The sequence below is a fragment of the Macrosteles quadrilineatus genome, unplaced genomic scaffold (genome assembly GCF_028750875.1).
Source record: "Macrosteles quadrilineatus isolate MER2022 unplaced genomic scaffold, UCM_ALF_1.0 Scaffold_3__2_contigs__length_128488019, whole genome shotgun sequence".
NCBI lineage: Eukaryota > Metazoa > Arthropoda > Insecta > Hemiptera > Cicadellidae > Macrosteles > Macrosteles quadrilineatus.
In genome coordinates this window covers 83,229,095-83,301,183 of record NW_026542596.1, presented here as the reverse complement: position 1 = coordinate 83,301,183, position 72,089 = coordinate 83,229,095, and the positions used below count along the sequence as shown (strand labels likewise).

At 33.5% G+C, this 72,089-nt stretch overlaps 3 protein-coding genes across 4 annotated transcripts; 2 read left to right on the top strand and 1 right to left on the bottom strand.

Moving 5' to 3' along the window:
• Window positions 1-37,083: 37,083 nt before the first annotated feature.
• On the top strand, window positions 37,084-49,353 carry LOC128988812 (chromatin assembly factor 1 p55 subunit). Its single transcript, XM_054410473.1, has 10 exons — window positions 37,084-37,244; window positions 38,772-38,919; window positions 39,279-39,424; window positions 41,155-41,359; window positions 41,748-41,925; window positions 42,930-43,124; window positions 44,088-44,165; window positions 44,948-45,082; window positions 46,785-46,883; window positions 49,183-49,353. The coding sequence occupies exons 1-10, from the start codon at window positions 37,226-37,228 to the stop codon at window positions 49,261-49,263; spliced, it is 1,284 nt and encodes a 427-aa protein (XP_054266448.1). The 5' UTR covers window positions 37,084-37,225; the 3' UTR covers window positions 49,264-49,353.
• Window positions 49,354-52,761: 3,408 nt separating this feature from the next.
• Window positions 52,762-71,594, bottom strand: LOC128989717 (FUN14 domain-containing protein 1B-like). Of its 2 annotated transcripts, none has more exons than XM_054411726.1 (3): window positions 71,193-71,586; window positions 64,590-64,791; window positions 52,762-53,167 (listed from the first exon to the last, which is right to left on the bottom strand). In XM_054411726.1, exons 1-3 carry the CDS (start codon window positions 71,360-71,362, stop codon window positions 52,976-52,978), a joined length of 564 nt encoding a protein of 187 aa, XP_054267701.1. In that variant the 5' UTR covers window positions 71,363-71,586; the 3' UTR covers window positions 52,762-52,975. The 2 variants fall into 2 exon arrangements, with proteins under 2 accessions (XP_054267701.1, XP_054267702.1); XM_054411727.1 differs by lacking the exon at window positions 52,762-53,167 and adding an exon at window positions 57,063-57,318 and having other exon boundaries at window positions 71,193-71,594.
• Window positions 61,232-66,580, top strand: LOC128989716 (UMP-CMP kinase-like). Its single transcript, XM_054411725.1, has one exon. It carries the CDS (start codon window positions 61,438-61,440, stop codon window positions 62,071-62,073), a length of 636 nt encoding a protein of 211 aa, XP_054267700.1. The 5' UTR covers window positions 61,232-61,437; the 3' UTR covers window positions 62,074-66,580.
• Window positions 71,595-72,089: the final 495 nt, after the last annotated feature.

Below are 72,089 nucleotides of genomic sequence, written 5' to 3'. Positions count from 1 at the left end.
TAATTCTAATAATGACTAAATTGTAATCAGATCCTTGGCCATTATCAGTTATGTAGTTGTGATGATTACAAATGTGGGGTTTTTTTGTCAAAGAAATGTCTGTATAGTATACTCGTATCACAACATTAACTCTCTTGTTATCCTGTTTGTTACCTTACAATTTTTTTTTTAATTTTTTTTCTAGCTTAAGACTGTTTCCAATGTATGCTTTTTATTGAACATTTCTTATAAATATTTATTATTATCGACTTGTACCATATCCGCAAGAAGAATGGGATAAAAATATTTAACATGAAAAGAATTATATTTTTTTTAAAGTTCGTTTCGGACAATCAAAGCTAAAGAGTTTTAATATTTTAAACGTCTACAAACATTTCAACATAAATTTTCTAAAGAGGGAATTTCGTATGGGGGGGGCTTAAGATGGGATTCGGAAGAAATATTCATCATAATTAATTAATAATGTAGAATACATAAATACTGTTTAACATGAAACTTTTTTTTAGAGGAAAACCCGTGGAATTCCCTCAGTAAGGCTTTGAAAAGTTGAACCACAAACTTGGTTATTTAGAGTTTATTTTATATCAGCTTAAACGCCTCTGCCAAGTCAGAACGTGGTATATCCTGTTACTGCTACTGTTTGTTGGTAAATGTATGGAATAAATAATAACATTGATTAAATATTTAGAACTACATCGATACGATTAAATATGTTCTCCTTTATTACTTAAATACGAAATGTTAACACGAACTGTGGCTTAAAAGCTTCCCATTAAGCCTGTTCCATAATCCGGTTCTAAATTTGTCATATTCTCATCCTACGCCAATAACATTTTAATCTTTATTTTTAATCTTTTACGTGAAATTAAACATCGATAATCATTAGTCCACCCTTATCTTGTGGTTCTGATTGAGTAAGAAGGGGAGCGAGCTGGTCTAGTGGTTGGAGCGCGGGATTTAGGTGCTGAAGTCCCGGGTTCAAATCCCACCAAATCACCAATAGATTTTAAGTGATAACGCCGCAACCCCAAGGTCTAGCCTGAAATAATGTGAAAAATAATCCCGGGCTCGTGTCTAGCTTTGGGACAAAAAGATTGTGCAACAATGATTTAATTCGATGATTACAATAATTAATCGACAATGAGCTTAGTTACTCATTTTGTTGAATATATACTAATCTACCACCCACGACTAATACTAATCTACCACGACTTACTATTAATTGGGCTATTTGCTACTGCACCCTTTTCTCTATTTTCTCAACACACTTTTAGACCTACTTTTGGTTCATAATATCTGTTAACGCGATTTTTTTACAGTAAAGGCGGTTTCACACTCGTCCGCGGACGGATGAAATGATTCGGATGGATGCTACGCGCCCCCTTCACATTGCGAGCTACGTTTCAAACGTCCATTCATTCGCGCATGCGCATATGGAGTTGGCCATTCCTACTACAATCATAGATTAAACATACTTCCTCTTACAACTCAGTGAAGGTGTGCAAAATGTCTGAGCCTTCTGTCCCATGGTGTCAACCCGGATTTTCTGTTCTGTGGCTTGATTCAAGTAGTGATGATAGTGACGACGAGGTTGTAGGCCCTACTTTTGTACTCATTATCAAAAAGGAGAAAGTGGGTTCATCCAATTAACAGTAAGCGGCAGCGATTTGGTGAATCATTGTAATAATGCAAATAATCAAAGTAATACAAATCTAATAATGATTTACTGTACAGTAATTCGTATAATATACATGGTTATTGGTTAGGATACTTTATTCTCTTTATAATCTCTGTGGAGTGTAGTCGCAATTTCCAACCAAATTTTATCTTTCTCTTGTTGATCTCTATAAATTTCTATAGTTGTATCCCAGATAACTGGGTAGGCACGGACAACCTCAATTAATTCAGCCATAACAAACAACAAGGGAGGACATGAAACAACAACTAGATGAACACTATGACTGTAAACACAAACTACTAAACACTGTGATGCGAGTGACACATGCCTCGCTGAGAGCTACTGCTCTGTCTGCGCATGCGCGAGGGCGTGATCGTCCGCGGACGTTTTAGAAAAATCGCTCCCAGAGCGATTCCACCAAATCGTCCACGGACGAATTTCTGCATCCGCGGATGGACGCTACGTTTCAATGGGCGGTGTGAACGGTCCCATCTGATAACATGGGCAGCGATTTATTTTCGCATCCGTCCGCGGACGAAGAAATCGTCCGCGGATGCCAGTGTGAAACCGCCTTAAGATCGTAGTAAAGACGTAAAGTAAAGACGTTTCGTAGAGGTTGAAAGACAATAGTCTACATCTTGATTGAGTATTTTCTTCTTTATAGTTTAACATTCCCTTAACATTACAACGTCACTTATTTTAAATCGTATTTCAATCATCAACCAATGTGTATATTTATGTCTAAACTTAGTTGTGAGCTGTTTGATTTTAGATGGTTTTCTTTAAACCGTTGTCTCTCATGTAATAAAATTCTTCACCCACAGCTTGGCATGATAGACATCTAACAGTTCTGCCTGTAAGTAATTACTTATCTTATATTACAAAAAGTACGGAGCAGTAGTATTACGTCCTAGTAGCTTGGCCTGTGCTTTGCTTTCCTACAACAAAATCAGCTACAAAGTTAGACAGCACTACAAAATATCATGTTCGTTTGGTAAAAAATACTGTTTTGCGATTGAGAGAAGTAAACAACGCAAATAAAAACATTGAAATTTTAGTGTTGTAGATATTTTTTGTAGATACCAATCGATATTAACTTCCTTTAGTCCAATCCTTGAACTATGAAAACTATGGCGAATGGTTCCATAAATGTTTAACCATGAAAATGTTAATAAAGACGAAGGATGAACTAAATGTTAAAGTTATGTCAAGCTACTGGTATAATTTTTTATTTGTTCTCATAAGCTACGATGCTACCCCAACTGGCAGGATCTAATGTTTGTTCAAAATATCCAGAGGCATTTTCCATGCATACAAATCAGCTGGTTGGCATATATGGATAGTGGAATTCCTCCCACTCTTTCAAAGGCCATTATTCTGTTACCACAGATTTTATTTTTATCATGCAAACATTTGAATATAAAGTTTTAAATCAATCATATAGTGTGAAGTTATAACAAGTTTAAATATACGATTAGTTGATCCTGTAATACTATGTATTACGTGAATATTCGAGATTCGAGATTATTTATTCCCATTAATGTACAATAAACTAGTGACATGTGTTATGTGAAAAGAAAAGTATTCTTCCACGTCTGCGTGTGAGGAAGAGTGCATGGAACTCGTTGACGTCACTCTTAAAAAAATATATCTAAACTTACATAAAACAAATTTTCTGTTAACAATGACTTAGCTTATACATTAAAATTAAACAGAAAATATTATATTTTAGTCCTAGATCATACAAGAACCATCAGAATACATGTGTAAAGTTAAAGCAAATTAAATAAATGTGATATGCACTAAAAATAAAATATTTTTTTACAATTTAAAACAAAAACCTATCCGTGTGAAACCATTTTTACATAGACATGGGTTGACGGATAAGTTGAAGATCGATTTTTTAATTCAAACATATGGTAGAGTGAATTAAATATTCAGCAGCCATGAGCCATGGGACCTACGGATGTGTAGTATCCACTCTCCAACCATTCTCCCGAAAACGGCTCCACTGCTACTCTCTACTTATATATATTATCTGGAAGGTTTCGGTACAATTAATGTGCGATATACATATACATAATACATAAACGGTCTAGCCCTGCGATTAATCAAAGTGATGTATTTTATGTCTCCTATGATTGTTCTAAACTCGTTATTATATTTTTCTGAAATGCAGAAGAACTTTAAAGTTGGTACGTTTCTAGTGTTTTGTAGTAAAAAAACCCCAAAAACTCAAAAGGAATGTCTTGGTAGAAGATTTCTCTTGATAAATAGTTACCTATAGTTAAGATGAATTACTTGTAAAATTATCCATTACTCTACAACTTAAGTGCATAACACGTGTCCCTATAATTAATTACAAATAATCTCGGTATTTTCAATTATACACCAGATTTTGTTGTCCAATTGATTACAAATGCAGCCTAAACAAACTTTCTCATGGATTTAAAGTATAATCCCCATAGTTTTATTACAGAAACTATAATTTAAACACATGATCCGTTTGTAAAATACAGATATTTATATCATTGTTAAAACCAAATGTTGAAGAGAACATTCCGATATTTACACTAAAATTGGAGACAAACCATTTTTTCCAAATAAACGCACTCAATCGTTGCCGCATTTTAAACATACACAACAAGCTTTAGATTTTGCAATAGGACAGACATTAAACATACTGTCTTACTAAGTTCATTATTATTCAACCTAATCAATTCTCTTGATAATTATAATGGCTAAATTGTCTCAACATTATTTCAACTTAAAGTAAGTTAAATTTGATTAACTTACAAAGGGTTATTGCTTCTGAACTAATTACGGCAATTAAAACTAATTGCTTTCTTTATGACACTTAAAAGGCAAGTTGGACCTTAAAGGAATCACATTACTCTAGAGATCTGATTTAATATCAAATCATGTTTGACTTTTAATGTATTAAAGATTTGTTGTTGTATAAACGTATCGGAATAGATTCATTCGTAATTCTTGAATGATTGTTAGGGTTCTGTTAAAATATGTCCACTTTTGATTGCAGACTCCAAATGTATTGGAATATTTCTATAAATAAAATTCAGTTTGCAGAGTTAATATTGAAAACATTCAATTGGCCTTTGATAGCTGTCCCTGGTACTATAATAGGACAAGGGAAATAGAGTGTAGGCCACTACTAAAATTTCTTTGAAACTTTATGGGAGGAGAGGTGTGTGTACTGTGTATATTTAACGACATTACGTAAAGAACTTTGTCTTAGGTAATAGAAAAACTAACTATAAATGTATTATTTCCCATTCAAAAGTACTCGCATGTTTAATTTGGTTTGTACAAGACAATTATTTAAATTTTGAATATGTTAACATATAAAAACTAGCTACTGATAATAGTTTTATTTAATTACAGTATCTTTCATTCTATGGAATTTTTTTTTCTTCAAAATAAATAACAAGGAAATTAAAATTATTCACTAATATGATCAAATTATTATGGTCAAAACATGAACTTTAGCATGATTTCCTTACTTTCTTGGTTTTGTTCGCACCCCTCTGCAAGACCAAGTATTGCCCTTCATACGTCTATAGCAAACCTAATATCATAAAGTCAACAAGAAAAGCAAGAAAAAATTATTTAACGAAATAGACGAACCAAGAAGCTAATAAATTATTGAATTTTACTCACTGTCAGTTAGCAACACTATGAAATAGTTATTTGTGCAACTAGTGAGAAAAGTGAGCAATTGACTCACTCGAGAGAAATCCTTACTCACGAGCCGTAGGCGAGTGAGGAATGGTTTCTCGAGTGAGCAAATTGTACTTTGAACTCGAGTTGCACATTATACTTTTCCTACAGTTAACATAAAACAAATAAATTTGTGAAGAAACATAACCTATTTTTACACAGAAGTGAACTTTTAATATAACATTTAATGTGAAGTGACAAATACAACAGTACAACAGCTGACCAGCTGATTTACAGCCAGTGCTGCCAACGTATTTCGCGCGCATACGACGTTGCCTGCATGTTACGCGCTAACTATTTCGTGCCTTCACGTTGCAAATCTGGAGTGAGACAAAGTAATTAGAGTGAGACAATGTTAACATTGTTTTACTGATGAGCAAATTGGCCACTTTGCTTTCTCAAATCAGTGAGAGAACATGTACATTGCTAGGTAACTGTAGGAAAATTCAATTCCATTTTTCATTTTCATTTATTTACGGAAAATCCATTTTACAACGAAATTTAAAGCCACTGTTGTGCTCATTTTAAATAATGCATACAAATGCATGCTTGTGCAACAATAGCATAGCTATTAAACATATAGTGCTCACACTTAACTATGAGAGACTTGTGACTAGAAAACAACATAACAGCTATGAGAGTACAATAAACTACGATATTGTTGAAAATAACGCCAAATAAGAGTTGGTTGGCTCTTAAACTTTCGTTCTAAAAGGCCAATCAGTCAATCAGCATCGTCAGACCAAGTCTAACTGTGACTGACTCATCAAGACTCGACTTGTGAGAACTGGTTAGGAAACTAACTTATTTGGTTAGAACTTTGATTGAAGATAAATTATACAACACTTTTTTTATGTATGTGTGTATGTGTTTTTATGTGGTTTATGTTATTTTTACCATTTATGTATTACTGTTTGACAATTTAATTTACCTAATAAAACTATAATCAAATAAATAACGATGGTTGTTTTTTAAAATAGAAGTCATATTTTTAGTGAATTCCCTTGTACGGTAGCTATTACCGTTAGGAGGTGCGGTAAGACCTAGACCCGGGGCCAATTTACTCTTTATTTTGAGATCTCTAGAACACAATAAATTAAGTAATTTTGGTTCGAATTTGTTTAAATTTGACGTGAATTTGAATGCTGGGATAAGCTTGATTGAGTTCGCGAACCAGCAAGATCGGTTCATATGAACATTGTATTGTATGGTTTCCCCCATTTTTAATACAACCATCATTTAGAGTTTAAAAAAAAAACATTTTTTTTATATTGAAATGTTGTACAATTCAAGACAACGGTGGAAATTAAAACTGTGCATTTTAATTCTCATGTTTTTATGGATAAAAGTTAAACTGTTCTATTTTGTTTGTTTATGGACGTATGTTGATCAATTTTGGCAAATTGATTTGGTTAAACTGTCTCAAAGCTGGAAAGTAACCCTCAATTTTGACGGGCTTCGCCTATTTGTGGTAAATAAATAAAAAATAACTGTACTTAATTGCAAATAACTAAAAAAACCATAGGGTTTAGAGCAAAATGATAATAACCAACAATGTATTTTTAAATGAGGTACATTATTTATTTTGAAGCTTCTTTCGGTATCTCTAATATTAAAGTAGCTATAGCATAAAAAAAGAAATTAGCCGCCATTTTCCAAGATGGCGGCCGGAGCACTGCTTCAATTTAAAGAGACTTATGGTATGTTCAAAAGGAAGATAAACCCAACATGTACCAAATTCCTTGCTTTTATAAGTTTTGTGGGGTCAAAACTGATTTTTTTTGTACTGAAAATGTAATTTCTTATTTCGTAGTAGGTCGACTTACATGACTATGTACTGGAGGGATTAGATCCCGAGAGCTTTAAACGTGTGTATTTACCTGCCGTATGTGTTCCAAGCGACAGCAATGTTTCAATCCAACTTTAACACAGCTTGCCTAAAAATCGTCCCTTTTTCACGGTAATCCTAACAATAAAAAGTTTGTATTTCCGGTCCGGATGAAGACAATTTCCGTCAACTTCCGGTGGATCGACAAAATATCTGTATTAAGGAATATATTGTATACCTCTCCGCTTTTACTTAAAATCCCCCTCCATACCATTCACCCAGGTCAATTTATTCAAGATTGTCACATTTATAAAACGTTTAGGTAACTTACTTATTAGTTTATTTATTAGTTTTGTCTTGTGATAAAAATTGTCTGTAGATTAAATTAAAGTGTTAATATTTTTGTTAAAACAACTATTTTAAAACTGAATCATCAAAATGTTGTATCATTGTAGAACATTGTAAATAGTAACATCCGAGTAAAATTATTTAAAACCCCTTCCAATTTTTGAGAACCTTAACCCTTAACCTTAACCTTCGCCCAGGAATTTTACTCGTCCATATGAGGTGCAAAGTGGTGGTTAGTAGAGATAGAAGTGTCCGTTTACAAACTTTATCATTGTTAAGTAAGTATGGACCAAACTATTGCCCAAAACATCGCAGGCCATGTTTAATGTTTTTAACAATTAATTATTTAATTATGTATTTTACATGCAAATACAACTGACTAACGTAGCATCATTTGCAGGTTTTAATACGGTTGGTTGGCGAGACAGGAGTTTAGAGATTCATTTGTAAAGATTACATAGTTTCAGTATATAACAATTATATCAATAGAGGGGTTTGTGATCAAATAGATAGCTTCTAGACCACTTATCTTGAGTACCTGCGTTGGGTTCTGCAAGATGCTTAACTCTGGGGAAATTCATGTTATGGCCTGTCTACTACTACTAAAATAATAATAATATTATTAATAATAATAATAATCATAATAATAATAATAATAATAAAACGTCTTTTATTTCAAGTGGTTTTCAGTAACAATACTGTTTTTCAAAACTACTCAAGTCAATACAAAAGAAATATTACAATAATTATAATTGACTTATTAACTAACAATACTAGTCTCAATCAATAACAATTAACAAAACAATCTCCGCTTGCGTTATCACTTAAATCTAACCTGAGGCTGACCAATTTTAATTTTGTAGTATTAAATCATTTTTTAGATAATATTTCTATACGTCAGTTTTCTAATGAAGATTCACAAATTTTTGTATGGGAATGTGGTCCTTACTCTATAGTTTTTTGACTATGAATATTTCAATAGAAATATATAAACAATAACATAGTTTTATGGCAGGCCCTGTTATAAAATTTGGCGAAGATCTTATTCGGTAGGCTGTTTATACAGTGTGTTTTTATTTTCAACTCAATTTCCGATTATGAGTATAGAAGGTGCCTGTCTGCAGACAAATAAGTTCATAAGTTGGCACCCCTGCTTACTCTGATTCATCACCGATTAGCTGATATGCATTGATGCATTTTTGTTTACTCTGCTTTGTATTATTGAGAATTTATTTTGAATACCCATGTTTAAGATTTATAATGCACATACAGGGAAAAATAATAATTATAACGTTATATGTACAATTTATTCTACATGAAGTTGATTTATTAGGTACTGGACTCTTACCTAATAACTCAATTGTAGCTTGTAAGCATTCCTGGGCATAAAATTGATAATTTAGGCTAATTTACTTTTAATTCTTCAACAACAACAAATATTTATAGCTTGTAAAAACACTATGTTGTTTCTTATTCACAATAAACTCCCAATAACACTAAGCAACAATAAGTAGTCAACAATGCTAAAATGCATATCAGCTGATTGGTAATGAAGTAAAAGAAGCTAGGTTGCCAACATATGAACTTCTTTTGTCCCTAACTGGTAAATCTCTGTATTTGTAATTTGGGTTGTTTTAAAAACAGCTACCCATTTACCCAGTTTATACTTTAACAACACTTTTATTCCTTGTAGCATCTAACGTATGAACTCTTTAAAATTATATGTTTTAGTTGTAACTAAAACTAATTAACAAAAAGTAATTTTTTTCTATTTAAAATATTTAAATAAACCAAATCAGATATTCTTATAGCTGATTTACATGGAATTTGTCGCATTGCGTCTATTGGATTACACATAGTGTAAAATAAAACTAACGAAGTTTTTTGTTAGCACGGACGACGCAAGTCACTGGGGAATCACTCTTAAACGTGAGACCATTTCTGAACAATAAATCGATTTCTCATGTTGCCTTGAAGCTGCTTATCAATTGCATGAAACCTTTTAAAGATTAATCCATTTTTTATTATGGGCATAATCAAACATCATCGTTTAATTGCCTTAAATTAACTCTTAACGACTTGATTAATATTTAAAAAATTAAATACTAAGTTGGTGTTTTTTTATTACATCAATTAAAATGTTGTTTGAGAGCACTATATCACACATCTACAATATTTATATGTGGTGACAGAGTGCGGCTGTTTTAAAGTAGTAACTTCTATCAAGTAGTAGTATAAGTAGTTGGGGCGGGCACAGTATCAAATCCGACGAATTGCCAACGTATTTTATGTGCGTGAAAATGTTTTGGCGTATACAGTATTTTTGTGGTGATAGTAGGATTTCAAAAGTAAGTTTTCATTTTCTTGGATACAGGGGGCACTCCACAAAAAAAATGAATTTCAAAAATGTATACAATTTCTTTTATTTGCCAAAAAGTGTTCCACAGTTCTTCCTGAACATTTTGATGTATGACACATAATAAATAGTTTTATGTGTTTATTTATTTATTCAAATAGAAAAATTACTGTAAAGTTGGTTTATTTATGCACACTGCTGTACATAATCAATAAACTAATATGCCTTCACACCGTGATTTGTTAAAACACTTTGTATGCCTACAAACAATTAAACTACTAGTATTTACGGTAATGTCAAATTGCTCACAGAAAGATATCATCCGGTAATAAAGTTTCATTTTATCACCGAGTAGAATATATTTCCCACGAATGAGCTCAGCGTGAAGGTGAAAAGGAAATCAGATTATAGGTTTCACGTCTCGGCAAATATGTCTGCTAAATCCTACCAAACTGGGTGAAATTTCACGAGTATGTCCTCTTGTTTAGATGGATACTATTGTTTTATTTTGTGTTTTTGGTGTAAAGGGTTCATTAGATTGTAAAGTAAAACGTTTTCAAATGAGCCATATGGATTTTAAGGGTTGCAGAAATTAATTTCTGATTGAATTTTATGTTACCTTATTTAGTAGCTTTTATTCTTACAGGTTGGTTATTTCCTCCAATATATTTCACCACGGTGTGTAGCGAAACATATCGTAATTCGATTTTCTAGTTCTTGTCACTGGGAAAATTAATAAAATCTTATTTCTAAATATTTCTACATCTAGCTTTTACATGCTTTCACTATATGTAAAAATCAAAACCCAAGCTGTAAATGTTAAGGGGAGCAGTGCGCGAATACCACTCCCATGTTATATATGTCTTATAGGAAAACATGTGATTAGATAGGTACATTTATTTTTAAAACCGTTAGAGATATTGACTTAAATTTTTTTTATATTTATTCCTTAGATTGTTTTCTATGATTTCATGCTATATAAACAAGAAATTAGGTCTAGTTTTTAAAATATAAAATAAAAAAATTACTAATTTTTTATTGTGTTTTTTTTTATAATAAACAATTTATTTTTAAAGTAAAATTAATGGTAACATTTTAAAAATGCATGAAATTATTCACCATGGTAACAGGAAGTATTGAGTCAAATATGGGCTTGATGAGTTAAGTAGTTTTATTTAGAATGGTACCTAAACTTATAAAAACTAACTTTCGGATATTTACATTTGAACCCTTGAAGGGCAGGCTCAGTTGAATCCAGAAGGGCCCTCTTTCAAAAATCCGGGAAAATTATTTTTATATACAATATTAGACTATGGGTACTCAAATTGTTCAGTTTTTTTCCTAAATGCAAATATGCAGTTTGATTTAAGATTAGACTATTACAAGCATAGTGAATCAGGAAAAACCGGGAAAATGGGTAGTTTCCTTAATGTATCTGAATGCAGAATTCATGATTCCTTCTTATATAAAAAAATATCCAAAGTATAAAGTGTTATATATTTTCTTAAGCAGCACAAAATACACAATATTTTGTCATCATTTATAAAAAATTATTTTTTGGGCATATTCGGACACTGCTCCCCTTAACGATAAACAATAATTAAGTTATAGCTTTTTTAAATAGTATTATCAAAGATAAAACAAAACATACTCCCTTGGTAGATTTGTCATCCTTATAGAAAAGCTGAAGTCAATTGTATTGTTAGTTCTGTACGTCGCACTGGAGAGGTCGTGTTTTGTTTACAATTTGTTTCTTGTTATTTCAGTCATTTAAAACCTCATTCAACAAAATAAAACGATTTAATCATAAACAATAATTGGTCTCCTTGTTATATAACCAAACAATAAATCAGAACTCATTAAAATAACCCTAAAATAAAATAAACAACATTTCGTCTACACTAGCGATCAGTGTCGACGTACGTGAACTAGACACAAAAACAAGCTTCAAAATTTACAAAGGGATGAGAAGTTTACTTGTGTTGCTTAGTCTATGGTATTATTCAAGCTAATAAATAGAATCGGTAGTGAAGGAAAACCGCATCGACAACTAATACGTTTTCTAAAACATGCAACGTATTAATTTTTGTTTTTTCTACGCCAGTGGCATTTTAAAAGAGGTCAAATTAGGGAATTGAGCCCGTCCCTCCCGCACCGAAGTCCGGGACGCTAACCACGAGGCTAGCAACACACCCAAACACACTTTCGTTACACTAACAAATTTGGTCATGAAAATTATTCTGAAAAAACCTTACTAACCCTGTAGAAAGGAGCCAACTAAAGTCTGTTGTATTAGTTACTGATAGAATCGCTTGGGGCAGTGATTACAGGATCATTACACACTTGATAGCTTCCTTCATGAGGTTGATAGATACTCGTTACTACCAAAACTCATCAATGCACACACGTTTTGTAACTGATGTTAAGATATGTGTAATGAATCATCATACTCGTACATTCTGAGAGTTCATTGTTAATTCATTTTACTTAACAACTTAAGCCTAGAAAAAAACTTTTGTAATGATTTCTTCTCCTCACAAAAAATATCTAAATGTGGTTTTTAACTTAACATGTAAATTCCAGAATTGTCATTATAATGTTTAAGTTAACTTAAAAGTGTAATTTATAAGAGGGGAAATTTTAACATTTAAGGTCAATAAATAAAATCTAGCTGATTAATGAACTTGTTATTTTTACTCTGTTAATTAAATATCCTTTCCCGGATTCTGATAGCCATTTTTTTTTAATTCTATTAGTAATATTACACGTTTGAAATATCATTACGTTGGATACTAAAATAAAATGAAATATACTGTGGGGGTTGACAAATTTTTTGTTTCTGAGTTTACACTATTTGAATTTTCATTTTAACTTTTGTTTTTACTTATTATATTTTGTTTTATTTTAAAGCGTCCTCTAAAAAATGACATAGTGGTTATAACACTAAAATATATTAAGGAAAAATATAATAAATAACCATGAATGATATATTCAAAAATTGCAACACTACGTTATATTTTATAAGTTTCTGGCTAACGACTTTAAGTTCTGTAGAAGCTAATAAATGTTTATAGCCTAGATATTACACAACAGATTTGTTTATAGCCTAGATATTAGACAACAGATTTGTTTATACCAGGATAGGACCATGTCCGTCTAATGTTAGAAGGATCAGCAAGTTGGTCTTGATAAAACCAACCCTATATATTAATAGGCAAGCATGTTTCTTGAAAACCTTTTTTATCATCTCGTGTGCATCGCAGGTAAAATCTACGCATACTGTTAGAAAGATATTTTCTTGTAGATGTGCCGAATATCTTTATAAATTAAAATAGGCCCAAAAGTAAGCACACACAATTAATTGAAAAGTAATAAAAAAATTAAATGGACCTTATGGGTTGCTATGTTGGTGACGAAATATAATAAAGAATTAGTCTTAACTTTTAACATAAGAAATGAAGACAGAAGAAATGCCAATGTTTTATTTACAGTGTAGGGTGAAAATAGAGAAGTTTGTAAGTAAATTACATATTTTTGGTCGAGTTTTCGACCACTGGACGGCCTCTAGTATTCATAAATATTGTCTATTGTACTATGTACATTGTTGACTATCTTTATACTTTATCTATGAAAACAATAACCAGAGATATAGTAATCCCCAAAGAACGTAAAACTGGCAACTTCCACGACACTTAAGAGTGAAAATTACTTCCTTCTATCTTTGGCTCCTCACCTCGGTCTAGCTCTCTCAAACATGTAAAAAATATATGAGTAGCCTAACCTTATCACATTAATTTTTAAAATGTAATAATACTATAACGATTATACATAAGTTTATGTTTGTCTTAATATGTTTTAATTTGTATGTCAAAATATAATTAGTTAAACATTTATTTCCGTTGTCATCTTCAAATACGTACTTTTCTGGGTTAAATTTAAAATGCACAAGCGAATAAATAACCTAGGTTATTTTAGTACGATGTCATTTGGATATTAATTCCAGATTTTTTTATATGGTTTGGTAAAAAACGTTGTCTAACATGAATGTTGAAAATAGACAATAGTGAAGTAGGCATAATTATTTGGTTACTTATGACTCTGGTTGAAATTTGTAATTTTAAAGAAATATTTGTCCACAAAAAAGCATTTCAGAAGTATACATTTTTTTACAGCAGATCACAAGAACTTAATTTAATTTAATAGAGTAAAACTAACAAAACTCTTATTCAAACTATTGCTTCCGATTGTGAAAATTAATGACTAATATAAATATTTATTTTAATTTTTATGTGGTGATGAAAACTACTTAAGATGTTTATCAGTTATAAAAGCATTTTCATTAAAAATTTCGGTAAGTTTTTTAGTAACTAGACAAGAAAATAATGAGAATGCATTTTAGAAGCTTGATAAATACAGAACACTAATCTTCCTTCGCAGCTCAGAGCTTCGCATCAGTCAGAGAATGTAATGTTGGATTAACTTTTTTAGGATTCTGCCAGACAAATCTTCGTTGGTAATATATTGTAGGGTCTTTCTTTAAAAAGCTATAAAATATCCATATAAGTTACCGAAACAAATATTTATATGTATGTTTTTAACTAATACTTCATAAATTGTATTCATTGTTGTTTAATTTTCAGAAATAAATACATAGTAAAATATTTTGGTGTTTTTTTTTTTCATTTTAAAAATTACTCCATTGTTACCTTTTAAAATGATGATGAAATGCAGCTTTTAAAGCAATGATCAAATTTCTGTCCAATTTAAAACTAAGAAATTTTAAATTATATTATTTCTTGCATTTTGGATAATTTATCTTTCAGCTAAAACTAACAGAACTTTTGTGAATTTAAACTACAATAATTTTAAAAACTACTATGAAATTAGCACATTTCATTCGTATAGGGTTTCATAACAAACGAACTAAATATAATGTGTAGGTAAATATGCGAAAGATTGTCAACTTGTCTTATAAATTGTTTGAGAAATTTGTAGTTCGATTTTGGTAAAAACTTGAATGAATATAAAACATCAAAAACTTTGAAATAGTGACCCGTTTAATATAACATAATTAACAAGTTATAACTCTTGGTTTGAAACTAAAATAATAATTTGATACATCTTACCTGTCTAGTTCTAGTTTGCTAGTACTTGTGTTATTCAATAACGTAGTAGCAGACGACAAGAGAACTAACTACAGCTGAAACTTGCTTACTCTGCATGGTGTGTTCACTCATACGTGTATTTGAACACTTTAACACATGACATCACACAGTAATGCCAACCTTATTTGTAGACTTTAATCAGAAGAATGTAAGCCAAACTGACTACTTATAATTTTAGATATCACACAGAACAACACGTAAATTGTTATGAGTTTCTTTTATTATGTTAAAATATAATAAAGTTATAACACCAGTTACGGCTTTAGAATAACTTGATAAAACTATATTATGATTACAGTGTCTTTGAACTAGATTTTATTTGGATGCATTTGAATAAACTCTTTGATTGAATACACATGGTGAAACTGTAACTACAGAAATATGAGTATTTAACTACCTTTGTTTCATTGATTTCTAACTGATTATAGCTAAGTATAAATGATACTACAATAACATAAACACAATTCTTATTATAAACATGTTCAACCCACACATAAATAAAACACTACAGTAACACTATCAATTTACAAACATAAAAAGCATACTCTGTTATGTTTATTTTACAATGAGATTTTGTGATTATTTGTTGTATTTAAATATGCATTAGCTTAAGGCATTATAAAGTAAACCGTTACAAAAAATGTTTAAAACTTATTTATACTCTTTAAAAGAGTAAGATGTTAATTGCGTAATGTTAAACCCTGCAGTTTTCCGTGAGAAGCCACTGTTAATGCAACGTTTGCCGGACGAAACTTACAAGCGCTTAATGTCTCAAAAGATGGCAAACATGCAAGTCTTTTTAGAACTAAATAACGAATAAACAAAGTAGTGAAAATCATATTTACCTAATTTACATTTATGTAAACAATTTTGTTGAAATTAAGATTCACATCAAATAGTTTTACGAATGATTATATAATTTTTCTAACTAAGGTTTGTTCTTAGGTTGTAAATGTCCTATATTAGTTTACAAGTGTAAACAGCTTTGCCGTTATTCATTAAATAGAATCAAAACTAAAGAAAACTATGGTAAGTATATTCTTGTTGTATATTTTAAGCATTTAACTTGTTCGATGTTATTCATGTATGTTTACATGTATGAATAGTGATATTTGATTTGATTTGATATGTTCAGTTAAAAACTTAAAAAAAAATATTTTATAATGTAAAACAACGTAAAATGCCTCAGTAGCTGCAAGCAGTGGCTGAATTCCACCGACGCGGGAATGAAGGGAATTCGGTTGACGTCTCAAAAGGTATTTATGAAATATTTCCCATTTTTGATAGTGATTTAATCTGGAAAATTATGTCAAATATTAATTTTATTTTTTATCTCCTTCACTTTTAAGCGAATGAAAAGTGTGTGGATACTAGTTGCGCTGCCCGTGCTTCGCTACGGGGTGAGAATGCAGAAAATAATAATTCGGTTTTACTATAATATACTATAATATACTATAATAACAGTTACAACACTCTTACCAGGAAACATATAGGCAGAGGCTCAATCGGGCTTATTGGTTATTTAAATGAAGATCTCTTAACGTATTACTATAACTTTATATAGTGTTGCATTTAAAGTATATACGAAAGTATAATTCATTGTCCACATGGCACCAGGAAACAATTCTCCTTGTAAACAAATTAAATTAAATAGCAGAATGAAGCATAACAACTGGGTTAGTAAATTTTCTTCATAAGAAATGCATTGGGATTTTGATGGCCGGTTGGGCAAAGCCCGATGACTGTTACAGAAATTTTTGAAAGGGGGCGTCTACACAAAAATACTTAATTTTGACACATAGTTTGTGAAAATCCGCCCATTGTTAATGGAGGTGTAGTTTTTCGTAGAAATCGCCTTCACGTATTATATATAAGGATGCAACCCATGTGTTGACCGTTCTCAAAAGCACTAACTTCTTACTTATAAAAATTTCTATTGAGTGTCAGTATACTGTATTTTTTTAACAACTATAGTATTTGATATTCTGTTGTTTTTTTTTTACATTTTCAATTTTTAACATAGCTCAGTAGAAGTGGAAGTAGTAGTATTAGCTTATCGACGAAGACTCCATGAAACATTGTGATACGTTCGCCTTATTGAAATTTGATTCTTTAACTTGACCATTTACATACTGTACTTGACAATAACTGTAATACTTCTCTATGAATGCACGGCATGTAAGTGAAGTGCTAGACCTCTCACCTCTCCTTGATGATAAAGTCTTCAGTTGAGCAGAGCTTATCAACATATGGAGATGTAAGGTACAAAGGATGTAGAGTCAAGCGCAGCTTCAAAGTAAAGTGTACTGGACATATGTTAGTAGACTGATAAAGTCCTCTCTGATACCTTCTTGAATTTGACTTATGTGGAATCGTCTGCATTCATTAACTCATTAAATTGTATTCATTACTTAATTCATTCAACTTAAACTCAACATGCTAAAATCTAATTTGCACTTTATTTGAGGTTTCGAATACTTATCTTACCAACATTAAAAGTTGTATCACATTAACCTCAATAAGTCTATTGATGGATAATTGGTCTACTTAGTACTTTTTACATAAGTATATTTTATAGAATCATACGTAAATATTCTCCAAGTCGAATCCATCTTATTGGCTTACTGCAATAAGATGGCACTAAATTTTCAAACGTGTAAACTTAACATCAGTAACAAGGTATAAACTTTTAAAAGTTTCAAAATTTATTGATTTTATCAACCTTCCATTAATATAGATTTTAGGATGAAAAATGGAGATTAAAGCATAATTAATTGTGAACTGAGAGAATTATTCAAAGATCCTGATTCTAACGCTGAGGTACGGAGTAGAAGAATGAGATGGGCAGGACATAATATAAGAATAGAAGACAACTCCTTGCCAAAGAAAGTACTGGAGAACAACCCAGAAGGGAATACCCCTTAATGGCCGAAACTGAGATGGTGGGACCAAGTAGAAAAGGACAAAAGAAAACTGAGGAGAATGAAGGAGGACGCAAGATGCAGAGATGTATGGAGGCAGGGTGTTCGGGAGGTCAAGTAACATTCAGGATAGCAGTTGCTACAGTAGTAAGTATGTAAGTAATTATACTACATTATATTGATTAAAAAGTAAGACTTTATGTTGGAGCCACAGGTCTATAATGTCATCTACGACTGCTTTCAAATTCGTGAAGGCTTTCAGATTTGGATTTCGAGGTAGTTTATTAAAGCAGACCTTGAGCTGGTTCAACATTTTAGGTTCAACTGTGTAAACAAAATAAAGGGGTTCTCAGATGAGGGGATATTTCTCTATATTGTAAAGTTCCCTCCATTGAAAATCTTACGATATGTTTTCACTTAACCTGTGGTTAAACAGGTTCTGGATTACAAAGGACTATCCAGTATCCGTATTCCGAGTTCAATGAATTACAAGACACAGATTGTTTCAAAAGAATATTAAAGTCAATTGTTTAATAGCTATATTTTTTAATTGTCGCCTTTAAAACTGCGATACGCCTTAAGATAGTAAGTTAAGAAGTATAAACTAGTTGAGTAATTAACTATGATTGAGTAAAGGTTGTCACTGCAAAGGTACAAGTTGCTCTATATAAACTAATCAACAAGATGCGGAAGTCATGCAATTCTACTCTAGTTGAGTAATGAACTATGATTGAGTAAAGGTTGTCACTGCAAAGGTACAAGTTGCTATGTATAAACTTATCAACGAGATGCGGAAGTCATGCAATTCTACTCTAGTTGAGTAATGAACTATGATTGAGTAAAGGTTGTCACTGCAAGAGGTGCAAGTTGCTCTATATAAACTTATCAACGAGATGCGGAAGTCATGCAATTCTACTCTAGTTGAGTAATGAACTATGATTGAGTAAAAGTTGTCACTGCAAGAGGTGCAAGTTGCTCTATATAAACTAATCAACGAGATGCGGAAGTCATGCAATTCTACTCTAATTGAAGTTAGTATTGAGTTAGCAATATCTAGGATGCACTTGTTGCATTAGAAACGAGATACGGGTACAGATTATTAATTCTATGCCATCCAATTTTTATGAAATCTGATACAAACTTATACCACATTTATTATTTCGAACGAGTTTGCGAACCGGCATATTCGGACTATGGCATTGTGAGTTTATGGGGGGTTTTATGGTGTAAAATGGGCTTTTCCCATTTTCGACCCTAAAAACAAAACACTTTGCAATCATTTCTAAGCCACTTTGTAGATCTTAAAAAACAATTAATTTAGTGTTGTCATTCGCTTAATGATTACGAATAAAATTCAAAAAACTATAAATTAAATATTCTCATGTTGTTTTTATGGAAATAAAGCAAACTGTTGTAGTTTACTTGTATATAAACAAATGTTGATCAAATTTGGAAAACGGATTTATTTCATACTATACTATTAACATTTAACCATAAAAACACTTCATTGACTTCCCTGTAGCAGCTAAGTCCGTAAATGACTACTGGAAATATATCAAAGGGACCCATGTAAACTACAATGAAGAATGTTTTAGGTAAAACATACACTTTTTATTCCATGCTATACAAAGGTAAACATCAATTATTCACGCCACAACAGATAATCATGACGAAGGATAAAGTAATATAAAATGTCCTCAGGAAATATGCAGATATAATCTTCTCGTTTCTTTATTCCCCTACAGAAAACTTTTTACCACTTCCATTTTCCTTCATGTCACATCTACGCCATTTCATGTTTTACTTATAAAAGCAAATTAGTAAAATTAAAGACTCCTATGAAGAATATTGTTTACAGTTTTTCTTGCACTTAAAATGAAATCACGTCTTAATGTATGTATTCTTGAGAAATATGTGGGTAAAACACTGGATGAATACACATTCTATTGCCTGAGTACTAGCATGCCTGGTTTTAAAGATAAAAAATCTATACCAAGAGAAAAGGAAAACTGCAAAACCACATATCGAAATTCCTTCATGTCTCAACACTGCAAACTACTTACTCCATGCGAGTAGTTTAAACCATGGAAGTTTTTAAACCAAAAACACTAACGATTCAAGAAAAAAGTCTATTTGAAGGAAAATTTAATATAATAGCATAATCTCTTACTGTGGCCATGAATGGACATGGTGGTGTTTTATTAACTGTTTTTATGATTTATATTTATTGTTTTACCTTTTTCCATTATATTACCTCTACAACGTCTGGCATTGGCACAATTAGTGTGGTTAGTATGATCGCAAAAAATAGAAAACTGACGAATCAATAATCAAAAAGTTTAACAGGTAAAGCGATGTTCTTGCTATTGTCACAAAAGGTTCTAGGAACAACTATTATATATTTGATTATAAAAAAAAACTACTTTACGTTTCGCATAACACCTTTCCTCAGAAGAAATTCGAGGTTTAAAGGCAAAGACCTGTTCACAAGCCTTGTAATGAAACGGTGCTTGGATTTCTGTACACAAAGATAACCAAACCAAAGCACTATGTGGTACGCTCGACTGATTACACGAGAGATTTGGAGGGATAAACGACGATTTTGTAATTTACAAAGTAGGTGGTCAGTAAAATTTTGTAATGTGCTACATTTAAAGTATGAAAGTATTATTGTTGCGTTGTCCTTTGTTAAACGGTGGCTTCAGGGTGAAGAAAAATCCTACAACCTATTTAAGTTTTAAAAGTGTCTGTTTATGAGTTAGCCTATATGTATAGGTCTTACACATACACATAAATCACAACAGATCCCATTACATAATACAATAAATTTAATGTTTATAAGCCTTATACAAACACTCTGTGGAGTTTATAAACAACAAAAGGTTCACTTAAGTGTCTTTTAACAACATCGTCCGTTTAATGCCATTCTTAACGACCGAAGACAGCCGTATTAATAATGCCAGTGGCCTCGCAAGGTGGATGCTTTCCCGGTAAAGCAGATAAAACCTAATTTTACATTTATTTCGGTCGGCAATGTAATTTAATTTTTTTACACACTATCCACCTTGTCCAACACCACTGTTTAAGAGGTATTTTTTGTCCTAGGACGCTAGGCACGAGCCCGGAATTGTTTTTCACATTACTTCAGGCTAGACCTAGGGGTTGCGGCATTATCACATTGATAAAATCCATTGGTGATTTGGTGGGATTTGAACCCAGGACCTCTGGAACCGTTGTCCCGCGCTCTAACCACTAGACCAGCTCGCTCCCCGTTTTAAAGTGGTCGTAAGAGGTTTTATATCACCTTGGGTCATACATCAGTATTAATTAGACAATTAATTGCTCTTGGAAGAATATATTAAATCGCTTATGGATATTCTTGCAAGCGGAAATTGAGTTTTCTAAGAGTTTAAGTTGAAACTCTTACATTGAGAGTATACATATTGTTTTGTATTCCCACTTTAGATCTACATGTGTCATGAGACAGGATTTAATGTAACTTTGTAATAAATTGCACACAAAAAAGTTGATCAAAAATTTCTTATGCTACCTCATTTGGTTCAGTTTTGGCTCATCATTGGTTTTATTCGTCTTTAAAAAAATATATTTTATGGATAATAAATTATTAGCAGAACGTTATCTTAAAACCACTTGAATTTGATACACGCAAAAATTGATAAATAGGCGAAAACCTGTATTAGTGGTAAACCTACCTAGATAGTGTTTTAAGCCCAATTGGGTATGATTATAATTGCAATTATTTATAAATAAATTAACCTGTATAATTTTCAACCCACTTTTGTATAGTTATAAAGTATTATTATTGTTATTATTTATATATGAGCTTGACTTATTTCCTTGACATTATTTTAGGGAAATGGTCCAAATTAAAAGAAAACTTGGTTTTTAAATATACGTAATACTTTAAACTTCATCTGTCCTCTTAACAATCAAGTGTGCTTTTAAAACTAGAACTGTCCATGCGCTACGTTATGTTTTATACATACATAGATAAAACATACTCCTCAAGTCATCCATGAGTTGAATATTTTAATATCATATAACATAATAGCAGAGTTAACTTTAAATTCGCATTAAACCTGTTCTATTGAATTGTACTTGCTTCTGCTTCGTGATAACTGATTTCATTGGAATGGATTTTATTATTAAACATTTTGTTTGTGGCTACATAAAGTTTCATCAACAATGGTGTTTAAAATATAATTATAAATGTTACCAAATGCGTTACACACAAGACGACCATGTCATCAAAACTACACAAATGTTCACACAAGCTGGAACCCTCAAAAGTTTCATTACTGCTAAACTAGACCAGACACTTCCACAAAGTACAAAGTGCAATCCACTACGTCCTGAATGTAAAGCAGACCTGGCTTTGTGGATTTAAATCAACACAAATAAAAACACCATCCAACTCTTTTAAACGATTTTTTCAGTCATTTTGGAGTTTATTTATGCTGAAAACCTGTTTTGAACTAATTTTTATTTTAATTTACAGTACTACACGTGCGTAAACTAATTTTCGACATAGGCTACTACAGCAAAACCAGCCGTTTTTAATGCATGCGATGCGGGTCTAAAGTAGCATTTTTAGTCTCTAGGGAGTAAAAATCAGCTGTTGTAAACAGTTGTAAATTTCAATTGAGGCAATAGTATTGATCGAAAATATTTATCGATTGATTTATTAGGTAAGGTTTTAGCCTATTGTTGTCGGTTGCTCGACATAGCTATCGTAATAAATGAATCACTTACTAAACAGCTGCTTATTTGCATTGGCAGAATTGAAAATAGGCAGGAAGTCGTAGTGAGAGGTTTTTTTGGTAATTTATTATGCAATATAACGAAAAATATAGTTAACCACACGAGAAAAAAGTGATTTTTTAACCCTTGCTCATTTTCCGTCCTCGGCTTCGCCTTGATCGTAAAACTAGACCTCGGGTCAAAAAAAGTCACTTTAGGCCCTAGTGATGAAAAATACTATTTTAAATAAACTCCCTATATACATCTCAACCATGTACTTTCAGGAAGGGCAAAATTGTATACGTAAACCCTACTATTATGAATGATATTTATCTTTCATATCGTCACTGGACCAAAATGGGAGAGTATACGATTATAACTAAAATGACCATGCCATATAAGAGTATGAGATGAAATAGGTTTTAATACATGTTTTGTGTGTGTCCAATTTATTTTATCTACTAACATGCTTCAAATTTACTTAGTAAAGAGAACATAAATCGCTTTACCTTCAGAAAAATATATATTTCACTGTCTGAATATAAATGTTTTATTTAAAAAAAAAAACCCCTGAACGATATAAAATGTTGTAAAATGTTTTTAGAGTTCCTGTTTGGTAATTAGTTTTCATGATATTGAAAAATAGGACACATATATTACAGTTATTAAATTGAAACTACAATGTTTCCAGTTATTGAAAATCTGTAATATTGATAATATGAATCTCCTTGGTGTGAAATATTGTTGTATATCTTTACTAGGGTAAAAATAATGGAATGTTTGAATATACGAGATACAGTAAAACTATTTAACTTCATTAACGCTAAATTGAATCTAATGGTTTCCTTAGGAAAACCTCCTTTCTCGTCTTGAAAATCATCAGTTATTTAGCTAGAGTTGCAACTGTAGAAACTGATAAGTTACTTAGAACCCTAAAAAGGGTGAACACTAAATTAAGGTCTTATAACACTATAAGCTAATGATATATTTGCATTTTGTTTGCTTTTAGAAAAAAAATCCATAGTTTCTAATTTCTCTAAATAATATTTTACAGGAGTTATTAAAAACACATTGTTTGGGGAGTACAGTGTTTGGAAAATTTACTCTAATGGTAAATTAGTATGAAAAGCAGATATGTTAAAACAGGTAGATAGAGGATTTATGTACTTTGATAGAAGTCATCTGTGCAAAGGAAAAGAGTAACATAACATAGTACACTGTAAAAAAAACGCTGCGTTGTTTATTTAAAGCGAGTGTTCTTTAACTTAACTCGTTTCCCGATATTATTCGTAAAAGCCATAAGTTTTCATCAGAAAGAAAGTTTTATATACGCCTTCTGATATAAATGGTATAAATGTAACCATGCATATACGATTTGCTTGGAATTTTCACAGAATTATCAATAGATTTTGCTGCAATTGCTTCATCTTGTAAAGTCCACATCAACTACCTTTGACTAGTCAATGGTACTACCTTTGACTTCAGTATCCAATAGTCAATGGCACTTCAGAATCATTGTAAAATTAGAAGCTCGGTTTTCATGATGGTGACACTGACCGCTAGTGTCGACGAAATTTAGTTTCTACTATTTTAGGGTTGATTTTATGATTTTTGCTTTACTATTTGGCTATATAACTACAGAACGAGCTATTGTCTATCGTCCTATTCGATTAAACAAGGCTTTTAATAAGTGAAGTAAGAAACAAATTGTAAACAAAATCACAATCCTAGCGGCACCGGACGGAACTAACAATAAAATTGTCTTCAGCTGTTCCATAAGGATCACAAATCTATTACGGGAGTACGTTTTATAGTTACATGGAGGTATGGTTTTATGGATACAACAAATCTATCTGTTTTTGAGGAATAGCTGCACACTTTTCACTAATTTATATTTTTCATGTTATTTTTATTTTTTCCTTATACCTTCGTGTATTAATTCCTTAATGTTCGTGTAATATTCCCTGATCGTGTATTAAATAAATACACGATTCACTCTGGGGTTTAGTTGTGCTTTTCTCACGCTATCTTGATATCCCAATGTCACATGAACACGTAAGCAGATCCAAGCTACCAAACTAAGTGCAAACTTCTTTTAAACCGTGGTGAAACATGTCCGTAAATTTTTCAATTCGCACATCATTGAACAATTCTGATCACCTGACTCCAGTCTTTTTTTAAAACTATATCTTGCTATTACCAAAAAACTTACTTCTAACAAAGAGTATAGAAAAATACCTTCAAATGAACCTCAAACTAAGTAGTTATTAAACGTAATGAAATTTTCCACATACAAAATAAAACAAATATTCCGTTAAAGCTACGCTTTCCCCAGGTGAGGAGACGAAGGCGTCTGTCGCCTCACGACGTTAACACTTTACGACCACTTACCAGGTAAAGTAAGGAGCGAACCTCTCTGCTTGCATTATTGAACTCAGCGCTGAGATCTGTTGATCCACGCTGATGTCTTGATAAGGGAATTCAAAGGAAACGGAGGAGTTGTAATGTGACAAAAATTCAGTTCCAATTATACTGAAATAGTTTATACTCATAGTCATTGTATTTATTTGCTGGACAGATTCCTTGCATCAGCGAATATTGCAATAGAAGAGTAGCTACCGAGACTTTCGTAGTAATAGCCCAGGCAAATTAGACTTGTAGCTCCTAAAAATTTTGGGAGCTGGAAATCGTTTTAATCTGCTATTGAGATCCTAAATAAGTAAATGAGTTTGCGACGGATTCTGAAGTGAGCTAGGTGTATGGGAGGCAAAAAACTAGGCCGATTTTGCTAATTTCTTAGTTTTTCGTTCATAACTCAGAAACAGTGCATCGCACAAAATAAATGTGTTTACATACTTTTCTAAAGAACATTAAATTTCGCGTCGAACTACGTTAAAATCATTAAAATCAGTTAAGTCGTCTGCTACAACAAACAGGTCGACAAAATTCAGTAATTTAAGCCGAAAACTATAGCATACACTGCCATCTGGAGGAACCGGCGGAACACGCTGTAATCATCAAGAATAGGATGAGAAGGAGAATGTTAAAATTGCTGAACTTTGACGACCTGTTGTAGCCATCGGTTGTAGCAGAACGACTAAACCGATTTTAATTATTTTATCGTCATTCGACGCGGAATTTAATGTTCTTTAGATAAGTATACAAACAGTTATTTTGTGGGATGCACTGTTTTTGAGTTATAAGCGAAAAACTGAAAAAAATAGCAAAATCAGTCTAAATGTCTCCCTACCATACACTTAGCTCACTTCAGAATCCGTCACATTTTTTACTTATTAGGATCTCCAGAACAGATTAAAACGATTTACAGCTTTCCCCCAATTTTTAGGAGCTACAGCTCTTTTTGGACTTATTTGCCTGGGCTATAATACTTCAGTCCTTTGATTTTTCAGAACGTTGTGATTTTTTGTATTTGTGTGACACCTTATGTCTTATGATGCTACAATAACAGTGAAACGTATCGACAAAGATTGTAACATAAAGGAACTGTTGAGGCTATGTTCCTATACCATATTTCTGAAATAAGATAAAACAATTTTGCTAAAGTTGAATAAAACGATAGATTGACAGACGTTCAGACGTTAAAAAAAACTAGGACATGAAAAGGAGCCAAAAGTGGTTACGGAAGCAATTTTGACTCTTTGATCTCGATAAGAATCGTAGAAGTTGCCAACTGAACGACCTGAACGATCATGAGTAGGTCATTCACAAAATTCTAACTCCCAAACTGTATTTGACAAATTTGTTCTTTAGTAACTATAAAACCCATGATCCCATAAAAACCATACAATCTCCTTTTGTAAAGCCAAACAATTAGTCTATTGTATTTAAAAAGTAAGTTAGCCACTGTCCAGCGGTCAGTGCCTTACCAACTTAAACTTGGTAAATTGTTTTTAAAAGTAATTTGATTAGTTTGAATTAGTATTTCAGTTTAATTTCACAATATATAATAGACTACTTAAAAAAGTAAATGTTGTTGCTGATACAATACATTACTTGTACCTATATAATATCCTTAATTAACTAAAGCACTTAAATTGCTATAATGTTAATTTTTACAGAACAAGCTGCATTTTAACTTCAAAACTTATAAGCCCATAAATATGTACGCCTAAAGAAAGTGTAATGAGAGTTCTAACTTCTCGTTATGCAATTTTTCATTGGATGTGACATTTCTATTTTTTTATTAGGTATCGAACCCTTAAGATAACGCGTTGAGGCTATATACTTTCTTGAATGTCTCTAGAATTTAAATGTATATCAAGAAATATAATTTGCGTCGTGGTCAAAAATCGATTATACATTAATTTAGTTATTCAAATTGCGGGCACAAAATCAATTGATATTGGAAAGCCGTATCCATGTTAAAGAGCAGGGTGTAATTTGGTTGAGTTTACTCACTGTCAAAGCACATTTATTCTCTCCTGATTATCTTTTAACAGCATTTGTGATCATTTGTGTGTTCTTACAAAAAGTATTAGGAATATATCATAACGCGGAATACTTATTAACAAAAAAATCCTTATACTTAAAATGTCTAGTTTTTTCAAATATTCATAAGGTACTAACTTAGAATTTGTATATACAATGAAAATAACGCATACTTTGTACAGTTTTAATGCCTTTTGACAATACCTAGTTTAAAATACTTAATATTACTAATTAGATAGTGATAGCTCAGTGGTGGCAATATACTCCTGCCTAGACTAAAGTGAACCTTGATTACTTGTAAGAGATGTAGCCAGAGATATATCAAGCCCAGCTAGAGGGTTTCCCTCCACTTTATTACCTTCTCACAACAAGTATACCAGGCCAAACCTCATTTGACCAACCTATGTGATATATTTCTTTTTCTGAGGTAGTGAGTCCTGGTCAAATTCACTTCTACTCGGGATCAAGTTCAATAGCCTGACACATGGTACTGAATATTTCCACAATGTTCTCTAGAATAACATAAACTCGCCAAAAACAAACTTTAAACTAAGAATTTTGTTATGTTTAAGGACTTTCTCACCTAAATACAGGAGCAAGTTCCAGAACCAGAACCGTCGTGAAAATTTGTTTTACGCCACACTGCACTGTTTTAACTAACTTCCCACGCACGGATTTAGTCCAGAAAACAGCTGTTTGCCACCAGCTTAATAAAATGGGGTTTCATTACGTACAACTGTACTGTAATGAGTTTTTATCGGACACCAACCAGCTGATTTATATTTGGCAATGAGTGGTTATAAACATAAACATGACATCTCTTGAGGTTATGAGCTGTGATTGTTGGTCTTTTAGTCGGCGGAAATATATAAGGATATGTACAGATTTTTTATTGTTAAGTTAGAGTAGTATGGCGTAAAATATCGTACGTCACTCGTCCGGTAAACAATTTTTTTCAGAACTAGTACAGTAACGTAATATACTATTACCTTTACCTACAATCGTTTTTAAACTAATCTTTTAAATTTAGTTCTTAGAATGGAAAATATTTACTTTACCTACGACCGTTTTTTAAAGTAGCCATTTCAGTCCAGTTCTTAGAATTGAAAAGTTTCACTTTACAGCTGTTTACTTTCATATCCGCATAGTTTCATTTCATATCCGCATAGTTTTTTCATATCCACACAGGTAACGGACCAATGAGGTTCAAGTATTGAGAGAAAAGAATTAAAATTGTAATGCTTCGAACGCAACTAATCAGCTGATCAGCTGATCCAATTTAATTGTTGATCCGACTTGTTCATGTTGATACTCGCGTATTCTTAATTAAGTTGGTGGAAGTCCAAAAATAAATTTTCTACTCGTGTCGTAAAGACTCACTTAACGCAATCGTTGCGTAAACTACTATTACCGCATTGTTTACTTAATTTACCGCATTGCTTTTTTACTTAACAGCACTAGCAACGGATCAATGAGGTTCAAGGTTTGAGAGAAAAGAATTAAAATTGTATTGCTTCGAACGTCAACTTATCAGCTGTTAAGTCTTCGTGTAATATTTAGGATATTGCTGCAATAATTACTCTTATAACATGTTACACAGTGTATTACATAGTAGCATTTGACAATCAAGGCACAATTGAGTAATCAGTATTATATAATCAAATTTACGTCAGCCCTAAAGTTTCTCAAAGTGGCCACACAATTGAATAGAACGAAGCTGAGGAGGAAATAAGATTATCGGTTTCACGTCTCGCTAAATTTATCTGTTAAATCCTATCAGATTTACTGCGAAATTCACAAGTGTATACCTTTTTGTTAATTTTCAACTTTTAACGGACACGAAGAAAACGTGTATTTAAGAACAAACGGTTTTATCTAATAATAATCGCTATTTCCCTAAAGGTGTTCTCTAATTAATGTTATTTTACACTTAACATATGATGCCGTAATCTAACAATAATGCAAAAGCTTTACACAATTTATTCGGGTGGATTAGCAGCTTAAATGTGTTTTGAAAATATGAGCTAACAGTACAGTATTGAATTGAAATAATAGTGTATGGTTACTAGTGAAGAAGGTTAATACAGTTCTTTTCACCTTAGATATCTATCCTTTTTATTTAGGTGGACATACAGAGCTGGATAGTCTCAAAGATAAAAGACATTGGTGTTTAGTAGGATTTGGACCTGTCAACAGAAGTCCCGCACTCATATTGCCGTATATGGCTGTTGTGAATATTGCCTAAATCGCCTAGAGACTGATTACAGGGACATCAACGTACTTGATAGCCTCCATCTCGAGGTTCGATAGATGTTAAAAGCACAGACCTCTAACTGTGGCAATGGGGTTCAACCAAGGCCACACTATACTACCTACACTATACTACACTATACTATAAGTAGTATAGTGTGGCCTTGGTTCAACGATAAACGGCGCAGCAATCAAGATGTAGAAATGTGTAATAAATCATTACTAAACTGCAATTTTATTTAAGCCACACTACATTATTTTGACGAACTTCCCACGCAAGGATTTAGTCCAGAAAACAGCTGTTTGCCGCCAGCTTATTCAAATGGGGTTTCATTGCGTACTACTGTGCTGCAATGAGTTTTGCCGGACACCAATCAGCTGATTATACTGTATTTAGGTGGCAGTGAGTGGTTATAAACAAAAACATAACCTCTCTTAGAGGTTATGACTAGTGATTTTTAGTCCTTTAGTTGGTGGAAATATATAAGGATTTGTACGGATTTAGTAGTATGGCGTAAACTATCGTACGTAACTCGTCCAAAATGTGTGTACCGGACTCGTATGGTAATCCCGTACTCGACTTCGTCTCGCACGGGAACGACCACACTCGTCCGGTAAACACTTATTTTCAGGACTAGTAACGTAATATACTATTACTCTTATTGTATGCACTGGCCCATTAAGGTATAGTATCATCGCTGCAATGCATACATAAGATATGTTTGGCGTTTGGAATTAAATATTTTCATTCTCTCAAAATAACATAAAATACCCCCACTGGAGCAAACCTGCAGACTAACCGAATTTCCATTTGACTGAATTGATTTTAAATTAAATATATTTCATAAACATTAGGTTTAACGATTACCTAGGTTTGCTGCTACAGAGTGGCGAATAAAGTGTAGTTTTTAGTAAAATATTAGTAGCTTACTACAAAATAAATAATTTTGCCAAGTTTGATCAAAATATTTCCATAAACAAGCAAACTATAACATTTTACAATACTCTCCATAAGAATAACATGGGAATTTTAAATTTGCAATTTTTTTTTAATTTTCTCCGTTAAACCGTACAAAAACACTTTTGTATACTAAATTATTTGTTTTTTAAGGTCCTTAAAATAAATTAAGACAAATCCTTAAGATAAATTGGAAAATTTTGTGTTTTGACAGTCAAAAATGAGAAAACCCATTTTTATCCCCATAAAACCCCTTGTAAACCTGTTCAAACTAGATGTTATGGTGTTGGATTTATCATGGCCAGTAAAGTCATTTGTTAATGTTCATGATCCATACAGTTTTCTGTTCTAACATCTGTGTAGCAAACCAAGACATGTTAAAATTCGGAGGGCTCCTAATTCAAGATGTTATTTTTCTTTCACTCCCACAAAAATTGAAGTCCTCTGGCCCAACTTGATTTCGCCAGACCGTACAATATGTTGTGCAGTAAAAGAAGTCAGGATATCCACTCAACTCCATTCTTACTTGGCTTAAAATATCAAAGTAAAAACGCAACATTTCACACACCACTCCAGTGTATTGAAGTATCGAAAAGTCAGTTTGTTTATAGAAAATTCAAATACAGTATACTGTTTTTTTTATAGTTGGTTTATTAGTTTAAATTAATATTATGTCCATTTATCAACTCCATATAGTTTTAGATTAGTTAAAAACAATAATTTGTTCAAAAAGTTAAGGATACCTTGAAGTATTATCTGCAATAAATATGTATCGTGTGGGATTACACATTTTTTGGAATTTAATATTCAAACATTAAGCACATTATTATAGTCCAATCGGTAAACATTAAAACCCATGTAATCGTCTTTGCATCAAAAGACAAACAGAGCTCTTATGTTTATGTCCTTAGCCAAAGTGGCTTTTGTAGGCCCTGTTATCTCCACAGTCACGACTTCGCGTTTCCGTTCCGGATAAAGTCAATTTCCGTCTACTTCCGGAAACACTTCAGAATCACGAACCTGGATAGATTATTCATACTTAGAGCGAAATAATTATACAATTTACATTAGGCTTAGTCTCAGTCGGTATTAAAAAAAGATTTTAAAATGTAATTTACTTTACTGAATACGGAATGTGTAAACTGGGGTAGTTAATTTAACTAGAATGAATTGATCAAATATGTTTATTGATGACATTTAATTAGGTAACCTAGTTCTATTTGTGAAACTATAACTGTTTATTGAATTTAAGTCATGTTTATTTTATTGAACCTTATTAAGCTCTGCTCTCGCTCAAATTTGCCCTCCCAATAAAGTTAAACTTGCTTAGCATGAAAAGCGTACTCAAGATAAAGCTTAGAATTGTTTGGCCACGAACTTATACCATGATCTTTAGGAAACCTTACTATCCAAATTCAAAGCCAGTTCTTAAATATAAGATTGCCTCGAAGATAGCTCGCCAGTTGATCGGCAAGACATTTGTCCGCTCTGTTACTTGTTTGGCTAAACCTGGTTTTTGAGACTCTTATTGTTTTTAGATTTTAGATCATGTTATTTTTAACTGCATGTATCTGTGATGATAAAGTAAAAATTGTCGTAGGTTTTCCTATCCATCTTAATCCATCTTAGACTTTCTTTCGGGTGTTAAGTTAAAATACACTATTTTGGTCATGTTTTCTTCATTAGATACTTGAGTTCCAGACAGCTGTACCAATTTAATTTTAAATTTTTTTTGTTACAAAAATAATTTATCACGATTAATAATTATTAAATAATTTAAATGACCATGGCCGGATAATTTTCATAAGTTATAAGTTACTGTATTATGTTAATTTAGTTTTTATGTTTGTAATAGTAAATTGTTTTGTACATGTAATAAAATCTGTATTTGCTACATCTTAGATTAGCATTTTTGATTTCCCAGTGATTTTTTTCATCTTAAATTTGTAATATTAAAAAATCGTTTTTGTAAACCCTTTTGTGGTAAACGTATTTTAGGGCATTAATGAGTTCTAAGCATATAGGGAAAGAGTAGTAAAATTGAATATCATAATTCAATTACACGTGGAAAATTAAGTGCAATATAAACACAAATTCTAACATTTCAGAGTCGGTAGAAGCCCTTTCTTGGGTATTCAAGGACCTTTTCTAAGGATTACTTGGTGAAGTAAGTTGGACTGGACGCAATTGAATCAATTATTGACATTTCGGAAAGTTCTATTCCCCCTTGCTACCAACTCAAATGATGATCGGGTTTTATGTTGACTTGAGATCAGTTTATGACCAGTTTAGTGGTTTTCAATTCCACTCAGATTCGAACTCATGTTCAAAAACAATAAAAAACTATAAATGTTTAACAAATCATGCGTTTTTAATGGGACAAAAAATTACATATTACTGCAATATACTTCCGGATTATGATGCAAAGAATAGGAATAGATCATTAACTTGATCGTTGCTTGCCCTTTCTTTTTAATTGGAAATGGTCCACGATATTCCACATAATACCCCCGCCACAGCAAACCTGCAGTAGTTTAGTATGAAATGAATGTATTTTCCAAATTTGATCAAGTTCATAAACAAGCAAACTACAACTGTTTACTTACTTTCCATAAAAATAACATGGGAATTTAAAATTACAGTTTTTTGGGTTAAAACTAAGCTGCCTTGAAAACAAGTTTAATGAAGAAATATATACTGTAGGCCTATGTTTACCTATTTTTTTTACAAATTCAACTTTAAAATTGCGTTCAATTCTTAGACAAACTTGAATGATGGAAGGCTTTCGTTTTAAAATACTGTATACAGAGCCCTCCCATCACCTATGATCACCAGCCGCTAGCCTTTTGAAGGAGGATGACTGGATGCTGAGCCTACTCTTTTTTACATATTTCCTGTTATTGTTATCGTTGTTATCTGTTAGCGCATTTGCTCTCTTTTTAGCGAATTTCCCTATAGGGAAGTAGCTATTACCGTAGGTCTCATGGTAAGACCCCGACCCCCCCCCCCGCACCGACCGATTTACTCCCCCCCGGACCCGACCGGACCCCGGAGCCCGGGACCGATTTACTTTTTCATTTTGATGTCCCCAGAGGCCAAAAAAAACACCATTCGTTCAAATTTTTATATATATGTGTGTGTGTCCATCCGCACGATAACTTGAGTAATTTTTGTCCGATTTTGATAAAATTTGGTTTGAAGGTGTAAGGCGGGATAAACTTGAATGAGTTCGCGAACCAGCATGATCGGACTATGGGAACGGGGGTTTATGGGGGGTTTTATGGGGGGTTTTATGGGGTAAAAATAGGTTTTTCCCATTTTTGACCCTAAAAACACAAAATTTCACAATTTCTTTTTAAACCATTTTTTAGAGCTTAAAAAAACAAATAATTTAGTATATTGAAGCGTTATTATGCGCCTAATTGTTACGGAGAAAATTCAAAAAAATGTTAATGTCCCATGTTATTCTTATGGAGAATAAGTCAACTGTTGTAGTTTGCTTGTTTATGAACATATTTTGATCAAATTTGGAAAATACATTAATTTCTTACTAAACCACAGTACCTTTTAATATTTTACATAAAAAAAACTTTTTTACCCTCCCTGTTGCAGCAAACCTAAGTACTCATTAAACTAATTCTGTTTAAATAGGGAATAAATGTGATAGGTATTTTTAAGGAGGCATTTTAGTTTAAATCCAATCAGGCAAATGGAACTTCGCTAAGTCTGCAGGTTTGCTGCGGCGGGGGTTTTTTTTTTTAAACAGTGACATGGATAAAAATTAAAGTCATAAAAAGAAAAAAGTTGTTTTTAAACAACATGGATGTAAACATTGATGACGACTTTGTAACAAGGCGTATAATCTTTCATACACCTTGACTTTGTACAACCTCGAAATATGCGGTCTAATTTTTGTAACGATTAGAATAAGGTTATTTCAAAAGTATGATGAAAATTGTTTTTCACCACACGGTGCGAAAGTGTCTTTATGGTACTCGGCAGCGCCTCACTTGTAAAACATGATTAAGTTCTGGTACCTAAAAGAGCCACTTTCGCTCCTAGTTATGAAATATACTATTCTTATTTTAACAGTGCGTATATTTTCCCTGCGAAGCACATGAGCTGAGAAAAAGGTTTTCAACAAACATGCTTACATGTCAATATATGGGATGGCTGAGAAAAGAAAAGTCAGTAGCTTTTTGATGGTTCGAAACTGGACCCAGCTGCCCCTTGATCACTGGGCTTTTGGGCTTTTAATAAATGATCCTGGCTAAGACGCCGCTGATCTCAATCCGTAACAAAGCTACACGGATCATTAATTATCAATCATCAATTATCAATTAAATTCAATAATACACTTACCTTTCATCCAAATTCACCAAAAACACGCACCCAAAGTGTGCGTCACTGTCTTAAAAGCGTTGAATTAGAACAAATTGAATTAAACTAAATCTACAGCTTTTCTTTCAGTATTATAGACAACCAGTGAAAATTATATCTAAATAAAATACCCCCGCCGCAGCAAACCTGCAGACTAAGCGAATTTCCATATGTCTGATTTGATTTACACTAAAATGTCTACTTAAAAATTTAACATTTATTTCCTATTTAAATAGAATTATTTTAACAGGTACTTAGGTTTGCTACATCAGGGAGGGTAAAACTTTTTTTTGTAAAATGTTAATAGTTAGTAAGAAATAAAAACATTTTCCAAATTTGATCAAAATATGTTCATAAACAAGCAAACTACAACAGTTTACTCATTCTCCATAAGAATAACATGGGAATTTAAAATTTACATTTTTTTGGAATTTTCTCCGTAACCATTAGGCGCATAGTAACACTTCAATATACTAAATTATTTGTTTTTTTAAGCTCTACAAAATGGTTTGAAAAGATTTTGCAAAATTTTATTTTTTTGGGGTCAAAAATGGGAAAAACCTATTTTTACCCCATAAAAATCCCCGTAAACCCCCGTTCCCATAGTCCGATCATGCTGGTTCGCGAAATCGTTCGAGTTTATCCCGCCTTAGACCTTCAAACCAAATTTTATCAAAATCGGACAAAAATTACTCAAGTTATCGTGCGGATGGACACACACATATATATATATATATATAGATATAGATATATAAAAATTTGAACGAATGGTGTTTTTGGCCACTGGGGACATCAAAATGAAAAAGTAAATCGGTCCCGGGCCTAGGTCTTACCATGAGACCTACGGTAATAGCTACTTCCCTATAGGGAAATTCGCTAATAGGAAAATCTATCTATAGATTAACTCTGTATGTGTCAGAATGAGCCTTTTAAAAATAGGTTGGAGGCCTCTTTTAACCTTGCATTTGCCTGTCCACATAGACTACACAGATCTATGCGTGGAACGTGTATCACGGCCACCTTTAACATAATTACCTATGGCGTTTTCAGCTTATTTGTATGATCATATTCTGCTGAAGCTAGCAAAATCAAGACCTATCATCAGACGATGCCATGGAAAGTTATATGATACAAACTAACAAAAGTCTACCACAAAACTTGACTCAAGTCATTGAGCTGGTGTCACCACTGTCTGCCTTGTTATCTTAAGGAACGTCTGTCACTAAACAACACAACTTGTGACGTTGCCAGTTCTACTAGGCCACTGTCTGGGGTTAAAGGTGGCTATGATACACGTTCCACGCAAAGATCTGTAGTCTATGTGGACAGGCAAATGCAAGGTTAAAAGAGGCCACCAACATCTTTTTAAAAAGCTCCTTCTGACACATACATAATCTCTAGCGTTGAATAAAGGAAGGCTGGAATTTAGGGAGTACCCATCTCTCAAGCCGCAGTTGCGAAATGGTGTTAACAGGATTTACATATTATTTAGAATGACTCAAGAATATAGGTGTATTAAGTGTCTTCCCGATATCTTGTCAAATCTAGTCCTTCTTTTCTTTCTAATATTCCTCAAGTCTTTGTGATTAGGTCATACAACTCAGGATTTGTATATACAAATACAGATTCAAGAAAATGTCCAAGGCACGACTTTGTGTTATTGGGCGAAACGAAGTTTAGTTTAATTCAGCAATAGGGGCACGGAAAGCGCTGCAAACGCTGCATGCTGCTGCTGCTGCGGGAAGAGCGGTTGAGCGGAAGTCCGCACCGTAGTTTTCCAGTTCGTGGTTCATGCCTCATACCCACCCTGCTGCCACCACCAAGGTCGTCTCGTATCCCACCAAAGCCAAGGTACTCGCTGCCCTCACGGGAAATACTCGGAGTTAAAATTGATCCCGTTCCCGCATCTGTGTGTACGGACCTTAACTCTAGGCAATAAAATATTAAGGGTGATTGTTGAAGCTTTTAGGTTTACGAACCGTTTCCCAGGACTCTGGGGTTGATACCCGTCTTAAACACCCCCATCATAAGAGGATAATAACACCACCCTACTTTGTCATTGCTTTCATACAGTGCGTCTACTAGCGCCTTGGTCTAACCGTCTAACATACATCACAATCACCGATCATAAACATCACACACAATGCTGTGTAGTCTCTTTTAAAACTTCCGGTACTCACCACCACACTAGCACTCAGCAAAATACAAAAAGCTTCTGCCGCCAAATAAAGAAGAAGAAGAACCACCAAAAGAAAGCCGACTGCTTCGCTACCGCCATTTTACCGTCTGTCCGTCGTTTTCATGCCCGGTAATGTTTTGAAGTTCTCCTTGTCCAATTACTTGATTTGTAATACTCCTCCTTATTTATTGAAGACGCTGTTACATCTGTGAACATGGGCGACAAAGACGGAGGTAAATAGTTGCATACTTAGCTTAAGTTGTGTTAATTCCTCATGTCTTCAGTTCATATTAGGCCTATCTCCAACGCTGAAGATGCAAGTGATTTTACTCTTTAGAGTTGACTTTATTTTGATTAGGCCTAACTTAATAGAATGATTGCAAGTTACTAGGCCTTACGTATTTGTTCTCCTTGGTAAACCTAGTTCATACTGTTCTCAATACTACTGAAACTGTGGTAATTTCATCTCAAAGACAACCCTTTACAACTAACTTAAACTCTGACATTGATTTCAGTAACTTAGCCCATGCCTAATCAGTCTATTGCACATAGTGTTGCTATTCTAGAGGTGAAATACCTTGTTGCCAACATATTCCTTGGTAATCTCAATGGCTACCTGTTTCGACACTTAAGATGGTGTCGTTGTCAAGCCTAGACGTGGTTGTCGATCCTATGAAGTCGTCAATCTTCAAAACACAAACAAAACCAATAAATAACAAAAATAAACACAAAAACCCCTTTTGACGAACGAATAATACAGTAAGGCCATACAACTCTTGGCACATCTGCGGGTTCACGCTCGTACTTGTAGTTTATTATCACCAAAGTAACTTAGACCTAAGTTAGTAAAATCAGTTTTGCAGCCTTAGGCCTCGTTTAAATGTCTGTGATTGTTTTTTTTTTTTTATTTCTTTCATAAATGTAGGCCTATCTGTCACTTTCTTTTTTGATAGGCCTAAGTTAGGTAGGCCTAGGCCTAAGTTAGTTTTAAACACAACAAATTATTTGGTATTCATGATGAATAATTCCTTTTAAAAAGAGTAGTTAACTCAGCGTGCGGTACGATAAGCTACAACTTAGGTGACCCCTTCATTTGTTACGATCGTAGAACCAGTCTGGGAATTGCAACCACAAAAGTGAGACTTCTAAGTTACTAACAACTTGTATTAAATTCCAGCACTGAACTTTACTTAGGCCTACTTATATGTCGTCTGATAGATCTTAGTGTTGGATTATCCGCTATCGCAGGTATTGGGCTAGGCCTAACTTATTAAGAGTTAATTGGGCCTATGTTCACACACTTAATTTAAGTTAAGTTAGCTTGTAGATATAAGTTAGATGTAAGTTGTTAATATAGATATTGCGGATGATAAAGTAAAATTTCAATGTATTTATCGAAAAAATCATCGATAATAATGAATGAACAGGAAAGTACCGAAAAGAATACAGGTATAGAGGCATACCGATAAGTGATAGGTATATTACTTATCGGTATTCTGCAGGAATGTAAGTTAGGCTAACTCAAGTTGTAATTGGCGTCTCAGGCTTTAAGTTCAAGATAGGCTACAAATGTGGAGCGAGAAAAATCAGAAAGTTAATGCTGAAAATCATGTTGCCTTGATTTAGAAGGATTGTCAACAAGTTTCAACTAGGCTAATTCAAAAATGGGAGTTTGAAATCCCACAACTTCGTCTTAAAGGTACAATGTAATGAAATCGATGAATATTTAACACTATCCAGAGGCTTGCTTCTTGTTTTAGAAACCTTCGATGATGCAGTTGAAGAAAGGGTGATAAATGAGGAATACAAGATATGGAAGAAGAACACACCTTTCTTGTATGATCTAGTGATGACACATGCTCTTGAGTGGCCTTCACTTACAGCGCAATGGCTACCTGATGTGACGAGGTAAGAGGACATTAGCTCTTCAATTATCCTTATTAAACAATTATTTTTTCCAGTCAAAACACTTTATGAATATTCATTATTAGCAGGATTTATAGACGCAGTTACCGGTACCTTTAACAGATGCTTTGTAGCAGTACCTCTGTAAAAACTTTAAGAGCTAAATTGTAGGCCTAGATTAATTATGATAGTGAATAAATGGCATAGGCCTAACCTTAAATAACGTTAACAGCTGCACATAGCCTATTAGGATAGTTTGTAATATCAGTACTAAAACACCTGTTTATTACTAAAACATGTTTAGGCTTAGTAATACCATGTTGTTTTTTTCTGTATGCTGACTGATATAATGTTTGTTTCAGACCCGAGGGCAAGGACTATTCCGTGCACAGACTGATTCTCGGAACTCACACATCAGATGAGCAGAACCATCTGTTGATAGCTAGTGTGCAGCTGCCCAATGAAGACGCACAGTTTGATGCTTCTCACTACGACAACGAGAAAGGAGGTAGGCGTGTACAGCTATTTGACTGAAGAATGTGTATTAGTTTGTTGCCATTGTATGAAATTTAGTTACTTTTTGAATGGCCATTTCGAACATTTAGGCTACGGTACACCTTTTGGAATAGCAGAATTATTTGTAATAGGCCTATAGGCCTAATTAAGTCTCTAATACTTGATCCACGACCACCTAGAATTAGCAACGTCACAAGTAGGATTGTTTAGTGTCAGATGTCCCATAAGACTGGTGCACCTCTTGCTTGAATTCGAGCAATTGCAAAGTATTACGGGCCTTTTTTTTAAACGAATAACAGTCATATTTTCCGATGACTTAATACAGTCAACTCAAAGATAATGTAATCAATCACTCCACTCCAGTTATCGAAACTGAAAACGAACTCACTCTGAAAACTAACGCTCTTGTGTGTATCATGTGTTTACTATGAACAGCTGCTTTAGTATGCAATTAATACAAATGATTCGTCTGTTTAAGTAAACAAAATATTTTCTACATAAGTAGGCCTAATACATTGGGGTTTTGATCACCTGTGGGGCAAAGCCCGAGGACTTTCATTACAGGAATTGGTAAAAGGGGGGATTTAAACAAAAAATTCTTAATTTTCACACATCGTTTGTAAAAATCCGTTCATTATTAATGGAGGAGTAGTGTTTGGTAGAAATCGCCTTCACGTATTATACATAAGGATAACGTGGCAGACAGCTGACATCAGCTCATTAATTCGCACTTTGTTGATAAAAATTTAAATTTATGAACTTACATTTATTAAAATATTGAAAATTAAACAAATAGAATTCAAAACCTAAACAATATGAATTGAAAATCTATATCCGTACATTTAAAGCGTAGTCAATATTTTCATAGTCCATTAACCAAGCTTTCGTAAATACACTAATACCAATAGCTGCTTCCAAACAAAACGGCTGTTACATCCCTACTTGCGACGTTGCCACTTCGAATGGCCACGGCCTGGAGTTAAAGGCGGCCGTGCTTGATCTCACATACTTCTTGTACATGGATTTTTGCCGTCTTATTCCACTGTTTTATTTATTTGTGTGGGCTTTTCCAACACTTTCACAATACAATTCAATTACTTTTAGGTGCTAGTTGGTTCAAATTAGATGTAGTCATAAATGCAAAAAATTTATTAGTGCTGCACCCTGTTGGTAAACCTGATAACTTTTTAATGCTATTTAATATTATAGAACCAACTTGTGTAGGCTAGTTGAAACAGCTGAAAAAATTGTTTTAAATTCCTCTTAAATATGAATAACTCATAAGGTTAACATGGGAAACTCCAGAGCCACTTGGGCGGAGCCCGAAAGGATTTTTGAGATAAGAATGTGTCTATATGTTAATGGGGAATGTGAGCTATCATCGCACCAAATTTCAGCCCAATCCGACCAGTATTTTTTGTGTTTACTTGTCACAAACATCCATCCATACATCAAAACTTTCCCAATTAGGCTATAATATTAGTAGGATATATTATAATCTAGAGGGACTACTGGCTGTCGTCTCTGCCATCTTTAAGCATCAGTCTAATCTGTTAGGTTCCCTTGTTTTCATGTATCTGTGAACAAGCCTAAATTTCACCTGATATTTAAATTTGATGAACTATTTAAACCTATAATTAGCTAGACCAATAGATCAACCTGCAGTACCTAATTGTAATTGTTTGCCAAAGCTGTGGCCTAAATCTTCACAATTGCTTTCAGAGTTTGGTGGATTCGGATCAGTGAGCGGAAAGATTGAAATTGAGATTAAGATCAACCATGAAGGAGAAGTCAATCGTGCCCGCTACATGCCTCAGAACCCATGTGTCATTGCCACCAAAACCCCTAGCAGTGATGTGCTAGTGTTCGACTACACCAAACACCCGAGTAAACCCGATCCCAGCGGAGAGTGTCACCCAGATCTGAGGTAATGCGGACTTAGTTGTCAAGAGTTCTTAAATGTAAACATAATATAGCATGTCATATAAACGTACAAACATTCGATAGAAAGAGTCATTACTTTTTAGTTATTAAATGTGAATTTAACTTAAGTTTTATTAACTCTAAACAAAATAGAATTTTTCTTAAAAATAAATTGCATATTACTATTTGTTACTGTTATGCCTTATGGAAAGAAGTGAAATAATGACCGTCCAGAATAACTGTAAAAATGAATATTGTGATTACATATTTTATTCCCATCCGTACTTTGTGCGGATGTTTGACTCCTGGGAATTATTGCTATTTCTTGATGGAATTCAATTATTTTGAAACATAATATGACTGCCAAAGGTTCTTATATCAATGATTTGTAGATTGCGAGGTCACCAGAAAGAAGGCTATGGACTGTCGTGGAACCCAAACCTCAACGGCTACCTGTTGAGTGCATCAGATGATCACACAATTTGTCTGTGGGACATTAATGCCACGCCTAAAGAGAACCGCATCATTGACGCTAAAACTATCTTCACAGGCCACACCGCTGTTGTTGAAGTAAGTATAGACCTATAACAATTAAAGCTTTATAAATATATTCTTTGCAGTATCAGAAAATAGCTGTTAAGGAAATGGTTATGCCCTAGTTGTATGTAGGCCTACTGATTAACTGGTTCAATACTAGCATTGACTATTGGATACTGTAGTAGACATCTATGTTGAACAGCTGTCGCAAATTTTTTATTAAAAAAGAACATAGTTATGTGAAAGAGTTATAGAATGCGATAGGGTCTAAGATTATATTTCCTACCTTATTTATTGTTGCTGAGTAAGCGGATGGGTTATAACGGTTGCTATACCTCACCATAAGTAATTCCATTAGTTTGACTTTGCTATAAAGTCTGTGTATTTGTCAGAAATTTGTGATTTAGATCAGCGTAATCTGTCGGTGGCTCACATCAACTACGACAATTTTGATTAAAAAACTGGTGACAACTTCAACATGGGAGTGGAATGTCTAATGCTCGTAGCTGATTTGAAAAAAAAATGTTGTGTTTGGTTCTAAAAACTATAGATTTAATCCTCCAAGTTTAATCGTTGATTTTTTTACTCCCATTTCTGATCACTGAGTGTTGCGCGTCTATTTTTTTTACAGTATGCAGCAATTACAGAAACTTTTCAGACTAACTCAATTTGAATCTAAAATGTGGATATTTTTCTATTTTTAGGGAGGCAAACTTTAAAATAGGCTAAATAAAAGATTTTTATTTTGTGTGTTTGAGAACTCTTTTTCAAGTTATGATAAGTGCTTCAACTGTACCATTTTCTAGTAAATGTTCACATCATGTAGAATAAGAAAAACATAATTATGACATAATTCAAACAAAATATCTTTCATGAAAGTTTTTGTAAAGTGCTACTAAACGTGGTGTTGTCATGTTACAGGGGTCCAACATTGACATTTTTGAGGGTTAAAAAAATACCACAAGATATTACTGTACTTGATACTATAGGTCAGCTGTTTGATAATATAGTTTATTCCTTCACTGTGATGTTGCCAGGACGTAGCTTGGCACCTGCTGCACGAGTCGCTGTTTGGCTCCGTGGCAGACGACCAGAAGCTGATGATCTGGGACACGAGAAGTAACAACACCAGCAAGCCATCTCACACTGTAGATGCCCACACAGCGGAGGTCAACTGCCTCTCATTCAACCCCTACTCTGAGTTCATACTTGCCACTGGCAGCGCTGATAAGGTAGGGCTATAGACTATAGACTCACTACCATGAAGTAGAACTAACATTACTTAAGAGTCCTTGGAGCCTTGACGTTTTACCTCAAAAAACAATTAAAAAATTACAAAGAAACTTTATAATCTCATTTTTTTTTTACTAGATATTAAAATTACGATCACTCTGGTGTTTGAAAAAATATTTGGAGATGGTAAATAACTCTTCAGTGGCTGTTTGAAATCAACAAAATTAATGGACAATTCCATGGACTCCCTTGAAGAACAATCCAAAACTACAAAGAACATTGCCAATGTCACAGTTTACTAGATATTTAAATTATAATCCCTTTAAGATTTGAAAAATATTTTTGGAAGATCAATAACTCTTCAGCAGCTGTTTTTGAAATTACCCATGATGGCCACCAGCCTCCAAGGACTCTTAACAATAACAGTCAGGAAGATTCATTAGCTTTTCAGTACTAGGTGAAATAATAGGCCTATTATGATTTTTTCACCTATTACTTCCTTGTCTAATACGTTTCAGACGGTTATTATAATTTGATTGCAGGTTTTTTTTTATTTTACTCCCATTACTCTACTGGCCAATATTCTGCAGATCTGGGGCTATTTTTTGTTAATTACTATTATCTTCTACACCAGATACAGTAGAATTTGATAACAAGTCTCTCTTGGGGATGATCAAATAACACTTGTTTTCAAAGTTGATTCAAATTAATATTTTTGACTAAGGAAGATGTTTTGGAGATGTTATAGTCTAAAGATATTCTAGAAAAACCTTATTCAGAAGATAATTAAGATATTTTCTGGATATTTAGTTAATCCGCAATGTAATCCCCCCCAACAGATTGGCTGTAGAACCCATTACAAGATTTTATAAATTCATCCTCTTCCTTTTGTAAATTGCTATTTCAGCCATGTTCTGATACCACCTAATTTTAAAGGTTAATGTTTCTTGATTTTGTTACAGACTGTTGCCCTTTGGGATCTCCGAAATCTGAAACTTAAGCTACATTCCTTTGAATCGCACAAGGATGAAATATTTCAGGTATGTAATGTCCACCATATTGTAGGTCTTTGTCATGTCACATATAAATCGTTTAAAACATTTTTATTTTACGTGAACAGTACCAGAAATTAATTAAAGTTACTGAAAAGAATCAAATCATTTGGATTGCAGTTTGTGAGGAAATATTCAGTTTAGTCCAACTTTAGTTGATTTCAAAACAAATCATCTAGGCCTATTAAAGGTTGTACACCTTTTACCACCATTTGTTTAAAAGATTTTTTATCTGGTCAGGAATGTTTAATGTCAAAGTCTAGCAGTTGACGTTAACATTTTAAGTTTGTGTGTTTTCTACGCCAATGGCATTTTTACATTTTGAAAGGGAACAGTCCAAACCCTGGTCTTGTTACTATCGTATAAAGTCGACCTAGCATCATTAATATCATAGCCTAATGACAAATGGGACCTAGGTCCGGAAACCATCTTGCTTGGATTTGAACCAGGTTGTTTCGGCGCGGTATAATTTTGTTTAAATAATTAGCTGGTTTCATATTTTGGCATAAAAAAATATGATAGTTCAATGAGCCTCTTGTCAATTAATAATATTTTTTATTTTAGAGTGAAATATATATAGCCTATGAATGAAAATATTGCATTATTTACATGAGTAAAGATTGTATTTAGAAAAAATAATGGACGTCTTCCAACATATTTAGCAAAAATGATTTAGATTTATTAACAAATTTAACTCTTATTTTCCAGAATAGTTCTTATCAATATGTTATTTAGGATGTGATTTTACATGATACTTTTGTGTTTGGCAGGTCCAATGGTCTCCGCATAACGAGACGATCCTTGCGTCCAGTGGCACGGACCGCAGACTACATGTGTGGGATCTCAGCAAGATCGGAGAGGAACAATCTGCGGAGGACGCAGAGGACGGCCCACCCGAGCTACTGGTGAGTTCAAGGCTCTATTAGAAATTATTTTTACAATGTAGCTGTAAAAGAGTATAAATAAAAACTACTAAGCAAACGGACACTGCAGATTGGCATCAAATAAAACGGTCTTTAGATAAATACCACCAGTATGGAGGCTACACAATTAGAAAGAAAAGAATGTCATTCTTTAAACAGTTATAAGGCCTCCAATAATATCCAGGATAAGTGTAAGATCATAGAAAAGTTATGGAACAGCAAACCCAACATCAAGTGGATTACAGTAACAAAAGAAGATCTGAAGGAACTAAAAACAAAATTTAAGGATTTAAAAACAATGAATGAAAAACTTAATTCAGAGCATAAAAGACATGATTCTACAATTCAAAGTACGATAAGAGTGGTTTGAGACGAAGGAAGAAAACTGCAGTCTGACCAGAGGTCTGAAACGAAATCAGATTATTTTAATCTTTTTTGCTTAAACTCTTAGATTGATACTAGAGAATAAAGGGATAATCGTCTTAGGTAATTGTATTCAGATGTCTCTCCTTTCTAGTTTAGCATAAATATTGTTCAAATACAAACATCTTATCATCCGTGCAGGAGTTAGGGTCCCTCCGGCCCTAGGCTAAATTACTTAAGTGGCCCCCACCCCTGTGGGTGAAATTTCCCGCAATTGCGGTAAAAAATCGTGAACATCTCCCGTGGACCGCAGTCATGAGGACATCACCATCGACACCTACGATAGCGGCAAAGTCATGAACATCTCCCGTAGGCCGTGATCATGAGGACATCATCATCGTCACCCCCAATCGCAGCAAATTGATGAAAAAAAATAATAATTTAATAAAATAATAATTTAACATAATTTAGGAAATTGACAGGAAAGCAGGCTTACCTTTAAATAAGTCCATAGAGACACATAAAACATCACAAAATTAAAAGTAGAAATTTTCGTGGTCACTGACCACTTTTTCAACCACTGGAGATTGGAGAAATGGCTTCTCCAATCTCCAGTGGTTGAAAAAGTGGTCAGTGACCACGAAAATTTCTACTTTTAATTTTGTGATGTTTTATGTGTCTCTATGGACTTATTTAAAGGTAAGCCTGCTTTCCTGTCAATTTCCTTAATAATTCCTGGCAAATGCCCTATCTTTTTATAATTTAACATAATAATTTTTAATAAAAAAAATTTTTTTTTTTGCTCTGAAACAAAAAAAGTGTATTGTCAATCCTTTGCCCCCTTATGCTTGCGGCCTTGTGGTGAATCCAGCACTGCTTATTAGGAGTTACATACTGATACATCAAATATTTTTCTCAGAGCCTCTAATCTGGCCTTCATGTTACCATTGCACCATTGGCCTGGTTTTAAGGATTCTTTGGTTGATAGGTTTAATAGCAGACTTACCTTACTAACAAAAAAATTACATGAAAGAGCATAAACTCAAATAGGCACGTAAATATTTTTGGAGCTACTAGTAACACAAGTATTAGAAAACATCGTACAAAAAGGACATAGTCTCTACTACTGAAGGAGCAATTTAGCTCTGAAAATTCTATACTTACTGTATATTTGTGAATTGTACTTATTTTTTTTTCATCAGTAATCATGCTGTTAATTGTTAAACCCATCCACTATGAAATTCCTAAAGTATACCAGTATACCGTATTTTATTAGTGAGCCATCTCCCCTTGTGACTCATTGGTTTTGCTTGTGTTTCAGTTCATCCACGGTGGACACACAGCCAAGATCTCAGATTTCTCCTGGAATCCTAACGAACCTTGGGTCATCTGCTCCGTATCCGAAGATAACATCATGCAGGTACGGTTTTGCTAATATATCAATTTTATGGCTGTAGTGCAATAATGATGGTTGTTGTTTGTTATTGGAAATTAGGTACTCTTTTAAGATTACTTGGTCAGAATAAAGGTAACTTAAGTCCAATTTCACCAAACACTTAAACTGTCGTTAAGCCTTGCTCTAACTGCAGTTAGCTCTTAACTGACGAAATCTGATTTCACCACAGTACTCTTTTAGGATTACTTGGACAGAATAAAGGTAACTTAAGCCCGATTTCACCAAACACTTAAACTGCCGTTAAGCCTTGCTCTAACTGCAGTTAGCTCTTAACTGACGAAATCGGATTTCACCACAGTACTCTTTTAGGATTACTTGGACAGAATAAAGGTAACTTAGGCCCGATTTCACCAAACACTTAAACTGCCGTTGAGCCTTGCTCTAACTGCAGTTAGCTCTTAACTGACGAAATCGGATTTCACCACTTTCCATTAGAGCTAGTTTAGACTAAACCGTCGTTAGATAATTAACTGCCCAATTTTGACCCAATTTGTTAATGATTTAACTAAGACAAAATTAATTTTATTACTAGATATGAATTATCAAAACGTGTTGCCTTTTTCTTTAGGTTATCCCACAAGGTTTTTTAGTAAAGATGTATTTCTTTAGGTATGTGATCAGCCATTCTTTTATCCCGGCTGAAAAAAGTGTTTTTCTACCTACATTATCAAATTCCTTTTTTTCTTTGCTCGAAAAAATAGGCTCCCTTTTCCTTTTCCCGGTTTTGAGTAACCCTTACCCTACAGTCAAACAATTAATTTAGTTCAGTCAGACGTAATTAAGGACAATAACTAAACCTAAATTGTCCTAGTATTTACAGAAAATAATTATTTTTATGATATCTTTATTATGACTCGTTCTAGTTACTCTTTTTGCCTCAAGTTTTCTCACTATTTCAAATGTACCGTAAAAAGTTTGATTTTGAGTCTTGACTCAACAGCACAACTCAATCGTCTGTTCCTAAATTGAATCTGTTTTATCAATATTGCTTTGCCTTTATTTACTCATGTTAATTGTTTAGCTATTCGTTCATGTTTTCTGTTGTTATTTTGTTCTTGTTACTCAGAATCTATTGTATACTTGTAATCTTGCTCCCTCCAGTTTTGTTTTTACTACGTCATAAACCCTGATTTATTTTCTAGGTTATGTTTATTTATTGCTCCCTTTACAGCCTGGTATCATGACAGTTTAAGCCCACCGCCACCTGGATTTTACTCTAAACTCTCGTTTATAAAACCAGCGTTAGTATTGACGCGTTTTCGTTGGTGAAGCCAGATTTCCTTAACTGTGGTGGAAATCATCAGGTAGTTTTAACGGAAGATTAACTAAACCATCGTTATCGTGAATTTGGTGAAATCGGGCCTTAATCTCTTGCATATACATCCCACGTACTGCATGTGCAATTTAAGCATATTAATAGTGATGTGGACAATCGAGTATTTACTCTAAAATGTACTTAATACTGATTGTACTCAAGTCAGTGCAATCTTTGACTACTGATAAAACTAGACAATCCATCCCCATGTTAAAGGTGTCACCAGTTTTTTTTTTTAGTTTTTTTTATCAAAATTGTAGTTTATGTAAGCCACCAAACAGATTGTGCTGATGTGAATTAGTGATTTTTGTTGAATACACAAACTGTTTTACCAAGTCATATTGATGGAAAGACCAACTATAGCAACTGGCCCTATCAAATTGGTCAGCAACAAATAAATAAGGTAAACAATATAATTTTAGACACTAGCACATTCTGTGACTGACTCACAGAACTATGTTCTTTATTGATGAAAATTTGACGACAGCTGGTGCAAATAAATGGAATGCCTACTTAACTATCCTTTGGTAATGGTACAATACTCTACTCCTGTAGCAGCGTTTTTAACTCCTAGTAACTTAGAAAACAATTCTGACTTAACTTATGTCCTTACCTACTCGGCATATACCACTTTTTACTCATAGTGGTGACGCACAGAATAGTTCAAACTTGAGTCCATATGTACTCGGCATTTAGTGTTGTTGGCTAGTTGTAGAAATTCTGAAAATTACCCCCAAATACTTAAACAAACATGTAACTGCTGAAAAAAGAAGTTCCTAGCGACTGATTGATAAACTAACAGCTGAGTCCAGTACACGAGTACTTAGGATAAGTATCGAGTTGACTTGATACCTAACAAGTAAGTCTGCTCGTTGCTCACTACTGTAGAATATCTCTAGATTTGATCTCTAGTTGGGTGCTACCCGAACTAACATGATGTTCTTCCAGGTTTGGCAAATGGCTGAGAACATCTACAACGACGAAGAACCTGAGACTCCGGCGTCAGAACTAGAAGCCGGGGCATCATAAGTATCTAGCTGTACTCTCTGTGTTAACTTTATACCTAAGTATTTCTTCGTATAATATAATTCAATAAATACCTTTGTCAGTAATTGAAAACATTTTATTTTCCTTTTGTCTACTGTGAGTGTGACTGATACAGTACGCAATATTATTTAAAGTTGAATAATATTTTTGAGTGTAAATGAATTGTGTAAAAAAATTTACCTACGACCGTTTTTTAAAGTAGCCATTTCAGTCCAGTTCTTAGAATTGAAAAGTTTCACTTTACAGCTGTTTACTTTCATATCCGCATAGTTTCATTTCATATCCGCATAGTTTTCTCATATCCACACAGGTAACGGACCAATGAGGTTCAAGTATTGAGAGAAAAGAATTAAAATTGTAATGCTTCGAACGTCAACTAATCAGCTGATCAGTTGACCAATTTAATTGTTGATCCGACTTGTTCATGTTGATACTCGCGTATTCTTAATTAAGTTGGTGGAAGTCCAAAAATAAATGAAATATTTGCCGAATTGTACCTGATACAATATTATTTATGGTAAGAATTCTGCTAGCAATGTAATATTTAACGAAGTTTAACAAATACGTAATTACAGGAAATCAGCTGATTATACAACAAGTCGTTGCATCACTTTCAGTGGCAATGACAATACACGAAAACATAACCTCTCTAAAAAGTTATCATTAGTGATTGTTAGTAATTAAATCCAGATTGATAGTAATTAAAAAACGGTCGTAGGTAAAGTAGTGTACGCAACTCGCGTTAATAGTCTTTACGACACTCGTAGAAGTTTTTAAGGCACTCGCCAAGGCTCGTGCCTTAAATTTTCTACTTGTGTCGTAAAGACTCACTTAACGCAATCGTTGCGTAAACTACTATTTTTTATTGTTTTTGTTATAACGTTTTGAAAAGGGTCAAAGCTTGCCAACACATAAGCATAAAGAAGTAACAGACTTTATTTTAGATAAGGATTTTCATTTTAGGAAGTATTCATTTTAGTAGAAGGTTTAAGCTTTTACGCCACACTACACTGTTTTGACGAGCTTCCCAAGGAAGGATTTAGTCTAGAAAACAGCTGTTTGCCGTCAGCTTAATCAAATAGGGTTTCATTACGTACTACTCTACTGTAATGAGTTTTACCGGACACCAATCAGCTGATTATATACTGTATTTGGCAATGAGTGAGAGTGGTTAGTTTATAAACAAAAAAATAACCTCTCTTAGAGGTTATGACTAGTGATTGTTAGTCCTTAAGTATGTGGTAATATATAAGGATTGGTACGGATTTAGTAGTATGGAGTTAAATATTGTACGTCACTCGTCCGGTAAACACCTATTTTCAGGGCTAGTAACGTAATATACTATTACATTAGGGATGTTTAAATAGCTTGACATTCTGGCCAGAGAAAATGCCCCATTTTCTGCTGAAAAAAACGGATGTTGTTGATTAACACAATAACAGTTCGTCCTGTCGATGTTACCTGTAAACCACACAGGGAACATTGACATTTGTTGATTCTGATGTTCCGGAGGCTGACCTGTCATGTATTTTATTGCCTGCTAACAAAGTTTTGTTTATGTAAGATTTATTTTTAGTCCTATGTACCCATTTAATACCTTAAATTGCAAGTAAAATTTAAAATTAAAGTTAATTTTATTCATGCCATTGGTGTTTTTTATAAAAGAACAGTCCAAACCCTAATTTTGTTACCAACTGACATCAACCTTTTGTTAATCATTAATTCGGTACCCTAATGACAAATGGCACCTGGATCGGTTCCAGAAACGATCTTGCTTGGAACCAATGTTTTAGTGTTGTGATGATATTGGCAAAATAACATCACTTAACTTCAAATCACTTAACTTCATCATCAAATAACTTCTTAAACTTGCACTTTATCGTAACATTTTTACATTTTGATAATTTATTTTTATTTTTTTTGCTACACAGCTGCTTATGTTAAACCAAAGAGGGTACATATCATACATTTTTGTGTACACAGTTTACTTTTGTTTCTTGAAAGTAGTTGTGTTCGTTGAAAGTTAGCTTTTATCAATCACTTTGAATGTTGTAGTTAGGTCGTATTTTTTACTAACTACACCATGACACTTGGAATTATCTTTCACACATATTTGAGTTAAAATATGCATCCCTGGTGGTATTCCCATCTCAAAGATTGATAATTTGATAATTGCTTGTACTTTAACACCTACTTCCCGGTCTTACTAGTCATACAACAAGACCTGCTATTACAGGATTACGTGGGCACTTGCTATTTATTTCCTTTTGTTTCACTGCCTATATTTTTCAACCAAAATAGCATGTTTTGTCATATTTACTGGTACTATTTACTATGTTAGATTAAAATTTAAAACGTAAATAGTTGTAGTGTAAATTTTAGTGTTATAATAAGTTGTAGCAAAAATTTTATGGCGGGAGTCTAGACATAACTCTCTCTTGATCACGTTGTGTCCCGTATGCCTACCGTTTCAGTATTTTTTAGCCCTAAAGAATACTATTTATGTACTTACTAGCTGTAACCCGCGGGCTTTGCCCCGTTTAACTTCTTAATTTTCAAGATTATCTCGTTCGCATGGCTCAATCACGTCCTGGTTGAAGTTTGTTCGCTACGCTTACTCACCTTTAGGTTGGAGCTCGTTCGCTACGCTCACTCACCTTTAGGTTGGAGCTCGTTCGCTACGCTCACTCACCTTTGGGTTGGAGCTCGTTCGCTGCGCTCACTTGCCTTCAGGTTAGGTCGTTCGCTACGCTAACTCGCCTCCAGGTTGAAGTTCGTTCGCTACGCTCACTCACCTTTTGGTTGAAAATTAGCTGTTGTCATAAATGTAAAAGAAATAATAGTGCTGCACCCTGTTGGTAATTTTTGTAACTTTAATGTTATTGAACATCACAGAACAGAACCAACTTGTTTAATTGAAACAGCTGTTAAGATTCAATAATTTCATTTCTCATAAGGTTAACATGGGAAACTCCAGAGCCACTGGGGCGGAGCCCGAAAGGATTTTTGAAATAAGAATATGCCTATATGTTAATCGGGAATGTGAGCTATCATCATGCCAAATTTCAGCCCAATCCGACCAGTATTTTTCGCGTTCACTTGTCACAAACATACATCCATACATCCATACATCCATACATCCAAACTTTCTCATTTATAATATTAGTAGGATGTATGTATTTGTGTTTTGTTTATTTATTTATTATCAATTTACGACCATCAAATGAAGCGAGAGACATCTTTAACAGCCTGAAGATGACTCCTATGTGAGTTGAAACCGGTAGCAACTCAGCTACAAACAGGATCGCATAAATGCAGGTATTTAAACCAATTTATAGTAGGCCTATTTAAATGTGAAATTCGAGTACGAGGCTAAAATTCATTATAATGAAGTAACATTTTAGCGTAAGTAGTTGTAGTTTTAGTTCAACTACAACGGGAATCATAATGATTGTGTCTAAGCATTTTTATTTAATCAAAACAATACTGAAAATTACAAGAGTATAATAAAAGGTTATAAATAATAAGCTAAAAAATATCAATAAGGTATACAAGTTGAATTGCGAGCATAGTAACAGGATAGTTTGGTTTAAATTACATGTTAACATTTGGTATTTACAAGTATTAAGTACATCTCGTGTTACTAATCAAAGTGGATGCTTTATAAGAAAGCTTTGTTTATCATGTGCTTTCTTTACAGTATTTTTCCAAAAACAATTCCCATTGCAATTCCAGCGAAGAAAGAAGCCATAAACACGTGGATCTCGTGGAAAACAATGTCGTCCTCGTTATTTGTTACTTTGTTGAACCACATTTTTGCTTTCCTTTCCTTCTTCTTCAGCAATGACTCGGCTTTGTCTAGTTTGCGATCCACAAACTTCTCAACCTGAAAGCAAGCATGTGATAGTAACTGTTACAATAGAATTAATAGGTCTCCAAAATAAGATTTTATGAAAAAGATTTTTCCTACAGTCACCCGACAAAGTTGGCTTCCTTGTACTGTTTATAGTACAGAAAGCTGCTAATTGCTGCATATTTATACTTTGCCGTACGGTTTATACTTTGCCGCACATCAGGATTCCAACGAAACAACACAAAACAGCGTGGTTCTATTATGCACGTAATCCGTGTACGCTTGGAAATAGGTTGGCAACACTTAAAGATAATAATACTATGAGCAGCTGATTGACTATTATAACTACGATTTAACCTGTCATTTCGTGTTTATAGTTTCGGTATTTCTGAACTTCCTGGACTTTTATTTTAAACGTTTTTAAAACATTCCTACGATCTTAATAAACAAGAAAATACATTTAAAGCGTTTTTTTAGGCGCGGAAACCACTTCAAATTACAAAAACATACGGAACTATATTATATTCTTAAAACGCGGAGCACATTTCTTGCCGAGGAAAAATAGCGGAGTGATACGGACCGCGCGTACTACTTTCTCTAGGGCACCTATTTGTGTTGCCAGCTGAACCTAAAAACGTGTTGGATAGTGTTTGAAAGACTAATTATTTATATACTTTATAGTGACTGAAGGAAAAATATAATGTGTAACACAAGTGAAAAAGGCCTTTGCTGCACTCGAGATCATTCCGCACTCGCCTGCGGCTTGTGCGTAAACATTGCTCTCGTGTGCAGCAAAGTGCCACTTTCATCACTAGTTACACAAATAACTATTTTATGTCAAGTAATAATCATTTAGTTTTTAGGTAAAAGTGCAAATTAACTTTTTTTTATTGAAACAACTTGCTAAATGAATTTTATATTTGTAAAAGATTAGTCGAGGTGAAACCCAGAAATTTCGGATCTCGGAACTGAAACTTCAACAACACAAAACTCTTTTACTTCCCTGCTTAAAATTAAGGTCTTTACAAACACAACCACTGATACAAAAGAAGTGAATATAATTTTCGCCAAATACTGATGGTTTATAAAGAGTGTTGCCGGCAAATGACAAATCATGGAATATTTTTGGGTATTCTCCAAAAAAATAAAAGTTAAGAACCGTGGTGGGTAAATTAAAAGACAGGGATCAATCAAAATTGTCAGGACCTCTCAAATTAAATTTAATGGAAAATCTGCTATTTATTCAGGCAACGTTGTTTTTTTTGTTTAGGAACCTGTAAAACAAACTTAGTGGCCTTAATCAAAAAAACTCAAATTTTTTAAAACCTATATAAATTTTGTAACAAAAAAATCAATCTAAATAGATTCTTGAAACAGTCTAATCAGACCATAATACATTTTTCTTACAGGGAGGGAGGTTGGTCCCAGAATATAAGTTTTTGAGTTTCTTGCCCAAATTATTTTTTAAAGCTTTAAACTAGACAAATTAAATAATCAGCTTAAAAGGAGTAATGATTTAGAAGGCATGTCAAAAATGTATTATGGTTACCAAGAAAGGACCTAGAGTAGTATTTTAAATGTGTCATACAATGAAATGTTATTCTTACAGTGAAAAATTATTATAGTTAGACCGCTTAGATAGCGACCTACGCGCTAATGCTAACCAATGCTATAGAGCACTAGAGGATGTAGCTATCCAAGCGGCCGATCTATAGTTGTAGTTGTAGATTGCCTCTTTGGGGATATCTTCATGAAATTTGGTCAATTTATTTATTTCATTGTACATGTTTATAAAATTCATTCACCTTTGGGTCTGGTGATTGATTATTGGAGAGTCCAGCAGAAATCGATCAGCATTATTTAAACCATCTTTTATATATTTACTGTCTTGTTAAAACAGTATAGAAATAGTTCTTCCAACTACATATTTGTTACATTTAACTTCTTATAGTCTTATTAAGTGTATGGTGGTTACCATAGTTGGGAAAGTTAGTCAGAAATAGTTCTTCCAACTACATATTTGTTACATTTAACTTCTTATAGTTTTATTAAGTGTATGGTGGTTTGGTTACCATCCACATTTAATCATACGATAATATGGCCAAGTAACAAGCTGTCGCTTGCAAGAGGAAGGGCATAAGTACATCAGATATTATATGCCCTTACGATCATTTGTCCTACAAGTGTCGATGTGTTAGGTACCGATTCTATTTTCAGAATTGTTTTTTCAAACAATTCTGAAAATACTAACAAAGTCAACTCTTTCTAATCAAGATATTGCTCCTTTATTTTATCAGGTGGTAGAGTCGAGGTAATCTATCTAGTATTGCTCTTAAAGTCCACTAAAACTTGTTGTATGTATTCAATCATTGACTATTTTATACTTTCTAGAACTAGACATCCCATCCCCATGTTTGGTATACACAGAAACATCATCTTTTGAACCGGAAGTCAATCTGACAGGACGACTTAGTGTAAGCCATCTTTTATGTCACATCAACTACCTCAGTAGGTAATGTAACAAAACTATCTAGAAAGAATTTCAGACACTAGCACTCTGTGACTGGCTCATTCAACCATGTCTTACACTTGTAACTTGTAATATAAATTGGCAACAGCTGGTCCAAACCGATGTTTTTTTTTTCATCCAAAGTCAATGGTTTCAGTCACTTGACTGGTCTAGAACAATAAATTCAAACCCTTTATAGAAGCGGAGAATAGTCAGACTGGAATTTTGCCGCCGAAATGAGCTTCACTCGGCCGCCGCTATGATCGCTCGCACGGCAGCTGCACTGCTGCACTACCCTACCACTCACTCTCTCTCTCTCCCTCTCTCTCTAAGTCAATTCTTTGTCTCACTCTCACTACTCAGTCAGCTGACTTGGCCGCGCGCTTGCGGTAGTCTACCTTGGGGCCGACGTGGGAACTATCCAAAATTCATATATTTCAAGACTGAATTTTTGACAATGGCATTGCCCTACTTAAAGGATTTGTATTCATTGTTTTGTATTCATTGACTCTCCCCAGTTGAAATCCTTTGCATTGCACCAACTCCTGCAGTGAGAAGGAGGTTTTAAAAAGCCTCTTTACAGAGGAGCTGCATGCCGCTTACTGCTGCTGATGGGTCAGAATTAATGGGCTTTTTTAATAAATTGTTCTGAGCTGATTCAGTTACTGTACCACAACCACAGACAAGTATAAGTCTCTGTACCACAAGTTAAGAACAGCAATTCTATAGGGTCTACACATTCACCAGAGTAGGTCAAATTTATTTTATTTAGGTTCAAATCCAAACAATAAAAATTTGTATCTCTTTTTCAATAACAAAACAAAATTTTTAAATATTTTACTTAAATAAATTGTATTGAAACAGCTAACGTTGCCTTAAGCAAAATGTTGTGTATAGATTAAGTATGGACAAGGATTATTTCTACCTCAAACTCTCTCAAATATACTAAATTAAGGGATGTTACAGTAACTAATGTATTTCATTATGACGGTCGACTGTATATTGTAATTTTCCAATAAGCTGACATCGGGATGGAGCAAGCTAGTTCTAATCTACACTGGCACCAGATCCTGCACTTCCCTCACCAATATTTTAGTTGCTCTCCAGCTCTATTGCTCAGAATTGTTGTAGTAGCTGATGGCCAATTGTTAACTTTGTGTTAAATGGGGTCAAATCCTACTGAAATCTACCATTTGTGGACAATGTGTATGGAGAAAAATGCTTTAGTGAATTAGGTTACAAACAATCCTCATAATTTAGCTACCTCAAACAATAACACAAAACATACACTTCTGAAACAAGATGCCAACTCTTTCCTCTTCTTAAGTCCTTCCATTCATTTAATTCAAGTATAATCAAATGGGGAAAATAAAATTACTATGGTACAATAACTTTTTTATTGATAAACCTAACAATACAAAAAATACAAATTATGTCAAATGTTAGTAAAAAAAGTTACCTATACGGTACATAAAGTTAATAATACTAAAGTTGGATCCGAAAAGAACTTGAATGTTAGCTAGAAAAGACAAAAAAATAGATCCACTAAGAGATATCTCCAGGTTTGTCAACAGAAAACGAAGCACTTGACACTTCAAGAACAAGCGACGCCAATAAGCACACCACCTGTGAAGCTAGCAGAGAAGTAAGAATTGCTTTTGAAAAATTCTGTCACCTGCAACAAGTAATGTAACGTAAGAATAACAAAGTACGTCTTTGTCAGGAATTAAAACCATCAACACACTAAGCAATTAAACTTAAAAATCAGTAAACCAAAATAAACAAATTAGAGTTATTTGAACGGCTTTGACCCTAATGTATTTCTGAAATATATTACAAATAAAGATGTTTGTCTATTGCCTGTTGTTACACACAGTCTAATTAACACAAATTAATTAAAACTACTTTCATATGGGGTTGCAGACAATTTCTAAGAATTAAACTGTTGTAACCCGATTACAATGGTCAACGTTAATCAATAAAACAAATACAACCACTACCGGTAACCTTTCAATTTCTATAAAAATAATGAGCTTAAAAAAAGGAAAAAATCTGTTGCAAATAACACTATCTGTCCAAACACCACAAGAAAAGTTGTCTCTTTTTTGTCACTAGAATTCACTATCTTCATTCAATCTTGATCACGATGATGATGGTCTTGTTGGTTGCCGGTGCTTTCTTGGGGCAAAAGATGGTAGGAAAACGCATTAACTACGACACATTGAAGGAATATTTTCACACATTCACAATTAAAATAACAGTTAGTACTCTTATCAGAACCAATATAAAGCAATATAAAAACCTCAACTAATCACACCCATATTTCGCCCTGTGCTTGATCGATGTACTGTTTTAATAAAAAAACTTAAATCAAACAGCCAATAAAATGCTGATGTCACTTCACAAACAACAAGGCTTATATGTTACCGTCACCTTATGAATATGAATACACTACCAGATAATACCATACACTACACTTCCGAAAAACATCAGAAGTTTAATAAGGGGTACAAACTAGATACACAATAAATCTTATAAGGCCTATCAGCGCCAAGGCCACTGTAGCCTTGTATCAGCGCATTTTTTCTCCGATCGACACAGTTATTTAATCCAACAATGAGGTTTGGAAAACGTGACAAATGACCAAAATGCTTAACTATATTTTAATACAGCTAGGTCTCCACGACAGCAAATATCAATGATATGCATGAGCAATTGTCAAAGCTACTGTTTAAAAGGTTGCCAAGAAAAGTAACGAAGCAAGTTTAATCTTTGATCACTTTCATAGACAGACCGCTGAATTTGTATTCCAGGATTAGTTTTGCCAACAATGTTATTTGAAGGCTTCTGATTGGCTGAGGGAACACAATTACCGCAACGATACGGTTTGATGCCATCGGCATAGATAAAACATACTCCCTTATCGGCCTCGGTGGTATAGTGGATAGAGTGCCGGGCTGATAAATTGAAGGAGCGGGTTCAAATCTCAACCATGGCACTATTTTTTTTGTCTTGGATTTTTCATTATCAGCAAGATTGGTTGGTTTGGTTAGGTTATGACAGTTTAATTTCATAATAAAAATTATAAAATTGAATTCGAGGCATTTATAGTTTTATTTTATGCACAGAACTATTTTTTTTCTCGATTAAACCTTCATTCGATTTTTCATTGTCAGCAAGTCTGGTTAGTTTGGTTAGGTTATCACAGTTTAATTTTATAATTAAAAAATTATAAAATTGAATTTGAGGCATTTATAATTCCATTTTATGAACAGAACTATTTTTTCGATTAATAAACCTTCATTTGGTTTTTAGCGAATTTCCCTATAGGGAAGTAGCTATTACCGTAGGTCTCATGGTAAGACTTAGGCCCGGGACCGATTTACTTTTTCATTTTAATGTCCCCAGAGGCCAAAAACACCATTCGTTCAAATTTTTATATATGTATATATATATATATCTAATATATAAAATTCTCGTGTCACAGTGTTTGTCTGCAAACTCCTCCGGAACGACTTCACCGATCGTTATGAAATTTGGTGTGTAAATTCTGTAGGTATGCGAATAGGAAGTAAACTATTTCCCGTTTCGAAATTCTTAAAAGGGCTCCGCCCCAGTGGCTCTGGAGTTTCCCATGTTAACCTTATGAGAAATGGAATTAATGAATCTTAACAGCTGTTTCAATTAAACATGTTGGTTCTGTTCTATGATGTTCAATAGCATTAAAGTTACAAGGATTACCAACAGGGTGCAGCACTATTATTTCTTTTACATTTATGACAACAGCTAATTTGCAACCAAAAGGTGAGTGAGCGTAGCGAACGAACTTCAACCTGGAGGCGAGTTAGCGTAGCAAACGAGCTAACCTGAAGGCAAGTGAGCGCAGCGAACGAGCTCCAACCTAAAGGTGAGTGAGCGTAGCGAACGAGCTCCAACCCAAAGGTGAGTGAGCGTAGCGAACGAACTTCAACCAGGACGTGATTGAGCGATGCGAACGAGATCATCTTGAAAATTAAACGTACAGGGTGCAGCACTATTATTTCTTTTACATTTATGACAACAGCTAATTTGCAACCAAAAGCTGAGTGAGCGTAGCGAACGAACTTCAACCTGGAGGCGAGTTAGCGTAGCGAACGAGCTAACCTGAAGGCAAGTGAGCGCAGCGAACGAGCTCCAACCAGGACGTGATTGAGCGATGCGAACGAGATCATCTTGAAAATTAAACGTAACGGTACTTTCTTTCCATCGGTCTGTCTTAGGGGAAACCTATAACTTAGGCGATACGAAGTTCGCCGGGTCAGCTAGTATATATATATATATATATATATAGATTTATATATATATATATATGTGTCCGTGAACACGATAACTTGAGTAATTTTTATCCGATTTTGATGAAATTTGGTTTGAAGGTGTAAGGCGGGATAAACTTGAATGAGTTCGCGATCCAGCATGATCGGTCCATGGGAACAGGGTTTTATGGGGGGTTTTATGGGGTAAAAATTGGTTTTTCTCACTTTTTACCCCAAAAACACAAAATTTCCCAATTTTTCTCTAAACCTTCTTAAAGAGCTTAAAAAAAACAAACAATTCAGTATATCAAAGTGTTTTTGTACGGTTATTGGTTACGGAGAAAACTAAAAAAATGGTAAATTTAAAATTCCCATGTTATTCTTATGGAGAATATTGTAAAATGTTGTAGTTTGCTTGTTTATGGCTATATTTTGATCAAACTTGGCAAATTTATTTATTTTATAGTAAGCTATCAATATTTTACTAAAAACACACTACTTTATTAGTTTCCTTGTAGCAGCAAACCTAGGTACTCGTTAAACCTAATGTTATTTAAATAGATCAATTGAAAATCAATTCGGCCAAATGGAAATTCGCTTGGACGGCAGGTTTGCTGCGGCGGGGGTATTTCATTAGCAGCACGTTTGGTTGGTTTGGTTAGGTTAGGTTATGGCAGTTTAATTTCATAATAAAAATTATAAAATTGAATTTGAGGCAATTATAATGTTATTTTATGAACAAAACTAATTTTTCAATTAGTAAACCTTCATTATAGTCAATCAGAAGCCTCCAAAAGACACTGTTGGCAAAACTGATCCTGAAAAACAAATTGTGCAGACGGACCGACGGTTAAATGACACTTGTTACGTACTTGCTACATAGAAACATTGACTATATAACACTACCAAATTCTATAACGCTACGTAGTGTTATATAGTCAATGATAGAAAGTTAAAATGGTTAGTTTAGTCGTTTTCGTTTAGTCATTGATTATAAGCTATGCGTTTAGTCATAGGTTTAATCAATGGTTGTAATCCGCTAATTTGGCCTATATTCGTATTGATTTTGTCATTTTTTTTAAGTTACGTTTGCTATTCAAGTACAATATAATGAGTAATCACATAATTTACAATAATTCATAAAATTAATCGATAATTTTAAAAAAACTTATACATGTTATTTGTAAAAACAATGTGTGTACATAATTGACTGTTTTAAGCAGTTGGCAGTACATCTTTTTACTTGCCAACTCGGCTGTCTGCAGTCAGCTGAGAGCAGAAGCAAAGCAACCGGCCCTTAGCAGACGCGGAACACGGAACTGACTGATTGACTTTACCGTTACCGTATCGAGTCAGAATTGCAATTAGGCCTAATTAATTATTTGCAACGTCGATTTCCCTTCAAAAACCTAGGAGTTGATTATGATAGTTGCTATGGTGTTTTCCCATTGATACACATAACTAAATCTATAATCTGTGTGCGTTGGTAATTGAAATTTTTTATGAGACTGAATTTAGTGCATTCGTTTTGCAGATACATTTCAAGAATGGGAGACTCACTGAAGCCTCAAGTGGTTTTTGTTTTGGGCGGCCCAGGTGCAGGTAAAGGTACACAATGTTCCAATATTGTCAAGGAGTATGGATTTGTACATCTTTCAGCAGGCGATTTGCTACGTGAGGAAAGAAGTAAGCCTGGTACAAAGTATGGTGAGTTGATTGAGGAGCACATCAGGAATGGGTCAATAGTTCCTGTCGAAATTACTTGTAAATTAATTGAAATAGCGATGCAAAATTCGGGCAAACAAAAATTCTTGATAGATGGATTTCCAAGAAATAAGAATAACATGGAGGGTTGGAACAAGGAAATGGCAGAAAAGGTTGAACTCCTCTTTGTACTATTTTTCGATTGTTCGCAAGACACTTGTATCAAAAGGTGCTTGAAGCGAGGAGCCGAAGGAAGTGGAAGGTCTGATGATAATGAAGAAAGCCTCAAAAAGCGAATACAAACATTTGTGAATGATTCAATGCCTATTATTGAATACTACAAGGAACAAAACCTTGTCCGGCGTGTTGATGCTGGCAGAAGTGCTGAGGAAGTGTTTGATGAAGTTAAGGCTATATTTAAAGATGTTGCTTAGACAGATCAAGCTAGGAAAACACTGGATTTTGCATTTAATGCACCATTTATATTGAAGTTAACTTAGATAAGAATTAACGACACATTTAATAATTTCTTAGCTAGCCTAGGCCAGTAGAATTTCATACCAGAATCAAGGACTTAGGCTTCACTCTTAACAAGGCTTGTCACGCTTCAAGAAAACACTATAATCAATAGTTGTGATTAAATATATTAGGTAAGCTTGCTTTTCTATAGGTAGGTACCAGGAACGCTAAGTAGCTTAACTTATTTCATGATTTGAATTTCTATGTGGTACCGTACTGGTTTGAATTTAGGCTAGTAGCCTAGATTATACTCTAGATGGGGATCATTGGTAAAATAACCATCCATGATATTATAGCCTACTTACTTATTTATAGCCTTTGTTTGTAAACTTACACCGTTCCCAAGTTCTAAGTTGATCCATGTTTTACATATTTATCTTACTGAATGCTCACCTATTACCGTATAAACCTGTTTATAATAGGTGTAAAATAGAAATTCATTCCTGTCCGTTAAGTTAAACAAAAACTAGGCTATCATATAAATATCGCTAAGTAGGTAGGTTTAGTTATCTTTTTCGGATTTCTTCATGTAGGCCTAAATTAAGAATAGGCTAAACTTAGTTTTTTTTTTTTTACTTAGGCCTACTTAAGAGACATGTATGCCAAAGTTAGATTTTATTCATCCAAATTAAATTTCAGGAAGGTTTTAAAAAACAAATCTTGCTTATTTTCTACTTCCTAAATAACACTGCTCATTATTTTATTGTTTTAAAGGTGATAAGTTAGTCCAAACTGACATTGCTACTTTGAACAGTTCAGCTTTGTTTGAATTCATCATTCGGGGTCATTTTACTCTTTAGGCTATTCATAAACATTTAATGCACAGCAAGCTACATATTTTCTGCAGCTAAATCAAACTAAAGCCTATACTATAGGACTACAGCTAATAAAAAAGCAAAACCGTTAGTATTGGTAATCAATAGAAAAGACCTTATAACCCAGGTATTACAGCAAGTAACTTACAAAGGATGGTAAGAGGCATTTTAATAAAACATTTTAAATTTATATTTTATAAACATTCAAACATAAATATTTATTAAGATCAAATAGGCCTAAGTTGAAATACTCATTTTTTAGTTCAAAACGTACCATATAACACATACTCACTTCTTTGTGTCAGAGGTTAATTGTAAGAAAGGACCATGAGGTCCTAAGTTTGCCTCAATAAAGAAGCATTTTCATTTCATTTTTATGTAAAACACTGTTTGCGATTCAAGATAATCCATAGAAAACATCCTAGCCTAGTGAAAGCAATTTTTTCTATCTACGTCTCTGTGGATTTTTTATAATTTGATTTTAACACTTGAGCGGGCGCTTGCGGAGTTTTCCTCTGCACTAGTAGTTTTTGTTAATACATAAATATTCATAATGGGTGTCGGCAGTCGTGTCCGGCTCTACACTTAACGCACCTTATCCCGGGAATGCCCCTAAGCAATTTTTACCCCCGAATTCCTCCTCATTTTGTTGTCAGTTGCAATTCAGTGAAGCGGTGTCAGTTTGCAGAGGTTTACTCCGCGTGCGGGAAGTCCTTAGCGCAGAGTTTGTTCCCTCATGCGCTCTTGTCAAACTGTGTGTATATTTTATACATACGAAATTATAAACATGTTTAAATGTATTATTTCATTTATTATTATCAAATATATTTTGTTTGCATGTATTTATTATTACGGAACAAAACTCAGCACGCGCCCTCTCTCGTAACACCGACAGTGATACCATTATACTAGAAAATTGCTCAATAACTTATGTTTATTTGAAATAATTACTCATATTAAGTTAAACAAATAATTTTATTAACAAAGAAATTAGGTTTTTGGTTAGGTTATTCAACATTTAAGTTACCGTAGGCCTAATATAATATTTTGTTACAACAACAAGTAAAATGGGTAAAATTTGTGCTATTTAGTGTTGCGGAATAAAACTCCGCATGCGCCCGCTCCTGTTTTACTGGTGACGTGCCTCCTCGAGGGTTAAGGTAACAGTAGGTTAGGCCTAAAGTACGGTAACAAAGAAATTATAGGCTAATATTCAAATGTATTTAAGTTAATCTGTGTTGTGAACCTAGTTTTTTATGACAAAGAACAAGAAGTTTTGACGACTAATTTACTGTATATTTTTTTTATTGAAATCTTAATTTTAAAGTAAGCTTAATTTTCAAACTCAAACATAAATCCTTGTTTACTGTTAGCTAGTATTTTCAAACTCAAAAGTCTTAGTAAATGATTTTATCGTTTTTTTTATGAATAAAAAACCCAAGCAAAAAAATAAAATGCAGGTAATCAGGAACTTTAACTTTTAGACTTCAACGTGATTTGAAATGCTACTGTCGAGTCAAACTGCTAACAAGTCTAGCAAAATTTACACACTAAACCATTGTAGGCTATCTAAATTTGGATCTTTTTCATAAATACCTATGTTTATATTTACTTACTTTGTCCAGAATTTTCGGCCCCTTCTTGGAGGTGGATGCATCTTCGGTAATCTTTTCAACCTGGTCCTCAACATTTCTGTAAATGCGGTCCCAATTGATTTTTACGTAGCCCTTGTGGTTGGCCACTTGCAGAAGAATAATACTTCCTCCGACAGCCACGGCTGCCATTTTCCCCACTTTCATCATCAAGTATCCGGTCAGCCTAAAAAGATAACCTAGGATTGGGGCTGTGTGACAAACTCTAAACCCAAGGTATGACTCACAGTTAAATCTTACAAAATTCATTCCCTTTTAGTCTTCCATCAATGACTAACATTCCTAACCTTTGGTGTGCTATAATTTTGTTTGAACGCCAATGGCATTTTTAAGGAGATGAAAATTTTGTTTAAATGCCTACTGACAAACTGTTGTGTAAATTACATCAATCTTTTAGTTTATTCGAGTTTTTAAAATGTTATGTTAACTTACCTGTACCCATAGATTAAACATTTCCTTAGTTAGTAAGTAACCTTGCGTTAAGGTTAGTCCATGCTGTAATACAAGTAAAGTAAAATTTCCCATGCATCAAATCAACCTGATGTAACCTATAGTTTAAGCTGGTATTTGTAAAATGTGTTATTAATGATATTTAAAGACACAGGCTATTTTGGTTAATGTAATAATCTATTATTGACTAAAAAGGTTTATGTAGATAGCCTACTACATAAGCCTACATTTTAAAATTATAAAAATTAAGTGATGAATGTCTGTCGCTTTAAATTAAAAGTTGGGATTGGGATACTAAATACTGTACAGTATTTATTATATTATTATACAAAAACCTTTTGACTAGAAAAACTAATTAAGATCCAATTTTGAAAACTGTTCCCTTGTAAAATCATGCCAATGACATAGATAAAACAGATTAGATTACAGTAATATGGTCATCGATATACAAACTAGTAGGACAGGTGACTTGAATGGATGGATTGTAAAAAGAATTATGATTGTAAAAGTTTATTGATGCTTAACTAAGTGGTTTGTTAATTATGTGTTAATGAATTCTTTAAATTAAAAAAGTGTAAAAAGAATTATGATTGTAAAAGTTTATTGATGCTTAACTAAGTGGTTTGTTAATTATGTGTTAATGAATTCTTTAAATTAAAAAAGTGTAAAAAGAATTATGATTGTAAAAGTTTATGGATGCTTAACTAAGTGGTCTGTTAATTATGTGTTAATGAATTCTTTAAATTAAAAAAAAGTAGTTGTTTTGCACGATATGAACTGTACAGATAAATGTGCTACTAAGGGGAGTTACAGTGATAGAAGAAGTTAACTTTCACTTACTCTTACATATTATACAAACAGTTCACTGTAGATTATGCTAATAGCTTCTGAGTATGTAAGTCTTTTGGCATGACTGCAATTCCTAATGTAAAGTCATGCCGGGGTTTTTTCATTGATTAATTGAAAGAACAAAAGAAGTATCCACATTGCAAAAATATATTATATTCTCTGGATAGAATAGTTTCAATTAGAGGTTTCTTGTTCTTTTGTGCAAGATTGACTTACTGTAACGTTTATAACAATTTTTTCTTGTTAAGTATTTAAATAATTTATCTGTTTGTTTATTGAAGATATTGTTAATTTACTCTTTAAAATCATTTAAGTGAACGTCTAAAAAAGTATTTTGAGGGTTTAAAGAAATGTCTTTATTATACAATTGTGAATATTATTATCTTTTATTTTTTAATTTATACTTCTTGCATTTAGTAGACTAGATAACACTTGCATTGATAGTTGATATACGTATATAATACATATTTAAATACTCATAATGCTGTTAACTGTTATCATGTTAAATAGTATCATGTGTTATCATTGTCCAGGGTTATTTATATGTATGTAGATGCAATTTGGTAGTTTATGGTATGCCCTTTAGATCAAAACATTGTATATTAGACTGTTTTAATTCAATATATCTATGTGAAATAAATTTGTGATCAGAAGAATTGTATTTTTCTTACCTTCCTAATTTCATGAAATCTAAATAACGTTGGAAATTAACATTTTGAACTGATTTAACAACTGCTGAACTACAGAAACAAAGTTTTTTTATGAAAAAATTACATTTAAAAGCCACGGATTGGCAACTATAATTGAATGAGTATAATGGGTAAAATTTTATTGAGACTGTATTACCTTTGAAATGGAAAACTTAATCTTATCATACATACAACTAAACTAGCTTTTAATGCCTAGAACGAATAAAATAATGTTTAAAGTAGGACTCTTTATGTGGTAGAGAGAGAATTAAATATAAGCTCAAAAAACATAGTAAGCTAATTTAATACTGAAATATAAACTGAATAGCCGATAACTAATAACCAATTTAACTTATCAATAAAACTATTGCAACTGATATTAATATTATATGGGGCTTTTAACGTAGAGTACTCCCCACCTCTATTTTACAGTGCATTGTGGCATGGTTTAGTTAGTTTAGGTTATGGAACTATGGAAAAGAAGAAATGAATACAAATCGACGTCATTGTAAATTTATCTCTTTAACAAATAAGGCTACCGGTACACAAAATATCAACTTTTGTTTGATCGATGTTACCTTAATTGTCATTATAAAAAAGTTAAACTAAGACAAACTGAACCAACCTAACCTAACCGCCTCAGCACAGCATGAAAAGTGGTCTTGAAAAATGTACAATCAATATTTATATTGCTTGAAAACTATAACTGTAACACTATAACTAAACTATAAACTATAACACGCTATAAATAGGCCTATCAAACTAATAATTACATTTGACATTATATCGAATGATCTCTGCGGAATCGTTTCCCAAGATCTAGACACAAGACCAATTTACTTTTGCGCTTTGAGGTCTCCAGAGGCTCAAACACCATTTGTTAAAATTATATATACGTAGTCCTATATGTGTGTGTATATGTGAACAAGCTAACCCAAGTCATTTTGGTCCGATTTTGATGAAGTTTGGCAAGAATGTCTAGGGCTGGATAATCTTAAATGAGTTTGCAAACCAGCAAAATAGGATAATCAGAACAGGGTTTTATAAAGTTTAAAAACAATTAGTTTTTCAAATTTTTTACCCTTGAAAATTAAAATGCCCAGTTTTAATTACAGCCGTCGTGAAGAACTCAAAGTAACAAATAATTATCTATATTGAAGCACTGTTGTTCAATTAAAGGTTACAGAGAAAATTCCAAAACCCTTAACATTAAAACTGTTATTCACATGGAGAAAAAGTAAACTGTTGTAGTTTCTTGTTCATGGATATGTTTTGGTAAATTTTGGCAAATTTATTTACTTTACTTGATAACCTTTATAAACAGAGTGTTGAAAAAGTCTTAAAAATTTAAAAATAATTTAAACAGCTTGAAGATAAATTTTGGGACTTCACCATGCTTTTTGTAAGAAATCAACATTTTGTCGCCCTCCCCCTTCAAGTCCAAATCTTTCAATACAGAGACCCATGCTTTTGACCCCTCATTTGAAAGGTATTGCTGAAACGTTTGGTCTGTTTGAAACATCTTTACGACCTACCTGTGCATAATGGCGGTCTAAAATCCTTTAAAGTTGCAAACGGGCAAAATAGGCTTAAAGAAATGTGTTAAAAGTTTATGTGATACAGTTAAGTACAAAGGCCGCCATTGTGGTCTTAAAAAAAACGTTCAATTACACCAAACGTTTTCTTTTACCAAGATTTAAAATGAGGGGTCACAACATGCGTCTCAGCATTTCATTTTACCAGAAAAAAACACTTTTTTCCTTCCCTGTAGCAGCTAACCTAAATACTTTTTAAACCTAATGTTATTTATTTATGTAGAGAATAATCAGGCATTTTTCAGGAAAAGTAAAGTGTCTGCAAGTTTTCTGTGGTGGATGTGTATGTTTGTGTTTGAGTGTTTTTTACTCTTTGTCCGGCCAACACAGATTTTCATTGTGTCAGCTTAACCGTAGTCCCAGCTTAGCAAGTTTATAATACAGTTGAACTGAACCAACAAAAGAGTCTTTTTATCACATTATGCAGAGGTTCCCAAACTATGGATCAAGGGAGCTATTTTAGTGGATTGCAAGAACTTCAACGTCAAACAGTGAACAAGTTTTCTAAGCCGGAAGTTCTATACAAACCGAACAGTCTGTATGCAAGCAAACAAGAAGTCAGGAACAGTATATAAAAATAATATATTCAGTAATTTAACAATATTTCAGTATGAGTTCCTGGCAGAAGAACCAGCTTATCATAGTGAGTAACGAACCATAAACTCATTCACTCAACAATCACATTTACCTTTAACTACACGCAATGGCCTATCAATGCTGTGTAGTGGATAGATAAATAGCCTAAATGTATTATGACGCTTGCTAACAAGACCAGGATTTGAATTGATAAAAGTGTAAAAATACACTAATAGTACAGGCAATAAAAAAAAATTAGAAACTTAAATTTAGTAAGACATGTTATAAACCAACATGCAATTTACTTAGTTAAAACTTTTACAAGAAGGGCCGAGAAGCATCAACTGTAACGGGTCAATTTTCAGTAAGGGTGATTTTTACTGTCACCCCAAATACATTGATTTGGTTAACGCAAAGACCGCTAACGTCGGACGAGGTAACATCATTGTGGAGGGGATGATAGTTGTTCCCAATGCCAGGGGCGGTACGAGAGAGCCGCTGGAGAAGCGCTCCAAGTAAGTGAGTCGTCGTTCAGCTACAAAACGAACACTACACAATCTCCCACACAACAATGTCTGTTGTATTAAAAACCACAAAGCGATTCGAGCACTGGTAAGTGTAGAGCAACCTGATATCGCTCTATAGTCTATTTCATTCCCAGATACTGTAGTTATAAGACACACAAAATATTACGACTGGTATAATTAAAATGACATGGTAGCCTTTATAATGAAAAATACTTTGTGCTATAGGTAGTGCTATTGGTTGTGGTATAGGTGCGAGGTGGTGCTTTGTAACTACACTCTCATAGATTTTTGTATTTTTGTTTAACTTAAACAGTACCAGTAAAGTTAAAAAAAAAATCTATTCAATGTACAAAAAGTGGGCCTATTACTTAAACGAGAGGAAAGATGTGATAACAAGAGTTTCGTCTCAACCCCAAAAGTGAAGTTTCGGCAGAGGAACTGCTATAAAAATCACTGTAACCAAGTTAACCTAGATTACTGCTAGGCTATCTATAACTAACTGTTCATGTTTGAATAAATGTAGAGTGTCAAATAGGGATTAACTAGGCTCCCCTACATTTGAGTACCGGTAGGGCTTTACCTAAGCAAAGATGAATCACTTCCCTTTAAGGTATGTTTTTTTGTCCCATGTAAGATTTTGATTCTTTGGCAGAACCAAAACAACACATGATGCATGGTAAAAACTATTGAAATAAACACCAAAAATATGCCTTTTAATGCGCTACGATCTTTCATTACAAAGCCAATGATAAATACCCCCGCTGTAGCAAAGCTGCAGACTAAGCGAATTTCCATCTGCCTGATTGGTTTTTTACTTAAATATTTCAGATTTTTTTCAATATTTAAATAACACTAGGTTAAACGAGTACGTACTTAGGTTTGCTGCTACAGCGAAGGTGTGTTTTTTAGTAAAAAGTTAATTACTTAGGATGAAATAGGCCTATGTAAATTTGCAAAATTTGAGCAGAATAACTAGGCAAACTAGCAAGCTATACCTATTCTCCATAAGAATAACATGGAAATTCTAAATTTTTACAGTTTCATGTAACCATTTCCGGTTTGTGGCAGCGCAAAAAATATGTACCGGTATTTTAAACATATTGCCATGGTCAGGGTGTCTTAGGTGCATGGTTGATCACTGGACAGGTGTGTATATTAGTATATAATTTAAGATGTAGGTAGCCCACGTAATTTTCTTTAGTTAGGTTTCTGTATCTATGATTTCCGTTTTGTTCAACCTATAATAAATTGATTAAATTGTTAAAATATTTGTATTAATGTACAGGTTAAGTGTAAGAAAGGTCCATGTGACCCTAACTTTGCCTGTGTAAATAGGCCTAAATAATTTTTCCTTTCATTTCATTAGGCGTTCAAATAAGTTATCTTTCAATGTATTAAATTATTGGCTCCTTTTAAGCTCTAAAGTTTTAGAGAGATTGCCAATTTGTTTGTTTTGAGGGTCAAAAATGGGGAAAGCTAATTCTTACCCCGAAATTCCCGTTTCCATAAATCAATCATACTGGTATGCGAACTTGATTAAGCCTAGGTACCAAAACTTCATCAAAATCGGATGACTTTTAATCGAGTTTTCGTGCTAAGGACACATATAAATATAGCCTAGATGTTTACTGTATCTAGGCCTACCCGCCAAACTAGTTTCGTTTAAACGCGGCTTTAACGACATCAAAACTAAGGTTAAAATTAAAACAAAATATTTTTACATTCTTAAACCTGCTGATGAAAAATTAATCGAATTATAAATTATGACATTACAAGGTACTGGATTGAGGAAGTTAACTCCGAGAAGCTTTTAGAAAGAAAACAATTGATGGCCTTAAACTAAAACCTATCCCTAGGCTGGATGTAAGGGCTATGACTCACCATCCAGAGGCAGTTCCCAAAATCAACTGCTGTGTAGCTGAAGTTTTCCCAACATCTCCAATAACTTTATCAATCAGACTTTGGGCTTCCTTGGAAACATCTTGGATGGTTATTTCAGAATTCTCCTCTTCCTTAGAAGCTTTGGATTTTCTATTGAAAGGTGATGTCATTTTTAAAAATAAATTGACTAGATAACTTTTTAGATATAAATTTTAGGGGATACTAATATACCTAATACCACGATTTCAAAAGTGTACGAAATTTGACCGAATCAACTTGGTAATACGTAAGAATAATACGTTTGTATTAGTGTTAATATATCTTAATGCAATAGCCTACTTTAATAAATCCTTTGCTCAGCAATCACAATCACAACAGCAGACGACACAGATTGGATCTTGTTTGGTTTTTTTAGACACTCACTGTCTGAGTCAGCTGGACCATTATCAGCTGACAAAAAGGTTCGTTTTCGATTTCTTCTGATTTTCGTACCAAAACAAGAATTGGGTGGGAAATTATTTTCTTTAGCCTTAATTTTAGTATTACAATTGATTATCATTGACTAAGGATATTTAAGTATAAGGACTCATCATACCCTCATCATTAAAAGCCCTTCCCTGCGGAGTTATGTTCCTTGCATGGATCATAGATGAAGTAATATAATGGTGCTTATATTATGGTATAGTGTTTATTTATTCTAAACATGAATCAGCTCAACGTATTCAAGGTTAGTTGGGACGGGTTTCGTATTTTGTTTATTATTTGTTTCTTTATCAAATCAAATCATTTATTGCCGTAAAACATACGGTAAAGGAGAAAAAAATTATTTTTAATTCCCGTGTTATTTTTATGGAGAATATAAGAAGTACACCCCGTTTTAGTTGACTTGTTTATGGA

What these genes read in the sequence shown, in the direction of transcription:
- LOC128988812 (XM_054410473.1), top strand. An exon ending in CTACGACAACGAGAAAGGAG is followed by an intron (nt 39,425 to 41,154) that starts GTAGGCGTGTAC and finishes AATTGCTTTCAG; the next exon opens with AGTTTGGTGGATTCGGATCA. An exon ending in CCGAAGATAACATCATGCAG is followed by an intron (nt 46,884 to 49,182) that starts GTACGGTTTTGC and finishes ATGTTCTTCCAG; the next exon opens with GTTTGGCAAATGGCTGAGAA.
- LOC128989716 (XM_054411725.1), top strand. Translation starts at nt 61,438, where the DNA reads ATGAGACTGAATTTAGTGCATTCGTTTTGCAGATACATTTCAAGAATG.
- LOC128989717 (XM_054411726.1), bottom strand. Translation starts at nt 71,362, where the DNA reads ATGACATCACCTTTCAATAGAAAATCCAAAGCTTCTAAGGAAGAGGAG. An exon ending in TTGGGAACTGCCTCTGGATG is followed by an intron (nt 64,792 to 71,192) that starts GTGAGTCATAGC and finishes TTATCTTTTTAG; the next exon opens with GCTGACCGGATACTTGATGA. An exon ending in GGCCGAAAATTCTGGACAAA is followed by an intron (nt 53,168 to 64,589) that starts GTAAGTAAATAT and finishes GCTTGCTTTCAG; the next exon opens with GTTGAGAAGTTTGTGGATCG.